Source organism: Papaver somniferum, chromosome 2, assembly GCF_003573695.1.
Source record: "Papaver somniferum cultivar HN1 chromosome 2, ASM357369v1, whole genome shotgun sequence".
In the NCBI taxonomy this organism is placed as follows: Eukaryota; Viridiplantae; Streptophyta; class Magnoliopsida; order Ranunculales; family Papaveraceae; genus Papaver; species Papaver somniferum.
In genome coordinates, this window is record NC_039359.1 from 49,230,156 (window position 1) to 49,302,244 (window position 72,089).

Below are 72,089 nucleotides of genomic sequence, written 5' to 3' on the forward strand. Positions count from 1 at the left end.
AGAATCTCTTGAGTAATTTAAGGACTCTGAAGATCCGGAAATTCAAGAAATAGTTAGAGGTTTGTTTGTGAACCCTAAGTTCGGGGGTAGTGATGGTTTTTGTGATTGTATCGTATCCCTAATTAGAGTCCCTATCTTGGGACTCGAGCCTTGTACATCTGAGATATTACTTGAGTCTTTTGAGACTTCCCATACCGTGTCAATGCGACAGGCCTAGCAATTCCCATCAATGTTAGTCCCATGACATTGCCGTCTTTTTTGGTCACACAACTCCCTAATTTGGAGGGTGCCATCCCTTTATATTACCCCTGATTTCCCCTTCAAGGAGGTTAACCCTAACATGCATGTTGGTGTCCTCCCATCCATTTATTACGACAGTCAGTTATTTTCGTGACTTCTTATCACCTTCGCCGATATGTCTTGGGGTTATGAAGTCACACCCTAAGTGAGGTTTCTTTGGGATCGAGTGCATCGTAGCCAAGACATGCCATACGGACATGGCCGGTAATGCTCCAGACGTCCCAGGCACCCGCAGCTCAACCGAATACGTCGGCACCTTGGTCATATTTCTGCACCCCTTACTGAAGGCCATCATAAAAAGGGACCCTCAGCGGATAGGTCTTATCATTGCCCCTATTTTATCTCTCTGAAAGTTGTTCACGACATGCGTTAGGTCTTGCCTCTTTCACTTTCATGCGAACTAGGGTGCATGTTGTGGATTCTTAGCCTTTCTAGGCGAAGGTTTTGAGTTTCCCTAGAAACTGCTTATTTCGTGAATCTTATTTGCCTCCTAATGTGAGGTCTTACCTTGATCTTGTGAAATTCATATTCGTGATACGATTTATCAAAATTCATAAAATTTTCATTGCCATCCTTTTGAAATTTGATATATTATCAATTGATAGATTAAATTAAGTACATTCATCTGGATTCTATCACTCTTCCTCAATTATCAATGTTCTTCTTCCATGCGAATGTGCTTTGACTGATATATTTTCAATTCCTTCATCTTTACTTCATTTCTGGTATTAAATAACGTCGTGAATAATGTCTGCCTAGTTGATAACACATAGATGAATGAGCGCACTAAATCTTCCTCTGAAATCCTTCCTTTTAGTTCTCTGCAGATCGCGTCCCATCTTTCCACTAGACTTCGCATATTTTCATTTTCTCTTTGACTTAACGAAAACAGTGCTGCTATTTCTGGTTTGCATGGTTCGCTTCTTGCGCATTTGATCATTATTTTGGGTTGCAGCCTGGTTGCCTTTTCTAGTATTTGGGTATTGTATCCTCTCCTGCCGGACACCATCGATTGCTGCATTAAATATTCTCTTTCTCTGAATTACCTCATTCTATTCTCTATGGCTTTCTTTAAGTCTTCTCATTCGTTTTGTTCCCCTCGCCCCTTGTTATCTCGCCGGTAGTCGCGATATCTTTCAGCTATCCTTTTCGGAACATATTCTCCTCTGTGTGCACTACTCCCCTCTTGCTTCCTTTTTAAATGATTGTTCTTGATTATAAGCTTCTCATTTTGTCTTTCCAAACTTATGTGTTCCTTCACTAAGTCTTCCCTCTTTCGTCTTTCTTGGTAGAGTTCCCCCTTCAATCACTCCATTTCTTCTTCTTCGTAAGACTTTTTCCCTTTACCTATAGAATCATGCAACTCAACGCTTTCATCAGCCTCTTGTTTCAATGCCTTTTTATGCTTAGAAGTGTTTATCTTTGATCCTCCTCGCAGGGCTCGTTTTTATTTAATGGTAGGGGTTTCTTTCTCACTTATCGATGCCTCGCTTCCTTCAGCCGTTTTTCCTTTCTTTTCCTTTCCACTTTTCTTTACCTCAGCTTGACCTCCCTTTTCTGGAGTCATTTCGCGCTCCATCTCACCATCACTCGTCATTTTTTCCTCCTCGTCTAAGTCCCTCCTTGTTGGGTCCAACTCTTCACATGTCCCGATTGTTAATACCATCAGTTGCTCTGCTCTTCTTTCTTCGCACGCTTTCTTCCTTTGCTCGATTTTCTTTCTTTGTTTCTCCTCATAGTTATGGACATCCTTCTTGATGCAATCTTGCGTGTCCAGGAGATCTCCTCTTATCTCTCCAATCGCACTTGGCATGGGAAATAGTATTGCTTGATGATATGTAGATGCAATCCCTTTTATCCCGTGTATCCATGGACTCCCTATGACATCATTGTATGGTGAGTCTATGTCTATCACGCAGACTGTGACTTTCGTTTCCATCTCGCCAGCAAAAAAATTTACAACTAGTTCTCCTTTCGGCTTAAATGCAACTCCATTAAACCTATATATGTTGTACATTGATGTAACAAGATCCGAGTCTTTGTACCCCCATGGTTCTAAAGGTGTGATAAAAGAGTATATCGACCGAGCTCCCTGTATCCCAAAATTCAGGGTTACAACCAAGGGGTTTGTGTGAGAATTTACTCCTTCGGGTGCATCCTTTACTGAGAACTTTATTTCTCTTTTCTGCCATTCCTCTAATGGTTCTCTTGTTGTAACGCTGAATATCTCATTGCCTTCGAAGTCCCTCTTATGTACTCTTTTAAGTATGTTGTCATGGAAATTTTAGATGTTCTTCGCTGCATGTATTATCGTATTACAATTAGGCTTTTGTGCTCTCCGATCTATTTCAATTCGGTATATCTGCTGATTGTCAAGAAATGGTGGCGGTGGTGGTGGCACATAGCCTTCCAGAAAATGTTCGAGTTTTCCCTGTTCTATCAGACGACTATAATTCGTCGAATGTTTCGACAGTCCCTTGTGTGGTGCCCGTGAAAACGATGATATCTACAGAAATCATGACTCATGGTCCCTGGGGGTGGCTCTATTCCAAAATTGGGTGGTGGTGGGATATCCTATGTTAATATTATTTCCTCCCACACCTTTTCCACAATCGTGTTAAGCCTTGGGAGCTTCAGATCTTCGAAAATTGGCACATTTGGTCGCCGCTCTCCAAATCTAGGTCCTTGATTATTCCTTTGTTGATACCCTGTATTGTAATTTCGTGGATCGTAATTCCTTCGTATTGAATCCTCATATCTTTGTTGATCAATCCATTCTTGATCTCCACCTGATACAGCTACAAGCTTCGCTGGGACTGGAGTTGAAGGCACTCCTTTCTCATGTTTCGAATCATTCTCCACGACATGCACTGTCCTTGGTAATAGCCTTGAATTTCCTTCTTTTGCTGGAATCGATGCCACTTGGCTAACTTGCCTCTGCTTTTCTACCAAGGCTATGTACTCCTCTTGGTATTCTCTCAATTCATTCATCGTCAAAGAGTTTCGAATAATGAATATCTGAGTGTATAGAAGGTTAGTTGGGATTAAGGAGTTCATGAAAGCTAAGATGAAATTTTTCTCGTTAACTCTCCCTGCAAGCTCGATGCATACCGTTCTCCACCTCGTCACCAATCCTCACAGACTTTCTGTGGGTCTCCTTCTCAAATTGAATATAGTTTCAATCCCTGGTCTCAACATGTTGTTAGTTACATAAGTGGTCAGGAATATCCTCTATAAGTCTTTAAAAGACGAAATCGATCTTTCTGGTAGCCCATCAAACCAGGCCAACGCTTCCCCTGCCAAGCGCACGGGGAAGTATCGACAAAGTACCACATCATTTCGTCCCCATTGCATCGACGAAAGGGTGTATTGTTTCAAGTGTTTCACAGCACTTTCAGATCCGCTTAATATGCTTGGTAGCGTTGGTTTCACGCATTTCTCTGGGATGTCTGCGTACATTATCTCATAGGTAAATGGATATTTATCGGCCTCTTTTATTGCCTCCTCCATCTGCACTCTGTTGCCTCTTCGCGAATTGTTTATCAGTGTTCTCATATTTCGCATCTCGTCCAAGACTTCCTGATTCAGGTTCCCTCCGTTTCTCTCCCATCGATCTCTATTTATAGGCCATATAACCCTAATAGAACACAGTTCGTTTTATCTCATCGCGTTCTCGCAGTAACGCTTTACACTTCGCCTAGACCGTTTTCCATAAAGTTTTCCCCCTTCTTTCGCTTACTTCATATGGGCTTGTCGGTACACCTGTCTCTTTCTTGTTCCATAATTTATCTATCTCGTGGATTGGCTTTTCAGCCAAGTAATCTTACTTCGTCCTTTACGACTTCGTCCTTCATATCTTGTTGGATACTTCAACTTGGTGCGAGTCTCCCCGCTTCCGCGCGCATTCTCTTTGTACTTCACAGGGGCGGTCGACGACGAGATAATTCTAACATTTGAATTGACAAGTTTCTGAATGGGATCGTTTAGTGAGATTTTCTATCCCTATTTCTTCCCTTTATGTACGACACGTGGCGAACCTATTTCTTGTACCTACAAAAAGACAACCCTAATGTTGCATTTCCTGTCATATTATATCGCCTGAAGCAAAAAGAGAACGGATTGAGTCAAGAATAAGTATAGGTTAGGTTTAAGTTAAGAAGAGATAAGAGTTTCAGAGAGGTTGTTCTTCTTATTAATTTTTGATGATTTACAATGTACAACGAGTATACATATTTATACAGACTCTAAAGACTTGTTACACAAGTAATACCCAACATTTAACTTTTCTACAGTACAAGATATTCTATGTATAGGAGTTCTAGAACATTCATAAGTTTTGATTGACCATCACGTTATAGATGTTGTCTTAATTAACACCCTCCCCCAAGCGAAACGGGTCATCTTGAACCGTTAGCTTGAATCTTAGAGAAACAAAACCATCTTTAAAAAGAGGCTTTGTAAATATATCTGCCACTTGATCTTTAGAAGAAATAAACCTGACATCCAACTGTTTAGTATTAACTCGATCACGAACAAAATGATAATCTATTATATATGTTTTATTCGAGCATGAAATATTGGATTGATTGTAAGATATGTGGCTCCAAGATTATCACACCATAGAATAGGTGGAGGTTCTGTAGTTATTTGTAACTCTGTAAGAAAAGATTGAATCCACATAATTTCAGTTGTATCAATAGAAAGACCACGATATTCAGCTTCAGTACTTGAACGAGGCACTGTCCTCTATTTACGAGCACTCCAAGAGATTATATTACCACCAAAAAATATACAATAACCACTAGTAGAACGGAGATCTTATAAAGAACCAGCCCAATCTGGGCTGTGAATGATAGTTGCAAATTGTTTTCAGGTTTAAGAAGAATCCAAAAAGTAGAAGTATTCTTTAGATAACGTAAAATACGTTTAACTAAACTCCAATGATATTCAGTTGGAGCATGCATAAATTGACATAGTTTATTAACTACATTGGACATATTAGGACGAGTAAATGTCAAATATTGCAACGCACAACAATACTTCTGTTTTCTGTAGCATCAGTTATTAAAGTGTTGCGATCAGATGACATATCTCCAGCTGTGCTAAGTGGAGTTTAAATTGGTTTAACACCATCCATTTTAGCTTGAATAAGAAGATCATGAACATATCTTCGTTATGTAAGAAACAAACCTGAAGCTGTACGTGTTGCTTGAACCAGTGAGAAAATAAGATAGAGACCCAAGATCCTTAATTTCAAATCATGTTGTAAGGAATTACGAATAGATTGCAACCCTATAGAGCTTGAACCAGTGAGAATAATGTCATCAACATAAACCAGCAAGAAGACAACACCAGTTTCATCACTTCAAATAAAAATAGATGAATTACACTTAGAAGTAAAAAATCCATTTTGTAATAAGAACTTACTTAGTCGACGGTGTTAGAGCATAGCTCGGTTGAACCCACCAAGCGTTGGTATGTCAAGTTTGGTTGTCATATTTTAGTGAACCAAAATTCATTTAAGAGTCACTCGATTAAATGTACTAGAGTCAACTTCGTATAGGTTAGCTTTAATGTATTAGGATATGAGACATTACAAGTATTGCGAAGACTTGAAGAAGTGAAGAAGTAAGGAGATACAACCGCAACATCATCCTTCCACTTGAGGTTAGTGATATTTTGACTTGAACTGTTTCATTCCCTAACGTATCTTTCAAGTCGTGCATATTGAAAACAAAACTGCGAAGCATGAACACTCTAGATAGACATGGTATTAAGGAATACAATACGAGGTTTATTGCTTAACCATTAAACTTTGTATATAAGACATCGACATAATCGTTTAATTCTATTGTGATTATGTATGGGTATGAGGTGAGGATTGCATCCTAGGGAACAATGTTTTACAAGTTTTTGAAGGAAGTAAGTTCACAAACTTGTTTTATGAATCGAAAAGGAAATCGCCAGGCGTTATTGGGATTGTTCTTCATTGCATATCTTATGAACTACCAATATATGTGATTAATATAACCTCTCATGACTTGTTTGTGTTCTTGGTAAAACTATTCACATGAAGCCTGACTTATGTATTGGTATGACTTTTATTAGTGAAACCGATCTTAAGTAATCACCTGCAGTATGATCGAGTTTGATATTTATTGAACCGAATCTGGGTAAAGGGGAACCGATCCTTTGAAGAGGTGCAGTACATCACAAAGGGGAATCGATCCTTGTATGAGGTGCAACAAGGTTTATAGCATAAAGGGGAACCGATCCTATGGACATGTGCAACACGTTTTTAGGCAAAGGGGAACCGATCCTATGGACATGTGTAACACATATAAGTTAGATACCATATATGTGACTATGCACAGTACTCACATGGAGGTAGAACCGAAACTTGTTTTGGTATAACCATTAAACCCATGATTTGTGATTGAGTATTTCTTGATCAATCACATAGTTCTTGAAAGTAAGATGAACCAATACTAAACTTGTTTGGAAGTATGGTAAATCGTTTTCAAGTATGTAATTATGAAAGAGGACTTACAAATTAAGGATGTCGACACACTTTGAACACGTGCAGTAATGCGTATTTTTTTATTGTTCAAAGATATTCCTTAACATCTAAAAGGAAGAAAATCCCAGGATCCAAATTAAATAAGTTAAGAATCTTTTAATTAAGGTTTTAATTTTATATATGGAAAATAAGAATTAGTAATGTGCATTTACTAGTTAAAGATTTTCCAAGGAGATTTTCGGTCAGTATTTTGGACAGAGCATTTCCAGGAATTATGAAAACCGGTTTTGGAAATTATATTTCATATCTTGAGAATATTTTTGGTTTTGGAAATTCTTGGTGTACAAACTTCCTTGCCTATAAGTACTTTGAGTTTGCATTTCATCCTTCGTGACAACAAACTTCCTCGGTGGTGTTGTTACTGGTGAAGCCAACTATCCGGAGAGGAGAGTAACCTAATTAGGCGAAATCTCTTACGGCCGCTCAGTTTAAAGTCTTCTTTGGGATTGAGAAGCTCTATTAGTACCGTTGGTGGGAAACTAGATAATTGTGGTTTATCTTTTGTTTTCTATTGATTTGATTGACTAACGATGGTTGAACTTTGATTGCACCTAGTTTGTTTATGCTTGAGAATCTTCTCTTTTGATATAATATTCACTCAAACTAGTTCGAAGTTTCGACAGGTATCTTTAGACTGTTGTTAGTGCTAAAGACGACACTGTGATAATCCATTGTTAACAGACTCTGTTCTGTGTGTGATTGATCACAAGAGATTCAAGTGGTTGTGTGCAGGTGTTTATTGAAGATCTAAGAAAATATGAAGACAAAGAAGAGATAGAAGATTTATGACTTGGGTTTATAAATCTTTGGTGTGCACAATACTTTTTCCGGTAAAAAGAGGATCCAACTATAATAGGTTTATCCTTTTGGTAGATTAGATTGATTAGTTGAGTACATCGACATCAATAAAATTCTTTGTGATTAAAAGTATTGATTGCAATATCTTACGATTACCTTGGGTGGGTGAACATAAGATAGATCTAAGGACCTGACGAAAGAGTTTATGTTAAGATAAAAAGAATATTTGTCCAACTCATATCACTTGGTTGAAGAGGGTTGATACCAAACAGATTTGTTGTTCCTTTACTGTTTGGAATATGAACCAAAGGAATTCTTCCAAGTACGTGACTTATTCATAAGTTGGAGGCATGGGAATACAGACGGAACTAGGTGAACGATAGGTTTAGTTGCTTGGTCTCAACTATACGAAGTTAGTTTATTTTGTATAGCGACTTAATCCCGAGAGTATTCAATTCTGGACAAGGTCCCGAGGTTGTTCTGTATTTGCGGTTTCCTCGTTAACAAAATCTTGTTGTGTTATTTACTTTTATTTTCCGCATTATAATTGTTTTATTATAATTAAAGTAATTACACAAACGTTAATTCCTATTTACTTGATAAGCAATCCTATTTTGTTTGGTTAAGTCCAAACCTTTTTATCAAGTAAACATACTTCGTTGTTGTATTGTCAAGATCTCGTATCCATAGACGATCACACGAAGTGTGAACCGATTAGTTGTATTGTCTCGACTCGGTTCATAGACAATCACTTTCGGATAAAGGACTTATAGGAAGGAAATTTTTTAGCTTGAGGTATATCGGGGTACCCTCGCCTTTTCAAACGGTACCAGGAACGTGGAGCTTGCTTCAAGCCATAGAGAGATCGATGAAGTTTACATACATGTGTAGGAAAGTTAGGATCTGTATATCCTGGTGGTTGTTTCATGTAAACTTCTTCCTCAAGATTTCCATGCAGAACGCATTTTGGACATCAAACTGATTAATCGGCCAATTATGAGAAAGAGCTGACGAAAGAATAACATGTATAATGCATGGTTTGAAAACTAGACAATATGTTTCACCATAATCAACACCATCTTGTTGATTGTACCCTTTTGCTACCCATCGAGCTTTATATCGTTCAATAGTTCCATCAGCTTTACGTTTAATTCGAAAAACCCACTTACATCCAATGAGATTCATAGATGGATTATAAGGTACTAAAGTCCATGTACTATTTTGAAGCAATGCATTGTATTATGTATCTGATGCTCGACACCACTTTGGATCTGCTTGAGCTTGTGAAAAACAAGTTGCTTCAAAGTAAGATACAAGAGCATACTTGGAATTTGGTTTATAAATACAATCTTTAGCTCTAGTGATCATTGGATGACCTGTAGAAGTTGAGATATTGGTAGTAGATAAACTAGTTTCTTCTGATATAGGTGAGATGTTATCAAGAGAAATGGAACACTTTGACTAGAGGAAGGTGGTACTGATGTTGAAGGTAATGTTGCAGATGAAGATAGTGAATTATCAGTTGAAGTAGCACCAGGAGATATTCCAGTTGGAGACAAATATTCTCTTGGTAAATGAGAAATAAAAATTGATGAATCATTTGTTTGACCATCACAAGAAGATGGTGGTTCTTGCATAATATTATGAGACGAACTCACAAAAATTGGTAGATCATTCATGAAACAAACGTTACCTGATCAGTATTTGATGGAGAAGATGTCCACGGCGCAGCAAATGGAAAGATAGTCTCTTTGAACACAAACTGACGACTGATGTAAATACGACCAGTAGGGATATGAAGACGTTTATACCCTTTATTCATGGGACTATATCCTATGATAACACAAGGAGAGGATAGTGATTCCATCTTATGAGATATATATGGACGAACATGAGGATAGCAAAGACATCCAAAAACATGCAAAGAATTGTAATCAGGTAGAACACCAAATAAAACTTCAGAAGGAGATGTTTTGGCAAGAACAGAAGATGGGACTCGATTAATTAAGTAGCATGTTGTAAATAATGCATCATACCAATAGGATGAAGGGAAAGAAGCCACAGATAGTAGAGTTAAACCAGTTTCACGAATATGTTGATGTCTGCGTTCTACCAAACCATTTTGTTCAGAGGTATGTGGACATGAAAACCTATGAAAAATTCCATTCTGTTGGATATAAGAGGTAAGTTTACGATATTCGATTGCATTTTCAGATTGTTTATTATCTTTCTATTAAAAATGTTCTCAACATGCTTCTAAAGTATAAGGAAGATATAATAAGAATCTGACTTATGAGACATAGGAAACATTCATGTAAAACGACTATAGTCATCAATGAAGATAATATAGTATCTATAACCTTCATTAGACAAAATATGAGAAGGACCCCAGACATCAGAAACGATTAAATCCAAAGGATGCATATATTGAGTCATACTTGAAGAAAAAGGTAACTTATGGGTTCTATGCTCATGACAAGAAGAGAAAAAAGTAATAGTTTTACTCGACACAGGAAGAGAAAATTTTGAAACAATACGATGCACAGTTCGCAGCACAGGGTGCCCTAGTCTAGAGTGCCAACTACGTAGACTAGATTTTTCACCAACACAGGCTTCTGGAGAAATTGAAGAAACATCTAGTTCATAGAGACCACCTTTCCTATGGCCACGTAAAAGAACCTTCCCTGTACACTGATCCTTTATAATACAAAAGTCAGGATGAAATTCAAACAACACATTGTTATCTTTTATGAGACGAGAGACAGATAACAAATATGAGAAATTTTGGGAGTAAAGATTGTGTTGTGAAGATGTAACTTACGATCAGGTGTGCCAAGAATTGAAGAACCAACATGAGAGAATGAAATAGAATCACCATTGCCTACTTTGATTTAATCAGGTCCATTGTATTCTGAATGAGTGTTCATCCTTGAGAAATCATTAGTTATATGATCAGTAGCGCCACTATCTGGAACCAAGGAGCAGGAGAAGTAGAGCTTGATGCTTGAGCTACGTAAGCACGAGGAGCAAAAGAAGACTGAGCAGGTGAAGTTGATTGACGACAAGGTGATTGAGGAAGAAAAGTACGATCAAACCGCTTCCAGCAAAGATGAGAAGGATTTCCAGCTTTATCACACAGTTGACAAGGAAACTTATGGATTCCATTATTTTGTTGACCAGTACTTCCTCTTTGTTGAATATTAGGGTTTGGAAGTAGTGGTCTTGAGAAAGCAGCAACATTAGCTACAGGTTGAGAACTTAGAGATTTGTTCTGTTGCTCCACACGTAACTCAAAAGTAAGAAGGTAGGTGATAAAATCTTCAAGTTTCATAGTACCCATGGAAGTGGTAAGGGAGGTCACAATGGAATCATAAGATGAGTCCAATCCAGCAAGAATGCGGTGTCGCAATTCCTTGTTGGTAACTGTAGTATCAGCATCAGCTAAGCTATCAAAAATATCCCGAGTATATTCTCTCATAGAAAAAGATCCTTTCTTTAAAGCACGTAGTTCACATTGTAGATGATGAATATGGCTATCAGATTTAGAAGCAAACAGATATTCAAGAGAATCCCAAACAACATGTGAGGTTGTGAGATGATGAACTTTCCTAAGAACAGCAGGAGTAAGAGAAGAGAAGATCCAACCAAGAAGAATTCTATCTTGTTTCATCCAAACAACATATTCAAGATTAGGGTTTTGAGTGTTTTCAAGAGTTGCAGAGGGACAGGGTTTATCACCATTAATAAAGCCATCAAGTTCGTAACCTTGAAGATAAGGTAAAAATTGAGTATGCCAGAGAGAAGAGTTTGTTTCATCAAGTTTGACTGTGATGATATGATGAGGTTGTGAGAAGACAGATGAGGCTATCATATATTGAGAAGAACTGAGGATTGTAGAAATAGTTGAAACTGTAGTAGATGCGGAAGACATGGAGAATCGAACAAGTTTGATACCAAGTCGAGAATAGGTATAGGTTAGGTTTAAGTTAAGAAGAGATAAGAGTTTCGGAGAAGTTGTTCTTCTCATTAATTTTGGATGATTTACACTGTACAACGAGTATACATATTTATACAGACTCTAAAGACTTGTAACACAAGTAATACCCAACATTAAACTTTCCTACAGTACAAGATATTCTATGTATAGGAGTTCTAGAACATTCTTTGACCATCACGTTATAGATGTTGTCTTAACAAATTGTCCGCATATCGTTTAGAATATACCAAAGTTATGGCTGAAATTCGCTCCAGGAACTATAAAAAATCTCTGGATCATCCCAGCTTCGAACTCGAGAAACAGCTGACACAAGAACAAAAGAATAACAACCGCATAGTAGCAGCAGAGAAGATTATGGACAACTCCTAGAAGACATAACTCAGGTTTGATGTCTTTTATTATTATGGACAACAAATAAGTAATATACTAAGATTGACCAATTTATACGTTTTACAAATTTATGTAAATTGCGTACAAGATTCAAGGAATCAGTTCTAAGTTATTTTAACTGTTAGTGTTTTATTACTGAGTACTTCTTTATTGATCATCATTCCCTTTTAAATCGTCCAATCCAATCTCTTGGTTTTGCTCGTTGTTGGGCAAAGATAGCAAATCTATGGATGAACTTGATGTACTTCTCCTACTATTAACAAGTTTGAACTACTGGCTTGAAGGATCACACATTCTATCTCTACTCAAACAATTGCAAGAATTAGTAACAATGATATTGTTAGAATCAACATCTAAACAAACAGCGGTGTGGTTTTTGTCGGTGAGCTTAGTATCTGTACATATAATTCCAAGCTTAGCCGGCTTCCCTACTCCATCAGCTTGCAGACAGAAACCCTTTAGTGATATATGTTTCTGTGGGGTGTAATCCCATCCTTCAGTAGCCGAACAAGATCCCAATTCCAATGGTGCAAACAACGATTTTCTGAGGACGCAAAGTCCTGTCGATGGATGAAACATTATTTTGTATTGAGTTCTCTCAGAAATACCAGGACCTTGAAAAGGAGCTTGAATTGAAGAAATTCTTTCAATGAAACTAGAATTCCTAGCCCCACACCAGTTGTAATCTAAAACTCCATAGAATTCCTCCCTTCCTACCACACCTTGTCTTAAGTTATAACTCCCAACTAATGGCCATTGAGCCCAATCCAAATCAAGTTCCGCAGCAACACCCATCATGCAATTGAAATACCTATTGTCATTCACATTAGTACCTCTTTGATCTATTCCATATTCGCTTAAAAACAGCGGTGCTACACCCTGTTCAAGCAAAAATCCTGTTCTTCTCATCAAGCTATTCACTACACTTCCACACGCGTAATTGGGATTATTATTTTTCCACAGATGAGAGTTTGTGAAGGCATACCAATGTACCTCATAAACTAGTTTTCCTGTGAAAGTTAGGTTCACTGGTTGTTTAGCAAGGAAACTTAGTTCAGCATCGAAATTCAATCCGGATAATATTACTAGAATATTTGGGTTTGCTGCATGAACTGCTTAAGCGCCTTGTTGCATATACCTGATGATGAGTTCATGAACAAAAAATTTAGCGAATTCGCATATCACCTAATTATGGGTTATAAGTAATGTGTTAAATTCTAGTTATAAGAACTTTGAAAATAAGAGCATGACTATATACATACTTGTACCAGTCCTTGACATTTTGCTTGCGCCCTCTAAGCTCGTTTCTTAGGCTCATGCCAACAACACTGGTTGAGCCATTGAAAATGGAGGCCATCTTAGTAAGTCCCTTGATCCACATTTGCGGATCAAAGTATTTATCTCCGAAAAATCTATTGCCGTCGGAGTTACTACAACACCAACCCGGCTTACTGATATGGTTGTCTAGTATTACCATCACGCCGTTCTCCCCCAAATTGGATACAACAGCCTAGACATCAACAAGTGAAAAGTTCATTCATTTATCTCATTTTAAATTTGCAAGTGCTCATGAAAAAGGGTAGTTAATAGATTACCTGAAATGCTTCAATAAGAGGAAGGTCAAGGGGAGATGGGTTATTAGCCTGTATTCCAGATATGGATTCAAGAAGTCCCAAGCTTTGAAAAGATTTTCGAACAGTGATGGATGCCAAAGAATGTTGGAAAAAATTGGGTTTCACAAAGGACGAATGAATCAGAGAAGAAAGTGTTGCACTCCAAAACTTTCAAGGCTTGTATAAATTTCTTTTAGACAAATATTTCTACCCTCCCAATAACAATTGGCGATTACAACAGGTATGCGAAATATTGCCTTCAGGATACAATGAAAGCCCTGCAACGAAAACTGAATTCAAGGTTTGTACCCCTTGATTCAATCAAGAACACACAAAGAGATTTCTGATTTCTGATGATGCTTTTTGAAACAGAGAAAACAGATTGATTTTTCTTATATGTTTAAACGAAACTGGGAGAAGCTATTTATAAAGGGTTTTGCACCTGTTGGAAATAGGTTTTTATTCGCCAACAGGTTTCTATTCACGAAACGTCGGGTTCCTTCATCAACAGACATCAATGGTGTCTTTTGGATTCGAAATTTTCGAACAGGCTTTTATCGGCCAAATAAAACCGTCAGGTCGACCACAGCCTGGGGGGGCGATGCCCCCCAGGACCCCCCTTTGGTAAGCGGTGTTGAAAATATTCCAACATTCTCCCCCTATTTTCAAAAACCATAAAACAAAGTTAAAACTTTTAAATCAGAGCGACTGCATCACCGAAGTGACTGCCTACGTACCCGAGTGGGATCAAGCCAACGTAGTTCAAGCACAATTGAGACTAAGCATCATCGTTGAAATCAACACATAAATGATAGGTATCTTTTGGATTTGAACCTTCACTTAGTGTAAGAAACTCAAAGCCTTATCGAGGTTCTATGGTGAAACCAGTCTTGAACCAAGTACCCCTTATGATAAAACCGGAGTCTCCACACATATTGATTTCATAAAATCATGTGTTCTGTAGCCAAGCACGTTAATGGCCATGTGCTTATATCCTTGTTCATGAGTCTTCTTTAGAGAACGGTCTTCTTCTCTTAGGAAACGGCCTTATTTCCATACTCATATAGGTAAGTCTCGAAGGTGTTTCTGCGATACACTTTTACTAATCATAGACTCATTAAGGATTTACATCCATCCTATTTTCTTGCAGAAACCAGCACTAATAAGAAATGGGAAGTTTTTATTAGTGCTCCATAATTACTTTCATAACTTGTTGGTACCACATTGAACCTTGTTTATCCTTTTCAAAACATAGGTTGGGTTTCTGCTATGGGAGATCAAACTTCCTTCACAGACCTTAGTCCCATTTCTTTCCTTTTTATTGAAACCACTGAACTTGGTAGACTTTTCGTAAATGGGTCTGCCAAATTCCTCTTTGATTCAATAAAGTTAACCGTAACTACTCCCCTCTTGAGTAGTTGCCTAACCATGTAGTGTCTAAGACTTGCATGTCTAGACTTTCCATTATAAGTCTTATTAGAGACATTATAGATTGTAGCTTGATTATCACAATTAATCAAGACCGCCGGAGTTGGCTTCTTCCAAAAAGGAATTCCATAAGTAGGTTTCTAAGCCAATCTGCCTCCTTACATGCATCAGTTAAAGCTATCAATTCTGACAACATTGTTGAATCAGAAATACAAGTCTGCTTCTTGGAACTCCAAGACACAGCAGCACCCCCTAATGTAAAAATCCATCCAGAAGTTGACTTGGAATTTGATTCTACATTGTTCCAGTTAGCATCGCTGTACCCCTCTAGTGCAGCGGGATAGCCTTGGTAATGCAAACCAAAATTTATTGTTCCTTTCAAGTAAGCCATAACTCTTGAAACTGCTTTCCAGTGTTCATATCCTGGATTACTTGAGAAACGACATAATATTCCCACGGCTTGGGCTATGTCCGGTCTTGTGCAATGCATAGCGTACATAAGACTCCCAATAACACTAGAATACTCAAGTTGAGCATGAGTACGGCCGGTGTTCTTCATTAACTTGATAGTATGGTCTAAAGGAGTAGGTGCTGGATTGTCATCAAAGTGACCATATTTCTTGAGAAATTTCTCAATATAATGAGATTGAGTTAAAACCAACTCATCTCCCTTTCTTAGGATCTTAATTCCCAAGATTACATCAGCCTCTCCTAAATCCTTCATATCAAAGTTAGAACTAAGAAACTTCTTTGTTTCTTCCACAACAGATATGTCAGACCCAAAGATTAACATATCATCAACATACAAACAGAGAATCACACAACCAGAACTATCATGCTTACTATAGATACATTTGTCCGCATCATTCACCACAAAACCATATGACAAAACTACTTTATCAAACTTCTCATGCCATTGCATAGGGGCTTGCTTCAAACCATAGAGAGATTTCACTAACTTGCAAACTTTCTTCTCTTGGCCTGGTATATGAAACCTTCAGGTTGTTCCATATATATCTCTTCTTCTAAATCCCCATTTAGAAAAGCAGTTTTGACATCCATTTGATGCACAACCAACTTATGAATAGAAGCAAGTGCAATCAAGCAACGAATGGATGAGATGCGGGCAACAGGAGCATATGTATCAAAGTAATCAATACCATGTCTTTGTTTATAACCCTTGGCAACTAGCCTTGCCTTAAACTTATCAACTTCACCATCAGCTCTCAACTTTCTCTTGAATATCCATTTACTTCCTATTGCTTTAGCACCAGGAGGTAAATTTACTAATACCCAAGTCCCGTTAGTCAAAAGCGAATGCTTTTCATCATTGATGGCTTCTTTCCAGAAATTTGCATCTCTAGAACTCATGGCTTCAGCATAAGTTTTAGGGTCATCATCAGTATGCATAACATACTGGTTAACACTAAGAATTCTATTCTTATTTGCCTCTACAAGGTAATAAATAAAGTTTGGATCAGGCTTTTTCTCAATCCTTCCTCTCTTACTCCTTCTAGGTTCGATATCTTCAGTAGGCACTGAAATATCATTGTCATGAGTAGGAGAGGGATTTTCATCATTGTTATCAATCTCCATAGGTTCTAGATCAGGTAACAATGGATTCTCCATGGGTTGCATTTGAGAACTGTTCCTATTTAAGTTCTCAAAGAATTCCACATCTACAGATTCTATAATCTCAAAAGTGTCAAGGTTTATAAATCTGTAGGTGATACTATTAAGAGAGTATCCCACAAAAGCACATTTATAAGCCCTGTTTCCCAACTTTGGTCTTTTGGGATCAGGCTTTCGAACATATGCTAAACAACCCCAGACTTTAAGTCTTCTCAAGTTTGGTTTCCTCTTAAACCACAACTCATAAGGAGAAACACTCTTCTTTTTCAAAGGAATTCTATTCAAAATATAACATGCAGACAACATAGCTTCACCCCACAAAGAATTAGGCAAACCAGAACTTATAAGCATGCAATTAACCATATCAATCAAAGTTCTATTTTTCCTTTCAGCCATACCATTTTGTTGAGGTGTGTAAGGTGCAGTACGTTGATGAACTAAACCATGCTCTTGACAAAAGGAATTAAATTCAGTAGGAAAGTATTCACCACCACGATCAGAACGTAAAATCTTAATTTTGTGCTCTAATTGTGTCTCTACTTCTGCTTTATAAATCCTAAATTTATCAAAGACTTCATCCTTAGATTTCATTAAATATGTATAAGCATATCTAGTACTATCTTCTATAAAAGTGACATAATACTTATTTCCACCACGAGTGGCAGAACCATGCAAATCACCCACATCACTATGTACTAATTCAAGTAAGGAAGAATTTCGTACTACAGACTTATGGGAAATTCTAGTTATCTTTGCTTGCACACATATTTCACATTTAGAAGCATGATCAAAATTGCAATCAGAAATCAAGCCTAATCGATTCATGTTTCTAAGAGAACCATAATTCACATGCCCTAATCTACCATGCCATAAATTAACAGAGTCAACAATATAAGCAGAACCATTATTTATTAAATTAAGCTTAATCATCCCATTACAAGCATATCCTTGTCCAACAAACACACCATTTTTGGACAACACAAACTTATTAGACTCATAGGTCGTCTTGAATCCAGCCTTCATACAAGGTCGCCGGAAACAAGGTTCTTCACGATGTCAGGGACATGTAAAACATTAGTAAGAGTCACAGTCTTTCCCGAAGTAAACGAGAGTTCAACAGTGCCTTTCCCAATAACTTTGCTGCGTTGACCGTTTGCGGAGACAACATCGTTTCCTTCTCCACTAACCGGTTCGTATGTCTTGTAAAGATTTCTATCCTTACAGATATGGATGGTTGCACCATTGTCGTACCACCATCCACCCCCAGTTTCAGCAACAGCATTGGCGGCTTGCACCACGATCACAAGTTTGTCATCGACCATATTTGCCTCCTTTTTCTGGTTCTGCTGTTGTTTCTTTTTGAGACGACAGTCACGAGCAAAATGGCCGGGTTTGTCACAGAAGTAGCAAGGGCCGACAGCGCCCTTCTTCTTACTCTTCTTGTTGGGATGCTTCTTAAACTGAGTATCATTCTTAGGTTTCAAGGAATTCGGTGTTTTAGATTCTTCTACGCTATTCACCTTAGAATGGTTTTCAGAATGTGGACTATCCTTAAGTTCTCGCTTACGAGAGTCCTCTTCTATGCGAAGATGACGTTGTAAGGCCTCTAAATCATAGTCAGTCTCAGCATGCTTAAGTTTCTTCTTATAACCATTCCAAGAAGGGGGGAGACGAGAAATAATAACCCCAACAACTAACGCAGAAACAAGATCAATTCCAGCATCCTTAAGTTGATTAACTATGAGTAAAAGTTCACTGACCTGGGCAATGATTGACTTACTGTCAACCATCTTAAAATCCATGAAATTGCAAATCAGGAATTTCTTGTTGCTTGCTTCAGAAATCTTGTATTTGTTGTCAAGCGCAGTCCACAATCCCTTTGCAGTCCCAATACTCCGATGTGCATTGTACACATGTTTTTCCAGAGCATTCAAAATATGACCACGACACATGAAATCATCTTCCTGACGCTGCTTTCGTCTAGCCTTCAATTCCTCAGTGTCATTGTCAGTTGCAGCAGGAATTTCCTCCAATCCATCTTCAAGTATGTACCACAACTTGATGGTGATCAGGAAAAACTTCACAGTCTCTTGCCAACGGGTAAAACCTTCACCATCAAAACGTTCCAATCGAGTAAAGGTTTGGTTCATCACTTGCAGAGATTGAGCAGTAGCATTCGAATTCGAAGATTCACCCTCCATTGCCAGAAGATATTTGTCTAAAAACTGTTGGAAAAAATTGGGTTTCACAAAGGACGAATGAATCAGAGAAGAAAGTGTTGCACTCCAAAACTTTCAAGGCTTGTATAAATTTCTTTTAGACAAATATTTCTACCCTCCCAATAACAATTGGCGATTACAACAGGTATGCGAAATATTGCCTTCAGGATACAATGAAAGCCCTGCAACGAAAACTGAATTCAAGGTTTGTACCCCTTGATTCAATCAAGAACACACAAAGAGATTTCTGATTTCTGATGATGCTTTTTGAAACAGAGAAAACAGATTGATTTTTCTTATATGTTTAAACGAAACTGGGAGAAGCTATTTATAAAGGGTTTTGCACCTGTTGGAAATAGGTTTTTATTCGCCAACAGGTTTCTATTCACGAAACGTCGGGTTCCTTCATCAACAGACATCAATGGTGTCTTTTGGATTCGAAATTTTCGAACAGGCTTTTATCGGCCAAATAAAACCGTCAGGTCGACCACAGCCTGGGGGGGCGATGCCCCCCAGGACCCCCCTTTGGTAAGCGGTGTTGAAAATATTCCAACATTCTCCCCCTATTTTCAAAAACCATAAAACAAAGTTAAAACTTTTAAATCAGAGCGACTGCATCACCGAAGTGACTGCCTACGTACCCGAGTGGGATCAAGCCAACGTAGTTCAAGCACAATTGAGACTAAGCATCATCGTTGAAATCAACACATAAATGATAGGTATCTTTTGGATTTGAACCTTCACTTAGTGTAAGAAACTCAAAGCCTTATCGAGGTCGACCACAGCCTGGGGGGGCGATGCCCCCCAGGACCCCCCTTTGGTAAGCGGTGTTGAAAATATTCCAACAAAGAATCATTAGTAACTAAGAACAAAGGCCAAGTTAGCCGAACACAGTTAAATCCCATGTTTCTAATCTTTTTTGAAATCGAATCCAAAGGTTGCTTACTCAGCCCTTCAGCTACCATAGGTTCAAGATGAGATACCCAACTCGTGCATGCTAATTTTACTCTCCGTCCGTTTTCATCGACGATCCATCTTGAATTTGTATTTAGAGTTGTAGGCAATGCTGCCGGTGTAGGCTGAGCAGTGTAACATCCTATATATTATATATAAATGAAGTTGCAAAAAACAAAAGACTTTGTTTAAATTTGTTATTCATGGTGATGAATTTGGTTACGATGCGATTAGAATTAAAACTGTGTTCCTCTGAGATTATGAATAAGTTGAACTAAAATATAGATTATGAATATTAAAATATATTAGGATACAGGAAAGTAGACTTACTGCTCGGACTCGGAGAAGAGATTTGCATGGAAATCAAGACTAATAAGAGGAAGAAGCATAAGAACACACAGATCTCGGCCATGATTTCAATGGACAGAACTTCTTCTCGTTTGAAATTACGAGTCTCACTTTTGGTATGATTATGTAAGATGTTGATGCTCTCTGATCAGTTGTACCAAAACTAACCTCTACTTGCAGCTATATATGAATGAATTTAATAATACACATACGAAATGGTACGTATATTAAATTGATTAAAATTGACAAAATAATACCACGATGATGCCTATACTTTTAGAGCAACCACAGCCACGACTAAATTTGGGGACTATACCCAAATTTAATCTGAAAACGTAGCGCAGTGGGACGGACCATAGGTATATTTAGTCTGGAAAACTAGGGTTTGAGATTAAATGTAGTCGTCAACCCAGACCAAATCAACATATAGTGGGACGTAAGTATTGAGAGCGTGTGATGTTAGGCGTGAGTATAATGAGCGTCTGGGACTAGGCGTTACTGTAGTGAGCGTTTGATTATGGAGCGTTAATAGAATTTGCGTCTGAATGATGCGCGGTTATAAAAACCGCCTGGAAAAACGGTTACTATATGTACGCCTCACACCAAGCGTTGTTATAATCTCCGCCCCAGTTATATGGTACTTTATGAAAAATAGAAAAACGCATATCAGGCGAGAGTAATATGTGCGCCCCACGCCAGGCGAGAGTAATATGTGCGCCCCACGAAAGGCGAGAGTAATACTTGCGCCCCACGCCAGACGAGAGTAATATGTGCGCTCCACGGCAGGCGATGATAATACGTCCGCCGGATCAAATTTTAATCTTTCACCATTGTGCTTCACCTCCACTAAACTCATTTTTTTTTAGCTTTTAGTCTGGTTTATAGTATTTAGTCCCGTCCATGTCTGTGGTTGCTCTTAGGCATGATTATACCAGCCAACCTTGCCAATAATGTTTTTTTTTTTTTTTTTGATGGAGCCAATAATGTGATATGTTGTATAATAATATCACGACCTTCCTCCCTCAACGAGTTAAGAGAAAACAAAAATCTTGGGTAGATTGGCGACAGCTGAGCCTAGGGCTGTACATGGGTCGGTTTGGGTCGGGTTTGGCTTCACCCGTCACCCAACCCACTGATGGTGGGTAACAGAAGTTGTCACGCGCAACCAACCCAACATTATAATGGGTTGGTTTTCATTCGATCCACATTACGGTGGGTTGGATCAGATGGGTGGTAGATTACCCACCATAAAATACAATGAACATTACATTAAGAACCCAATTGAAATAAGCCAACCCAAAATCAATCTTAGGAAACAAAACGCTAATTAGTAATTACAAATTACAACGATTTCCTCTTAAAAATTCTTCAGACTTACTCGAAAGAAAGACATTTATTAAAACGAAAGAAGTTTCTGTTTATTTTTTCTTTATCTTTATCTACATGAAGTTTCGATACGTTTGGAATTCAAATTTTTGATATCACCAACCAAAGACATTTAGCTCTAAATGCTCTCACTTGATAAAATGGAGTTCGGTGTGTGCAACTAAAGCTGGAGGTGATCTCGGTGTAATGAATTTGAAAAGATGAATATGGCTTTGTTGGCAAAATTGTTTTGCAAATTTGGTGTCGAGAAAAATCATTTCTGGGGCAAAAATGTGGGTCCAAATACTCGGAGTGCGTGCCAGGAAAAATTACTACTTCACATGGGGTTTCTTGCTGGACAGCATTTCCAAAAATTTGGTTTGTTTTCTACTTGTGCTCGGTCAGTGTTTTTTTCCCTTAAAAAGTCCATTTCCCTCGAGAGATTTTAAAAAAAATAAGTCCATTTCTTGGAAGGATTCCTACAGCTAAAAGATCATCAGATTAAATAAACAAAATCCGTACACGGATTTTGCAACAAATTAACCAAATTTTCCATAAACATGCATAACATATATTTTGTTCTTCTGGTGCGGCAAATGTAATAAATTATTGAAAAAACTCGTAACCGAGAAAAACATACGTAAAAAAATAAGAGTATTTATTTAAAAATAATAGGATTGCGAAAATGCTATATGAACAATTTTGTAACAGCGGATTGACAGCAAACTATGATGTGGCCATCTAACGTGTACGTATACGTCCGAGAATCACTGTTTTTTCTTGGCCTCTTCTTATTTACTGCAACCAACAACTACATGAAGTATTCATTATATTGCAGGGTTCTTTTATTCTTGATGATAAAGCCCAAAACGATCAAAATTTCAAATTTGAAAAGCTACTATAGTTTCGAAATCAACTGGCTTAATTGGTCTAATGAGATGAAGTTACATAAAGAGGCACTTAGCATTATGATCTGCAGAAAAATTCAAAAATTTTCCATATACAACTGTTTGTTTTGTACCCTAACTTAACTATAAGTTTTGATTGCAAGCTTTTGCCCGCATAAATTGATTGGTTTAATCGTGAATTTTAAATTGATTAATCTCAATTTTATGCCCCAATAATGTTGTTTTAAATTGATAAATCTCAATCATATTCCTTAATCTGGATGAGCGATCATGATATGATTGGAGGATTTTTTTTTTTAATTCAAGGAGTATTATAAAAAATTCCTTACTCTTGATATGATCATGAAAATCTTGACGAGATTCCTAGAAAAACTCTGTATAGTCCGGATTTTTCGATAAGAATAAGTTTTTTTTTGTTTAGTTTTCGGTAGACGACGTGAATATAAAAGAAAAATAACTGTCTTCCACGTAGTTTGCCGCGTCAACTTTGTTGTCATTTAGCTGTTACAGTGCTGCTCAAGTAGCAGAATCAGATTGTTATTGATATGACGGTATTGGGCCATGTTACTGCATTTTTCATATAATAACAACACAACTAACTTTTTAGGATACGATTTGTATTTAATTACCATTTAAAGAACTGTATTTTTAATTAAAACCCAGATATTATCTTTCTTTCTGAAACAAAGTCTACTATTAAAAAGGCCAATTTTTTACTGAAGCAAATGAAATATCCTAATTTATGGTGCAATGAGGATAGAATTAGAGTAGGAGGATTAGCTCTCTTACGGAAAGATGGAATTAATCTTGAGTTCATACATAATTCAAGTTACATGGTTAACCTCATAATAAAGAATAATGATACTAATGATGAATGGTTTCTTACTTGTTTGTATAGCTCTTCTTATGACAATGAAAGACGGGTTCAATGGAGATTTATTAATGAAATGGGTGAAACATGAACCTTCCTTGGGTCATTATAGGGGATTTCAATTCTACTTTATATAGCTATGAAAGACAGAGCTATTTTATACAACCAAACCAATCACACCCTATCATCATCATACCATCACTGATTTGGGCCTAATAGACATACCTTACACAGGTTGTCCTTTTACATGGTCAAATCAAAGAGATCATATTCAACAAGTAAGAACCAGATTAGACAGAGCTCTTTGCCTACCTTCTTGGATGACTATCTTTCCCAATCTTATCCTAAACAATCTCATTCCATGTGGCTCTGATCATGCTCCCATACTTCTAAATACCAACCCACAAAATGAAAATCTCAACAAGCCATTCAGATTCTATGAGCATTGGCTTTCAAACAGAACTTGCAAAGAAGAGATTAAAAAAAGTTTGAAATGCAACAAGAGAGGAAGTGAAGCTTTCAAATTCACAAACAGACTAAGGGAAGCAAAGAGGGGTTTGAAAGTTTGGAGAGTCAAGGATTATGGGGACACTGACAAGAAGATCAAGGATACTCAAATTCAACTACAACAAATCATTAGTCAGCCTCAAGTTAACATGTCTGAACACAACAGATGCCAACAACAACTGAAAAACCTCTATGAAATTAAAAACAGAACTGCCTTTCAACAGTCAAGAGAGAATGTTATAAAGTATCAAGATAAAAACTCAAAAATCTTTCATGCCCAAGCCAACTATAGAAGAACATGCAATCAAATTCATTCTATACAAGATGCCAATGGAGAATGAAAGAACACAAGATAAGAAATTTCAACAATTCTACTTGATCACTTTCAAAAAATTGCTACTACCTCCAACCTTGAAGAAAACGAAGAAATTATGAGCCTCATTACACCCTGCATCTCAGAAGAAGAAAACATCAAGATCATAGAAATCCCAAACTCTCAGAAAATCAAGAAGAATGTTTTCCAGATAAAATCTTGGTCATCACCAGGGCCAGATGGATTCCAAGCTGGGTTCTATTAACAAAATTGGGAGATTGTAGGAAATGATGTTATCAAGATGGTGCAGGAATTTTTCAAACATGGTAAGCTGTTAAAAGAATTGAATCGCACCTTCCAAACCCTCATACCAGAGAAAAATTGCATCCAAACCCCTTATGATTTTAGACCAATAAGTCTGTGCAACATCTCATATAAAATCATATCAAAAATCATGACAAACAGACTAAAACCCATTCTTCACAAAATCATCTCTCCCTGGCAAACATCTTATGTTCCTGGTAGAAATATTATGGACAACACTATCATTGCTCATGAAATTGTACATCATATGAAGAATACAAGAGCTATACATGGTTGTGTTGCTGTAAAATTTTACATGTCAAAAGCATTTGACAGAATGGAATGGAGTTTCATCAAAAAAATACTGCAGAGACTTGGTTTTACTGAAAAATGGTGCCAGTTGGTGGATCAATGCATCTCAACTGCTACCATATCTATATTGCTTAATGGTTCTCGCATTGAAACAATGATTCCTACAAGAGGTCTAAGACAGGTTGATAGTTTATCACCTTATATCTTCATCCTTTGCATGGAAAGTTTCAGTAGAATGATACAAGCTGAAGTGGAGAAAAAGAACATATGTCCAATATATCCATCTAGAAATGGCCCTCTAGTTTCACACTTGTTCTTTGCAGATGACTGCATCTTGTTTTCTACTGCTAAATGATCTTCAATAGATAATCTTCAAAAAGTCATTCACAGCTTCTGCAAGGTTTCTAGACAAATGGTAAACATCAGTAAATCAATCTTACACTTCAACAAGAGACTCAGTGAAGAAGCCAAGGAGTATGTCTGCAATACTATGGGAATGGACATCATGCCTTTAGATGAGAAGTATCTTGGAATAAACCTCTTCATAGGCAGCAAAAAAACTAAGTGCTTCAACAGTATTCAAGAGAAGATACATAAGAGAATACAACAATGGCAAGCTGGTATGGTTAATCAATTTGGCAGAAGCACTCAAATACAATCAGTTACAAATTCAGTGGCACAATTTCAGATGGGTTGTTTTATCCTTCCTCAACAAACAATAAACCAGCTAGAAGCCACTCAAATAAGATATTGGTGGAACAAAAATAATGGCAAGGGAATTTATTTCATTTCTTGGAGTGATTCTCAATTCCTAAAGTACTTCAATGAAGCTTTGATCACTAAATTGGCTTGGAAGCTTGTCCAAGAGAAAGGGAAGAACTGGACTCTAATTCTTGAAGCTAGATACTTCAAACAAGAAAATATTCTTCAAGATGATCTCACTAATAAAGGTACTGAAATATGGAAGAGTATAACTAAAGGTATTGAATGGGTGAGAAGGTTTCATATTTGGTTAATTGGAGATGGTAAAACTGTATATGATTATAGAGATAATTGGATACAAGGATATTCATCTCAGCAGCTTCAAGAAACTTTTGGATAAAATGAAGTTATTCCATATCATATGAAAGCTACAGACTTTATAGACCATAACACAAGAAGCTGGAACATGAAGCTGGAACATGAATCTTCTGCAAATTTACTTCACTCAAGATCAGATTGAACATATCCTCAACATAAAGACTTCAATGCAGCATGAAGATACTATCCAATGGTCTCTCACAAGCAATGACATGTTCACAGTTAGCTCTACCTATAAAGCTATCATTTGTTACTACAATCAAAGCCTTATTCACAAGGAAGAGGAAGCTAAAGTTTGGCTGGGGATATGGCACTTACAAATCCCACACAAATGTCAATTATTCATCTGGAAAGTGTCAAAAGATATTCTCCATGTCAACCAAAAACTCAGTAGATATGGCCAGATGCAAGATAATAGCTGGAAAAAATGTCAAGCTGAAAATGAAACCACCACTCACATGATTGTTAAATGCACCTTTTCCAGAAGAGTTTGGAGTGCTATATCTCCAGACATTGCTCAAGAAATAAACAATTTTCAAGATATTCAACATTGGATAAAATATTGGGAAAGCAGAAGCTCTAGAATCAACTTTGAAGCCAAAGGCAATATAAACCTAGTTGTTATTACAATGTGGTTTATATGGAAGTCAAGGTGTGCATTAGTTTTTGAAAATATGAGATGCTCCATCAACAACATGAAGACCAGAATTCTTCAGTTCCGCATTGATAATAAAATTCAAACTAACATAAATTTGAATCATTTGCAGGTGTTATGTCATAGCAACATAAGTACTAGAAGAACCACTTCTAACTCTAACTACTGGAACCCTCCTCATAGAGGAATGCTGAAAATTAACATTGATGCATCTGTCTTACCAAATAATCATTTTGCTGGAATTGCTCTAATTATCAGAGATTTTACAGGTCAGTTGGTGGAAGCCTGGACCATGGTACAAAGAATTAGAGATGTCTCTCAGGCTGAAGCAATTGCATCTCTTAAAGCTCTTCAATGGATCTCTCAATTCCAACTTCAGAATGTCATTGTTGAAGGTGATAACAAGAAGGTGATGGAAAGTATCAATGGTCTGTACAACATCTCTCCCTGGGAAGATGGTAATATTGTTAAGAAATGTCAGCATTTAATTTAGTGTTTAGGTTCTATTGTAGTGTGTTTTAGAAATAAGAAGTGTAATCAAGTGGCAGATCTTTTGGCCAGGTATGCTAGGACCAACAATTGTAGGAGAAAATGGAATGGAAATCTTCCAGACAATGTAATGGCTAGAATTGAGAGAGAAAAACCTGTAACTTTGCTTTTGTCTGTTGGCTTTCAATGAAAATCTTTGTGTTTTTGTTTCAAAAAAAAATTATATTTAATTAAAATTTGTTGATTGATAAAAAAAATTAAAAAATATAAACAATGGTATCATCATAGTGCACAACGACAAAAAGTTAGGTTCTTATCAGAAAGCATTTGAGTCGATAAAAAGAATTTGCCATCGAAAAATACAGAGTAAAGTCGTTTACTGAATGGTACCTCTTTCAACGATTAGCTTTCTTAATGGTCAAATTGAACCGTCAAGACATGAACAAACCACCATCTGAAGCAATTTCCGGTATTTAATTAGGCAGTTGTTAATTAGGTGACTTAATATGTTTCATTCTTTGTTAAGTAAGTGGATACTTAATTAATTCACGATGATTCTTAAAATACCAAGACTGTTAATGGGGTACAAATTTGCTTGGGATGTACCAACCCCGAGTGTTGTTTTGTCTTATTTGTATTTTGTTACACCCCAAACAAACCGGTACTACTATTAGCAACCTTATAAAATAGTGCACTTGCATATTAATCGTTTGACTCTAATAAAGTTGGCAAGATTGCACGTTGACCGGCGAAGTCAGTATGTTCAATTGTTACAACGCTGCTGATGAGGTATCAATTTGGTTGAGTGTATAATTCTTTTTCCTTCGTGTTTTTTTTTTCGAGAAAGCATAGCGTGTGTATAAAATCCTATACTTGAGAATGATTTGTCTTATTAGGTACACCTTCTAGCAAATATGTATCTCCAGATAACAGCCATTTAATTATATTTCGGGGCAGATATGAGAGGCCGAGATGCACCAAGTAACACGATTTGGTTTTTTCTTTCAATTTGATTGTTGTAAGAGTTCATCCAATGGTGAGTCTAGTGGAGGCGGTAAGTGGTATTTGTACAATCGTGCCATGTCATATAGGAGAGAGGTCTTTGTTTAGTGGTGAGGGAGAGAAAATAGGAAGGGGTGAGGAAGACGGGGATTGTTTTCTCGCCCAAAATATATTGTATCAATTTATTATAAAAGTGAAAAAAATAAGGAAGCAAAGATTTCATCCTAGTTTTTTTTTTATTTTTCTTAGCGAGGTTCCAATCTTCGCCCATTTCTAAATCCCCTTTCACCTTACCTGTTTTCGAGGAAACAGAACGGGTATTTCAAAAAAAAAATTGGTTTTTGACCACGGTTTTTGGTTGTTATCATCATCACAATTGATCCACTGGACTCAGCCTGATACTCCTATTTTACTATTTTTGTTAAAGAGTCTTTGAAGCTTATATGATCTTTAAAAGATATTTTTGAATTAAAATAAAAATCTCGGCTGATGTAAGGTTACCATCATGGTTGTATGTTAAGGTACGTTGGAACCTTTTCCTTATATGTTTGGGTTAACGGCCGTTCTGATCCAAAGAAAAAACCAAAAAACTGGTCGTACTAAACGTCGTAAACCTTGTTGATTAGTATAGGGCCACCACTAATTGCCAAACCCAATGTGGACGATGTCTTGGTGCTTGGTGGTTGGTGGTGGTTGCTTGGAATGTATAGTTTGTGATAAGGAATGGCTAGCTGTTTGGGAGGAGATTAAATCTCTGATTTTTTTTGTAAAAGGACTTAAAAATAAGAATGAAACTCTGCGCCCCTTTCCAGAGTCGTAGTCAATTTCAAAACAGGAATGTACGACCAAAAGGTACGACTCGACAAAAAAAACACAATCCATGTGCCTGAAATGATAACGTATATAACTGCATGATGAATGAATGTAATGGGAACAATTTCTCGAGTGCGCTGATAGTGCACTTCAAAAATTGATCAAGTCAACAACACTATTTTTGAGTGTGCAGTGTAAGTCCAGCAGGAGTGCACTCCTTTCCCTGACTGGTCAATTGGACTCATTTGATTGGTCAAGGGTGATTTCCTTCCCGTCCTTGATCAGTCAACTGGACACTAAGAGCATTCGTTTAGGAAAATTATTGTGAAAAGTCCACTGTGGATTGTAAAATGGCATAAAAACGTTGCAAAAAGGCAAAAGTGTTGCTTTTGGATTTTCAGAAGGAATAGTTAATTTATGAAATTTTACCATATTTTAAGACTATGTTTAGTAAACAGCTTTATAGCTGACTTAATGTAGGTTATCAAAGAGTTTGAATGCTCTCGTTCTTAGAATGGAGATTAAATTGCACTAATTTAAAGCTTATTCCTAGGTGTTCTGGTGTTGTTTCGCTTCATAATTTTTGACCAAATCAGCTTGATAGATGGAGTCTACAAGCTTATCTCAAGGTTACTTGCCGTGAGATTGCCTTGTATAATTTCTGATTTTCATGTAACATTTGGCCATGAAAGACAGATAAATGATGTGAGCTGCAGAAATAATTGACTCAAGAAGAAGATAAGCTACACCAATTATTATGTGCAAGTTGACTTTGAGAAGGTTTTTGACAACATTAACTGGGGTTGTGTGGATATTACACTGGAGAGATTTGATTTTGATCATATTTGGAGGAGCTGGATCCAATGGTGCATCTTATGAATTTGTCGGATTCTCAATTCTTTTTAACGGTGAAGCTGCAACTATGTACGGATCACATAAGGGTATTAGACAGGGTTGGATAACCCTTTCTTTTTATTATGGTGGTTGACGTTCTTTCACCAATGATAAAGAAAGTAGCTTTATTATGAATAATTTCTTTTTGCTAGAAAAAACGTAATATATTAAGGATGAAAGATTACATAGTAGATTTTAAGAATTCAGGCATGTAACCTATCCATTCTCCAGAGGTTCTAAACCTTCTATTAAACTTTGATGCTTTATCGGCCATCATAATATTGTTTCTTTTTAAGAATTCAAATCTGACTAAACTAAACAGGGAATAATTGTTTTACAGTCATCTATGACTGTCTTATTATACCAATTCAATTGGTTATTACTTGAATTAAAATATTCTATAACTATTTTAGCATCACTCACAAAGCATACTTTATCCAGGCCTTTAGCTTTAGCCCACTTCACTGCTTCAAATAAGGCCATACTTTCAGCTTCCTCAGCATTCCTTACATTCCCATCTTTGAGTTTGCATCCAAGGAATGAGCCTGCAAGGTCAGTCAAAACCAAACCAATACCAGATAGGTTATTATCTTTATCATAGGCAGCATCACTAAAAATTATATGACAGTTAAAAGGAAAAGAGCAAGTGACATGATCAATGGTTTTATCAACAGTAAATTCTGTTCTAACTAGAGCATGGGTGTCAAAACCATTTAGATATAATTCTGTATCATTAACTAGCTTGAGAGAAATTCTAGCAGTTGAATGGTGATTAAGATTTTTCCCCCGAAAAGTATTAGAACATCTATCTTTCCAAATGCTCCAAGCAACTGAAAAAACAACCCCTGCATTCTTTTTTAGTGCATCATGTGTGAGCCATTTTGTGACCCATTCCTGCAAATTAATATTTGAAGTACTGTCTTGTTCGATAACATCTGCATAAGGGGTTAGAGCCCAAACAGACTTAGAAAAATCACAGTGCAGAATAATGTGTTCAGGTGATTCAGAGGTACCAGATTTAAAGATGTTATAAGATGTATCATGACCATTGCTAAATCTAGCAAGAACAGTTTTTGCTGGAAGAATGTTTTCATGGCATTTCCAGACAAAAAGATGTACCTTAGGCAAGATAGGAAGCCTCCACAGGGATTTATAAACAGGATTACTACTCTGAGAATTGTTCATATGGATATTTTGTCCAGAGATGTTTTTGTAGGCCGATTTAATAGTAAACAAGCCATTCTTAGTATGAGGCCAGATAATTCTATCACAACCAGATAAAGGGATCCTAATGTTGAATATATTACTGGCATTCTGTTGTGTAAAATAGGCATTGACTAACTCTACATTCCAAGTTTTTGTTTCCTTGTCAATGAATTCAGAGACAGCAAATTGAGGATTAGCGTTAGAAACTAGGTTCAACAACATTTGGAATCCAATTATCAATAAATCCAATAACTCTACATTATGAATGATTTCTAGTTCTAGTGTTTCAACATCTTTAGCTTTTCGATGATCTTGTAATATTCTTGGATGATTCTGCTACTCAGGTAACCAATTTGAAGAACATTTTGTTTTCTTCTGAACTCGTCTCTGGTTTAAAGTGAAATTTAAAAAAAAACAGGATTGTTGGAATTGGAAGTAATCATAATGCGGCGCAATGTGCTAACATTGTTCGGTGTAGCTTATCTCAATGGCCGATGAACTACCTGGGTATTTCATTGGGGAGTAAGTATTAATGCAAAGCTATATGGGAGGTTATTATTCAAATATTCCATCAAAAAATTTCTACATGGAAGAGTAGGTACTTAATCCAAAGGCCAAAGATTTATAATGGTAAATAATCTATTAGCTAGTTTTCCAGTTTGTTGTCTCTCTATGTTTCAGATGGTTGTATCTGTTATGAAAGAAATTGAAAAGATAATGGGAGATTTCATTTGGGATTATTCTGCCAATTCTAAAAAGAGGAGTTGAGTCTCTTGTTCAAGAGCTTGTTTACCTAAATGCCGAGGTAGCATTGGAGTTAAAAATCTCAAGCTTGTTAACAAGGCTCTTCATTGTAAACGAATTTGGAAGTATGTGAAAGAAATTTGAGCTTTATGGAGGCAGATTAGTCATCAAAATTTGGTGGTCATAAGAATAATTTCTTTCCCAATAGCTTCAGTTTTCCTATTAAACACAACTTATGGGATAGTATCTTAAAAGACCAAAACCACATGGCTCTAAAGTTATTTGACAGTCAAAATGGTTGTAAAATCTTGTTTTCGAAGGAAAGACGAACTGGAGAGAATTCATCTTATATTTCTTATAATACTATCTAGAAGCTTTCTGGAGTGCATCTCTGAAGAATCTGACTGGTCTTTAGATTTCTCAAAAAATTTGAATGTGAAGGAACTAGGTGAAGCAGGTGGGAGACCCAGATTCTGTTATTACCAACGTGAATGAAGATAATGAAAGAAAATGGATTGTTGTTGTGGAGGGTTCTCTGTAGCTAATTGTTACAGCTCTTTGGATGTGGATGGATATCTTATGTTTCATCTTAAGTGTAGTGATCTACACTACAAATGGATCTCAGACAGCCGTTTTCTGCCTACAGAAGTTAAGAGATGAAGAAAAAGAAAGAGAAAGAAGATTTAGATTAAAATTCTCATCGGTTCTCTTACAGCCACTCACAAAATAAGTAGACTAAAACAGCTGACCCACTCGCGTTAGACACACGAGCACATTAACAACATTAGATTTAACGGCTACAGAACCAATTAGACTAACGGCACCACAGAAGATATACGGGGCACCCCTCTCGTACCACCAACACAAGACAGGGTTATGACAATAAGCAACTGTGGAATTCCAAAGTTCCACTGAAGTTTCATTCTTGGTATGAACGTTATGCTACAACAAATCTCTATTCTTGATTTTCTACAACAAGCTGGTGAGAATGATCACAACATTTTTTTTTTTACTTTGCAACGATGTTCAAGACACAAATATGCATCTTTTCTTGCATTGTAAGGAGACCTGTAAGTTGTGGAATTACTTTATAAGTACTTTTTGGGTATTTGGAGATTCAGTTGAAGCTACTCTTTGGAAATGGCCAAACAAAAAGGGCAACAAAAGGCCTAATAAACTGTGGGGTGTAGTTCCATTCGCTGTCTGGTGGACTATTAGGACATAAAAGAATATCTGTCTTTACAGTACAGGGAAATTTAATAAATTGGAACCAATTGGTTATTCCAGTTCAATCTACTCTGCTTAACTGGGTTAAACATACAAAGGTATTCAATGGTTACTCTTTTAGTACCATCATTTGTAACTAGAATGTTGTTGTTTGTGTGAGCTAATTTTATCCATACTTTATGTTTATTTTAGTTTTCACTTTCTATGAGAGCCATTTTTTTAATTGAGTTTTCTCTTTCCCGTCTTTTAAAAAAAAGAAAAAAAAACTTCTACATCGACATAAAAGTGTTGCTGGATGAATTAATTATTGACCTATTATCGAGGTGATTTGAAGATCCAAAGAATAATATCTAGTTATCCAAAATGTGATTTTTGACTCGAATTTTTTTCATGGTCCAAGATAACAAATCTAGCTAGTTGTTTTGTTTAAGTATTTAGTTATTTATATCAATAAAATATTCGGTGCGAACCAGTTTCGAGTTACTACCATAGGTCCATATAGAGGTGTAAATTGGGTTGTGTCGGCACGAGCATAGCCCAGCACAGCACGCTAAAATCTGAGCCCAGCCTAACAAGTTAGTTTCGTGGGCTGTGCTTGGTTAGCCTAATCGGCACAGTAGTACAACACGCGGCACAGATAAGTACGTGGCCCATCCCAGCACAGCACGTTAAGAAAGCAGATCATAGCATGCATAGGTACACCATATAACAAAGAATAATACATCACATTTTGTGTACATTTCACAAAAGAATAACTATTCTAGCTAATTTTGACATTTTATACTGACTTATTTTTATAACAATACATATAATATCTTAATATTTAGAAAAATATATTTCAATATCGTTGTTATAATGCCGTTACCTGTATTTGACTAGAACATTAATTTACATGACAATGATCCAATTTTATATTTGATGGGCTATTTCTTTTTATTGAATAAACTTGTTAATTTTACTTGAAATAATTTCAAATGATATGTTATCTATTTAAATTCTCGTGATAATGTCCGACATTAAGTGATTTGAAATTGTTTATAGCACGTATGCCAGCACGGCACAACACAACACGTTTATTCATGTGTTGTGCCCGTGGACTGTGTTGTGCCTAGCTTTTGACTAGTAAAGCACAGCACAACACAACACGTTTAAATCGTTGGCACAGCACAGCAGAGCACATGGCACGTGAAACACGCGATTTCATGTGTCGGGCTGTGCCGGGCCGGCACGTTTTACACCTCTAGGTCCATAACCCAGTGTCAAACAAATTTGTGTTGTTGAGACTCGAACTAGTATCATCACCCAATATCTTACCATTGTACTAAAATCGTGTCTGCTCTTTTCCTTTTATTTTTTTTTTAATTTTTTTGAGTGAAAGAGAGAAAAGATATATTATATAAGGAGAATGTACAAAATTCTACCGGAAGTAGAGAAAAGAAAAGAAAAAATAAAACAAAATTACAAGAAAAACGAATCACAGTTGTGAACTGAATTAGCAAAGTTTAGATGAACTCTATTTCCAGCAGTTGCAGCCCAAGCTAGAATTAAGGTCATAACATCTGTACCTAGATAACTATCAGTTCTAAAGCTATATTTATCCTCAAAGATACGGGGATTCTTTTCCATCCAGAGAGTCCAAACCACCACTGCCGGAATTAGTTCCCACATAATTTTCGCAGCGCCAACCCATTGAGAAGAGAACTCCATGCAATAACTAATTCCTTCATAGTATTTGGGAAGACCCAAACCCACCTGTTCTTAGGCCTAAGCAAAGACCAGGCTCTGCAAGCAACCTTTCGGTGCATAAAAATGTGATCTTGAGTTTCCGCAGCATTTCCACACAACACGCAACAGTCATATAGTCTGTCCTTTATGATTAAGCATATCTACAGAATTAAGCCTTTCACACCACATGAGGAAATTAATTTTTGGAGGGATTGTAGATTTCCAAATGAAACGGCTAGGGAAGTTGTCGACACCATTTTAGCATAGAGGGATTTGACCGAGGAAATCCCAGAACTGTGTCGTGTATCTTGTAAGGTATCAAGAGTTGGTGGAGTGGAGCCAATTATATTATATCCGGAGAAGTTAAGCATATTGGTTAGCCTCTTGAGAATTTAAAATTCTCTTGAAATCAAAACTCCAACTATTGCTATTATCAGAAACATGATCAGCCACTTTGTTATATTTATCAGCTGCAAACCTGTAAAGTGAAGGAAAATTTGTTGTCCTGGAAGCTAAAGTACACCAAGTATCTTGCCAAAAGGAGACATGAGCACCTGAGTGAATAATAATGGTAAAATTTTCACAAATCAAAGCTTTAGTTTCCACTTTCCGCTACAGATGACTTCCAACAAGCAACACCGTGAGGGGTGGAAATCTTATCACGAACCCATTCAGAATAATTGGTGCCGTACTTGTCAGCAAAAAAATTTCTCCAAAGATGATTTCTCTCGACACCGAACCTCCAGCACCATTTTGCTAATAGAGCCAGATTCATCAACTTCAAATTTAAAACGCCAAGACCACCACTATCTTTTGTAGCGCATACCAACTTCCGGTTTATTAGATGAGAACTTTTAGAAGCCTTGTATTCGCAAAGGAAATTCCTCATCTTTTTCTGTAATTTCTTAATGATTGAAGCTGGAATCTTAAACAATGAGAAGTAATACAATGGAAATGAGCTAAGAAAGCATTTCAAAAGAGCTTGCATCAAACCTTTCAAGAACAGGAGTCCAAATGGCTTTAGAATGATGTCTGCTCTTTTTTGAAGGTTTTCTCTTTTGTTTTTCTTTATTATCAACCAATACAAAACTTATTTGTTTAGAAACCACTAATCACACTATAACTGAACATTAGTACATTAGTAATAAGTGACACAATACATACATGATGGATGTAAGAATAAAAACCAGACAAACAAATCCTTTAGCAGGATGAGGATGATCAAGGACATCTACTCCTGCTACCTAGTAGTAGTCACAAGAAATGTATGTATTTTAAAAGTATTCAAACGTATACATGATACTATCTAAGATCCTGCGGATCATTCTGGGTTATCTAAGATCCTGCGGATCATAATTCTTACGGCCACGCTACTCATTGCCAATTAGTTTTGAGTTGGATGCCCATATTGTAACAAAGCACAGTGAGAAAAATCAACGCAAAGAAAATTTTAGAAGAACCCATGGTTTTTCCTTTGGTGATAAAATATTATGGTTAGACTAATGAAGAAGTACTTGTTTTTGTGGTGGATTTAACTTGTTCAAGTGGGTGCTTATTTATAGTGAAGAATCTTCAAATGCTGGAAAGAAATAATATTCATTATGTTGGATGAGATGTAGTTGTGTTTTGAGAGGAAGTGTGTAAAGAAAAGAAAAGTAGTTGTAATAAGGTGATCACCTTTACTATGGGATGTATTTTTACACTTCCAGTTTAGGCATTAACCAAAGTTATGGCTGAAATTTGCTCCAAGAACTATAAAAATCTCTGGATCATCGAAGAACTATAAAAATCTCCAAAGTTATGGCTTTGAACTTAAGAAACAGGACACCGAAGAGCAAAAGAATAACAACTGCAAGTGAGCTAGAAGCAAAGAAGCAAAGCAAAATAACTGAAGCTTGATGTATTTTTAAGTTTTTAGTATTAATAAAAAATAAAGAATATAAATCAATAGTGACCAATTTATACGTTTTGCAAATTCATGGAAATTGCGTACAAGATTCAAGGAGTATGAGTTCTAAGTTACGATTAAATGTTAGTATTTTTATATATCACTGAGTGTTTCTTTCTTGATCACCATTCCCTTTTAAGTCGTCCAATTCAATCTCTTGGATTTGCTCGTTATTCGGCAAAGACTGCAACTCTGCGGCTGCACTTGATGTACTTCTCGTGCTATTAACAAGTTTGAACAACTGGCTTGAAGGATCACACATTTTATTTCTACTCAAACATTTGCATGAATTAGTAACAATGGTATTGTTAGAATCAACATCCAAACAAACAGCGGTGTGGTTTTTGTCGGTGAGCTTAGATTGAAGATGCATTTTGGATTCAGATATCGTTTCCCATTGCGAACTAGCTAGTATCTGTACATAAAATTCCAAGCTTAACGGGCTTCCCAACTCCATCAGCTAGTAGACAGAAATAAGTTCCCTTTAGTGATATATGTTTTTGTGGTGTGTAATCCCATCCTTCTGAAGTCGAACAAGATCCCAACTCCAATGGTGCGAACAATGATTTTCTGTGGACGCAAAGTCCCCTGGACGGATGGTAAATGATTTTGTATTGAGTTCTTTCAGAAATACCAGGACCTTCCAAAGGAGCTTGAATTGAAGAAATTAATTCCATGAAACTAGAATTCCTCGTCCCACACCAATTATAATCTAAAACTCCATAGAATTCCTCCATTCCTAGCACACCTTGTCTTAAGTAATAACTCCCAACTAATGACCACAGAGCCCAATCCAAATCAAGTTCAGCAGCAACACCCATCATGCAATTGAAATACCTATTGTCATTCAAATTAGTACCTCTTTGATCTATACCAAATTCACTTAAAAACAGCGGCGCTATACCCTGGTCAAGCAAAAATCCTGCTCTTGTCATAAAACCGTTCATTACATTTCCACATACTTGATTGACATTACCATTTTCCCAGTCATGGGAGTTTGTGAACGCATATAAATGTACCTCGTGTACTAGTTTTCCTGTGAACGTTAGGTTCACCGGTTGCTTAGCAAGGAAACTTAAATCTGCATCGAAATTTAACCCGGATAGTATTACGAGGATGTTAGGGTTTGCTGCATGAAATGCCTCAACTCCTTGTTGCATATACCTGATGATGATACGAAGGTTAACTTCAGTGAAAGGGCAATACGTAACGTGTTCGATTCAGTTTTAAGACATTGTATATGCGAAAATAAGTGCATGAATATAAGTACATACTTGTACCAGTCCTTGACATTTTGCTTGCGCCCTCTAAGCTCGTTTCTAAGGCTCATACCAACAACACTGGTTGATCCATTGAAAATGGAGGCCATCTTAGTCAGACCCTTGATCCATAATTGTGGATCAAAGTATTTGTCTCCGAAAAATCCATTGTCGTCGAAGTTACTGCAACACCAACCTGGCTTACTGATATGGTTGTCTAGTATCACCATCACATCTTTTTGCCCCAAGTTGGATACAACAGCCTATAGACATCAACAAGAGAGAGGCTCATTCATATTAACTCATTGTAAATTCGCAATTGGTCATGAAGAAGGGTAGTTATTAGATTACCTGAAGAGCTTCAATTACTGGAAGGTCGAGGAGAGATGGGTTATTAGCTTGTATTCCAGAGAGGGATTCAAGAAGTCCCAATCTTTGAAAAGATTTTCGAACAGTGACTGATGCCAAAGAATCATTAGTAGCTAAGAATAAAGGCCATGTTAACCGAACACAGTTAAATCCCATGGTTCTAATCTTCTTTGAAATCGAATCCAAAGGTTGCTTACTTAGACCTTCAGCTAACAGAGGCTCAAGATGAGATACCCAATTCGTGCAGGCTAACTTTATTCTCCGCCCGTTTTCATCGACAATCCATCTTGAATTTGTATTTAGAGATGTAGGTAAAGCTGCCATTGCAACATAATATATAAACTGAAACACTTAGAAAATAAAATGAAGTTAAGAAGAAGAAAAGACTCCGGTTATGCTTGTTATTCATGGTGATGAATTTGGCTAGAATGTGATAAGAAGAAACATTCGTATTGTGTGTATATATAATTAAGCTTGTTTTAATGATAATGTTTTGGATTTCTTGCAAGACTTGCAATCATATTGTGTGTAAATCAAAGCGTACGTCTTCTTTCTCTCTTTGGTTTTCCTTTGTCTTTTGCTGATCAAAACGTGTGTCGTTATTTGATTTAGTTTTTCTTAGTTTGTTGCATTCATTGTAGTGGAGGTCTTTGTCATACATAATGCACGGACAAATTATTGTTGGTCTAGTGGTTTAAAAATTATTGTGGACGTATATTGGGATATATGTTTTAAAATAATTCTTTTATACATTTATATCAACAATTCGAGCTTGGCCTAATGGTTAAGCATTTTGGGTCTGGAAGGTTAGGTCTCAGGATCGAATCCCTTCCCGTTTTTTACTGCACTTAATTATGTTTTAATTGTGCTAATTATGGTATGATTTATTTGCCCGTTTTTTGACTGTTTCGAATGGAATTTTAATTGCAACAATTAATCCAATTTATTCTCCATTAATCTGCATTGACTGCCTGGTTATAAAAACAGTTTTGAGAACAGAAAGAAGATACAAGTTTTTACACTATTGTTTTTCTGAGAATCAAGAGACCAAAAATACTAACCAAGAATAGAACTTCTTGCACAAAATTCAAGGCAGAGCCACGAAACGTCCTAAAGAGAGCGACCTGGTCGTGACTCAGCCGTCACTTTGTTTTGTGTCTTAATCTCTGTTTTGCAGGTGTGAAATCGGCAAATGTTCCAACAATTTTAGGACGTTTCGTTCTGCCATGGAATCTGAAAAGAAAACAATTGCTGATATCAACAAGCCGTTCAAGTTTGAAGGACTTCACTTCAGAAGATGGAAGCTAAAGTTGTTTTTCTACCTCAAACTGATGAAGTTGCACATGATGGTGACCTCCATCAAACCAGCTGATCCACAAGATGCAAAAGCTGCAGAAAAAGCATCTCCAGCCGCAACAAGTGCAACTCCTCAACCAACTGAAGAACCTGTTGTGACCCAAACTGCTGAAGAAAAACAAAAAGCCTATGAAAAATGGATTGATAATGACTTTGATTGTAAAAACTCTATTCTGAATGCTTTGTCTGACGATCTTTATGAATATTACTCCACATTTGATACTGCTAAAGATGCGTGGGATGCCTTACATAAGAAATATGATACTGAAGAAGCCGGATCGAAGAAATATGTTGTAAGCCGCTACCTGAGATATCAAATGGTGGATGAAAAATCAGTCGTTGCCCAGGCTCATGAACTTCAGAAAATAGCTCATGAAATTATGACGGAAAGTATGAAAACTGATGAACAATTTCAAGTAACTGTATTGATTGATAGATTACCCCCATATTGGAAAGGTTTTCGTAATGCTTTGCATCATAAAACTAAGGAATTTTCTCTTGAAAGTTTGATTGTTAAGCTCATGGTTGAAGAGGAAGCACGGAAACAAGAAAAAAAGGAAGAGATTCTTATCGTTTCCAATAATAAGAATCAGACTCGACCGAGTTTGAAACCTAAGAAAAAACCGATGAAACCTGACCAGAACCAAAGGAAATGAAAACCTTATCAAAACAAAAACCCACACCCATCAAGGAAATTTCAGAATTCTGATTCTGAGTTCCTTTGTTATACCTGCGGTAAACCAAACCACGTGGATAGGGATTGCAGGAATAATAAAGGAAAGAATAACGCACAAACTAATGTTGTTGAAGGCGTTATAATTGCCATGGTTTCTGATCCAGAGATTCACATGGTTGGTGTAACCGATGGGTGGTGGATAGACAGTGGTGCTTCGCTCCATTGTTGTTTTGATAGGTCCCTATTTAAGAGCTACACAGAAATCAAGGATAAGAAAGTGTTGTTGGGAGACTCCCATACCACTATTGTGAAAGGTTCTGGTATGGTAGAACTGAAGTTTACCTCTGGGAAGACAATTATGCTGAAAGATGTCCTCCACATTCCAGAAATGAGAAAGAATCTTTTTTCCGGCTATCTTCTCAACAAGGATGGGCTGTATCAGACTATTGGATCTGATGTTTACACAATTACTATAGACAGAGTGTTTGCAGGAAAAGGTTATGCTGCTGATGGAATGTTTAAGCTTAATTTTTAAATGAATAAAATTGCATCTTCTTCTTATATGGTGTGTGCTTTTAATGTTTGGCATCCTAGACTTTGTCATGTGAACAGTAGATCAGTAGATACCATGAGCAAGCAAGCTATTATTCCAAAACTATCCATGTATGATTTTGAAAAATGTGAATCTTGTAGTCAAGCTAAGATAACCAAGAGTTCCCATAAATATGTTATTAGAGAATCGCAACCATTGGAGTTAGTGCATTCTGATTTGTGTGAATATGAAGGTATATTAACTAGAAATGGAAAGAGATATGTCATGACTTTTATTGATGATTATTCTAATTATACCTATGTTTACTTTCTAAGTCATAAGAATGAATCTATTGAAAAATTTAAGGTTTTTATTTCTAAAGTTGAAAATCAATTTAGTAGGAAAATTAAGAGATTTCATAGTGATAGAGGAACTGAATATGATTCTAAACCATTCACTGAAATTTATGAATCTTCTGGAATTATATATGAAAAAACTGCTCCGTATAACCTTGAAATGAATGGAAAAGCTGAAAGAAAGAATCGTACATTTACTACCCTTGTGACTGCATGTTTGTTGAGTTCTGGTGCTGCTCCTCATTGGTGGGGAGAAATTTTGCTGAATGTTTGCTAGGTTTTGAATCGTGTGACAAATTCAAAAAACTAAAATTTCACCCTATGAACTTTGGAAAAACATAAAACCAAATGTATCTTATTTTAAAGTATGGGGTTGTTTGTCCTATGTTTGTATTCCTGATCCTAAAATATCAAAGCTAGCTAGTAAAGCTTATGAATGTGTTTTTGTTGGGTATGCTCAAAACAGTAAAGCTTATAGATTTTTTGATCTAAATAATAAAGTTATTATTGAATCTATTGATGCTGATTTCTTTGAAGACAGATTTCCTTTTAAATCTAGAAATAGTGGGGGTTCTCTACCTAGTACAAGTTATGAACTTAGAATAGAAGAACCTAGAACTGCAGAGACTAAAGACGCTGAAATTGAACCCAGACATAGTAAAATGGCTAGGATTGCGACAGACTATGGTTCTGACTTTGAAGTTTATACCCTAGAGGAAGACCCTTCTAGTCTTCAACAGGCACTTAATTCTCCTGAATCCGGTTTTTGGCAAGAAGCCATACATTATGAAATGGACTCCCATAATCTTAATAGAACTTGGCACCTAGCAGATTTACCCCTGGTTGCAAAAAAATAGGTTGTAAATGGGTACTTAAAAGGAAGTTGAATCCTGATGGTTCAGTAGAAAAACACAAAGCTAGGTTGGTAGCTAAAGGATTTAGATAAAGAGAAGATGTAGATTTATTTGATACTTACTCTCCCGTTACAAGATTGACTTCTATTCGTTTTTTGATTGATGTTGCTGATGTGCATAATCTTGTTGTTCAACAAATGGATGTTAAAATAGCTTTTTTAAATAGTGAATTAGAAGAAGAAATTTACATGAAACAACCTGAAGGTTTTGTTGTTCCTGGTCAAGAACATAAAGTGTGTAAGTTAGATAAGTCATTGTATGGTTTGAAACAAGCTCCTAAGCAATGGCATGAAAAATTTGATAATTTGATGATTTCACATGGTTTCAGAATTAATGAAAGTGACAAATCCATATATTATAAGTTTGAAAACAATACATGCATCGTGATTTGTTTATATGTGGATGATTTGCTGATTTTTGGTTCAAACTTGTCTGTGGTTTAAGAAACTAAGAATATGCTTAAGTCTAACTTTGAAATGAAAGATTTGGGTGAAGCTAATGTAATTCCGGGAATTAAGATTACTAGAAACAATGATGGTATTTCTTTGGATCAGTCTCATTATATTGAAAAGATTTTAAAGAAGTACAACTATTTTGATTGTAAACCTGTGAGTACTCCTTTTGATGCTAGTGTTAAACTGTTTAAGAATAATGGGTATAGCATTAGACAATCTGAATATGCTAGTATAATTGGTAGTCTTAGTTATGAAAATGATTGTACCAGATCATACATTGCATATGCAGTGGGGGTTTTTATGCAGGTTTACAAATTGTCCTGGTTTGGAACACTAGAATGCAATTGAGAGGGTTATGCGGTATCTTAAAAAGACCGTTAACCTAGGATTACACTATAAGAGATTTCATGCAGTCCTTGAAGGATACTGCAATGCTGACTAGAACTCTCTTTTAGATGACTCCAAGGCCACTGGTGGATATTTGTTTAATATTGCTGGTGGCGCTGTATCTTGGAAGTCAAAGAAACAAACAATTCTGGCTCAATCTACGATGGAGTATGAATTCATAGCACTAGCAGCAGCTAGTAAAGAAGCAGGATGGTTGAGAAACTTGCTTTCTCAAATTCCTGTATGGGATAGACCGATACCAGCTATTATGATCCATTGTCATAGTACCGCGGTTGTTGCAAAAGTACAGAACTGTTTTTATAATGGTAAGAATCGACAAATGCGTCGAAAGCACAACACAGTTAGAGACTTTCTCACAACTAGTGATGTACATGTGGATCATGTTAGGTCGGAAGAGAACTTAGCTGATTCTTTGACGAAAGGATTAGCTATGGAAAAGGTATTATATACCTCTAAAGGCATGGGACTTTTGCCCACTAGAAGTTGAGTCATTTTGTGATGGATACCCACTTAGAAATAGGTTCAAAGGGAATAACGATTCACAAATGATATGGAGATAGAATCATGCACCTTTGCCATGGCATGATATTCTGAAGCGGGTTAAGGTTGAGTTTTTTAACTCTTAATGAAGTCTATAGCTCTGTATAGAGTGGGGTACCAAGATACAAGAATACCTTTGATAGACTCACCTATGTGAATGAGAAAGTGTGGCTGCTTTCTATGAGAACATGGGCAGTTCTCTAGAACATTCATTGAAACTGGGATAAGCACAGGGCTGTAATGCGCTGGCATTTAAGACTTTACTCTTAGTATAGTTGTGTGTGTGTTAAGTAATCTGTTCTCTCAATAGATTTCAAAGACATGTGTTCACTCTGTGATAGAGTTCATAGAATTTAATACTATGTAAAGGTTCAAAATCGAAAGATACCTTTGCTTATGCACATAACTATACGAATATTGCTTAATGATTTTAAAAAATATAAATGGGGGATTGTTGGGATATATATTTTAAAATATTTCTTTTAATTATATCAACAATTCGAGCTTGGCCTAGTGGTTAAGCATTTTGGACCTGGAGGGTTAGGTCTCAGGATCGAATCCCTCCCCCTACTGATTGTTCATATATATTATTATTATATATATATATATAGTCCGGGAGCGGGGCTTTGGAGGTCTTGGGAGGTCTCTTGAAATTGGAAAGTATTTTTGCTGTTTTTAAAAGATTTTTTCAAACCATTTTTTACTGCATTGACTGTCTGGTTATAAAAACAGTTTTGAGAACAGAAAGAGGATACAAGTTTTTACACTATTGTTTTTCTGAGAATCAAGAGACCAAAAATACTGAGCAAGAATAGAGAGAGTAAAAGTGATCGATTTCTCATTGTGTGCGTAAGAGATCGAAAGAGAGTTTTACTCGGTTGTTTTATCCTGGGGGCATTGTGACGGAAAAGAACTGCTTGCACAAAATTCAAGGCAGAGCCACGAAACGTCCTAAAGAGGGCGACCTGGTCGTGACTCAGCGGTCACTTTGTTTTGCGTCTTAATATCTGTTTTGCAGGTGTGAATTCGGCAATTGTTTTAACAATGTATAAATTAACGGGTTTATTTTTAGAGTTTGAATGAAACAAAAATAGTGGTCTATAATTATATAGGGACACCCTTGCAAACAGACTAGCTAGATTCTTGGAAAGATTCTTGCCAGATTAAAACTCTTGTGAGGGTGAAGTTGTAGGTAGTTTGCACAACCGTAACCCTGCTAGCTATGGGGTGACTAGTCAGAAAGCTACTTTGCCCCTAAAGTTTTCAATCTATAATTGTAGATTTCCTCTCACAAACGATTTGAGATTTTTTTTGATTCGGTGAGAGAATTCATACGTATAGCAATCGAGAAGTTAATGATGTTGGGTTTTTTATCAAAATGATAATTAAATTAGACAGTCTTATTATGATCTTACAAAATAAGTCTTCTATATAGTTTTATACGTGCCGCCCCTTAAAACAACACAAAAAAAAAAAACTCTTCACATGGGATACGCCCAGCTATCCTTGGAGTTAGCATGGGTTTACTTTTGGGGAGGGTTGTTGATGTGAGTTAATCGAAACACAAAAAAAGAAAAAAAAAAAAAAATCTAGAAACACAACATTTTAGACAACACTAAAACAATTCTTTCACATAATTTTTAATTATAGGGTTCAAAAACGAACTCCTACTAACTCCATGTGAGGAGGTTGTTTTAGCGTTGTCTAAAATATTATCCGTCTAAACCTACTCAAAGAAAAACCCCTGGAAACTTATTTCCTGGTTGTTGGAAATCCTCTCATGGTGGCTGGGGCTAGCAGCCCTAAAGATTGAGTTTTATCCAACTCTGAAACACAACTCTCTAACTATATAGTTAACTAAATTAGCTAGTACACATCCATATTTTTATTATTCAGCCTTGTAGAATCCATCTGCTTGTTTGAATTTTGGATCCTCAATATTTTCCATTTTTGTTCTTCTTTTCCAAATAGTTCTCCCCTCGCAGGAAAACAAGCCACAAATCAACTCATATAATATAAACCCGATGATTGCTTTCCCGATAATACTTGTTCTACTCTAAACGGATACGGATTCACTAGTTTTCCGTCCCCACGGATTCACTAGCTAGTTCGCCATCATGCATCCACCTATCCCCCTTAGTGGGAGTAGATATCGTGAACTAAATAAAAGCCAAAAAGCGCTGATGTTCACTATTTCAAGCCTACACTATTTTAAGTACGCAAGTCACTGTACTGAAGTGAGCGCCTTTCGGTACGATATACCACTACACCTTCTTGTTTAATTTGACATAGTGATCCTTAATCAGTCTCTCTCAGTTATGATTCTAAACCTAACAAAACCTTACTCACATTTTCAGTGTGATTAGTGAACAATGTAAAACGTGTGACTTAATGCAGATCTCCAAACATAAAAAAGGTCCAAGTTTACACATGTTTATGGTATTTCTTGCAATGGAACCAGCCATCACAATTTGGTCGATCAAACTGATCATGCTGTTGTCCCAAGTTTCTCACTCTCCCTCGGACTTGGTATTAATCTCCTCAATATGGTAAGAAGCCCCCTCATAGGAAGATGGAAATGCAGAGAAGCAACATCTTATCAAGCACCAAGTGGGTGTCAGGATCGATGGTATAGCAACAATTCCTGAAGTGACCAAATACTATATGGCATATAACAAGAAACTTCGGATATTGCTATTTGAATATGTATAGTTCTCTTCTTCTTTTTTGATCTAAGAATTTTTTTTTTTTTTTTTCAACTGCGATCATTTAGAAGACATAAATAAGAGACACAAAAATAAAAAATCAAAGGGGGAAGAAACAGATAAAAAGAAGATGGGAACAAAACAAAGAAAAAAAAAACAAGAAATGGGCCAATTCGCAGGAGACATTAAATAATGGGCCATTTATAGAAATAAGCCTCTCTTTTTTGGGTTACAAAACTTGGACTTTCATTTTTTGACACTTGTTTCGAGGCATACTAGATTTTTTTGGGCATACTAAATAATGCCAAAAGAGTTCACTAAATAAAAAACAAGTGGGAATGTTATAAACACCCTTCATTTTTGTTGACTTTGCACAAATATCCCTGAGGAGTAAAAAATAACTTTTTTGGAATCAACTTGAGAAAGTTGCTTCCACTTTTTGAAAGTAACTTGTATAAAGTTGCGTTCACTTCTGGAAGCAACTTGTGCTAGTTGCATCCACTTATGAAAACAACTTGTGCTAGTTGCTTCCACTTTTCAGAAGGTATGGTATTTTTAAAAATTGAATAAGGGTATATTTTAAGAGGTGAATTTTGAGGGGTATTGAAATAATGTTCCCACAAAACAACATCACCCCTTATCCATCCTTTTTGATAATAGCATAACTACCCTTACATAATTAATGTTAATGGTTATGATAATATTTGATTGATTAGGAATTTTAAGGACTGATTAAAAATTAAAGTATTAGTGGTAAATTAGTAGAGAAATCAAATTTATGTGAGAGAGTTGGAATTTTTGGGAGGAAGAAGAAGAAGAAGAAATGAAAAAAAAAACTTAGATTTTGAGATTTTAGTGATTAGAAGTGACCAAAATGTGTGATTCAAATCATAGGTAGACTTCTATACGAGGTTTAATGTCCTTTTTATAAGTTGAATCTGTCAAACATTGAATTTTTAAAACCCGGATCTACTGACCAGATGAACGGTTCGGCTGATAACTTGTCAGCTGAAATTCTGTTTTTTTTTTAAATATATATACCTAGGTTCGGTTAACAAATTGTCAGTCGAACCTAGGTATATTTTCAAAAAACAGAGGTTCGGCTGACAAGTTATCAGCCGAACTTCACTCTGCAACTGACGAATTTAGGTTCGGCTGATTCGAACAAAATCTAACAAAGTCTTATCAGCCGAACATAGTGTTTATCTAAATCATATACTAGGTTCGTCTCAAGATTGATATTCCAAGATCAGTCGAACTGATCTTCTGAAAATTTTAAACGAAGAACAAGGCTAGGTTCGAGTTGATTCGAACAAAATCTATCAAAGTCGCATTAGCCGAACATGGTGTTTCTCTAAATCATATACTAGGTTCAGCTCAAAATTGATATTCCAAGATCAGCCGCACTGATCTTCTGAAAACCCTAATTTCATTTTTGAAATCATATTATATCGATCAAACAAAATCTATGAAAAACAAGATGGGTTTGTTACAAATACATTTGAGAACAATCGAGATTTGAATTTCGCACTCCAACATCGCTCACTTCAATTCGTGTGTCCTTTGCTTGGTTAATTTCTTGATTGAATTTGAGTCCACGATGTTTAAGTTTAAAGGTTATTTTAATTTTTGATTTTAGGTTTTTGAGGATAAGGGCACTCAAGTAATTTGAATTTTTTAAGGATATATAGGTAATTGCACTACCTTTAGACACCTCTTATAACCCACTTTAAATGGGATAATGAGTATGCCTCAAGGTAAATGATTAAAAAGTCACCTATTAAAACGGCGTCCTTCCGGTTAAGTGGGTGGCAGCTAATTCACCTATTAAAAAGTCATATTTACCCTTGAACCACTAGGTTCTACTTAGTTGGAAATGGTAAATGATTCAAACATACCGAAAGCAGTATCATGATTCTAAACTGGGCTAGACAAAGATGACAATTGTGTAATGATCTTGAACCGAGCTCGACGAACATGAAAAGTATCATAGAAAAAAAATTGCGTTTACCTCGAAATTAGGGTTGGCCCCCAAACTGAAACATATAAAAATATGGGTTTACAATCCTAAAAGGTACGCAATCTTTTCTACACAATCTCCTGTGAAAAACTCTACCTAACTTAAGCATCGAAGGGTTTTTTATAGGTATTCCCCCAACATTGTTCATGTGGAGAGAACAACAACTTAATCATCATTAGATTCGTCAAGAGATTCGTGCTTGACGTAAAAAATTTATATTGTACAAACATTGGCGCCGCTCCAAGGAGATTCGAGAAACGAGATCGTGTTTTCCCGAATCGAGATTATGGAAAAAATGAAACAAATTGTATGAATGGTCGTTTCTGCTAGGAATTAATCCTCGACACCGCAAGAGATATGAAGCTGAAAAAAACGACAAGCACTCGGTGATTGAACAAGACGAGGTTCATTCAGCACCCATAGTGCCTACTAGAAACAGTGAGAATCGATATCGTGTTCGTGACGGAACCCCAGATCCAGATATTGATGATTCCTTATCTGGTGGATAAAACCCGCGAGTCGCGGAAACAGAGAACTTGTATTCCTTATACCCTAGGAGGAATGATGATTGAAATGATCTGCAATATGGATGAACCGCGACTCCTAGTACATAGTCCGGGTTATTGTGTCATCAGCTGAACGAAGTGGAGAAATACAACGCTCTCCTGATATTAGAATGTGAGAATCATTCTCAAACAAGGACTATGAATCTAAACAGTCAAAATTTGTTGATGGATTTTGATCGAAACAGGATTGGTTCGGTCTGTTTTGGAGCACCTTGGAAGTCGGGTTAACCAACAAGGTTCTAACCGACCCAGATAAGTGATCCATCTAGATAGATCAGTGAAAACTTCATTTGGAAACGACCAAGTGGTGACTGGATATCTACCTAAACGAATGCATGAACGGGACCGACAAGCAGGTGCCCTAGCGCGGCCAACAAAAACTCAACAGAGCGTGGCCAAAACCACCGCCGGCTCAAAACACCCCTGGAATGACAAAGACGTGGTTCGAGATTGGTACGAAGACAAAGAATTTTCGCCTAAATATGCTCGTTAGGAGGGAAGTAGAATCTAAAGCGAATCTACAGATCCTCAAAGAAAAATAATAAGATAAAAAGTTGACATTCCTGAGGATTAGGAATACGAGCACGAAGAAAGTTTCTCTGACGGCGACGTTAAGGCGATAATTGATTCTTGTCTTCATAAGATGATTGAGAGAGTAATATCAAAAAAAAAAAAAAAACTCCATGGAGGACAATCTAGATGGGCTTTATCGATCTGCAGGAGCTCCCTTCAAAGGGAATATCATAAAATTCCCTCCATAATGAATTTTCAAGTCCCCAAGCTGTCGGAGTTCGATGAGAAAACAGATGATCCAGATCAGAACGTTTTACATTACGAAACTACCATGACCCTATGGAAGTACAACGATCAATTGATGTGCAAAATCTTTCCGTAATCACTGACCGGCGTAGCAACTACGTAGTTCAATCAGCTGCGTGAGCAGTCGATCGGGACTTATTGCAAGCTCGTTGATATATATCACCACCAATACGCCTAATTGTAACGTTTTATAGGTGTTACAAAGGCCTTCAGTAACACTGAATAAACGGTACTGTTGATGGTGTGGCAAATTTTCTGTCACAGTTTTCAAATGTTACGGATTTCGTCAGTAACGTTTTCACAGCCTCTGCCATCTGTTCTATTTCGTGCAGGTAGTAACACGTCTCCACAATCTGTCACACACGTGAACTGTTACTATATTTTTTTCTTGTAACACAAAACTAATGTTCTAAAATTAGGCCTTTGGATGTTACTGAAATCACATATATATCACGTTATCTGTCACCATCTGCAGCTGATCCTATAGTTCTCAAAAATCACACTCAAGGTATGTATCTGTATTTCTGATATTCGCCACATCAAATTAAAAGATAAAAGCACTATATTAATTTCTCATAATATCATTACTAATATGCTTTTGAAACAAGCAAAAGAGTCATACAGATAAAGGCTGGATCATTTCTTTCTTTACAAATACAAGAAGACGAAACTAAATTCTTTAGTAGTGTCAATGTATCCTTTAGTCGCACATCCTTTTTGATGGTTTTTGCGAAAATCTTAAACTTGTACGTTCCCCCCTAACATGTAAAGCCTGGAAAATATGTGTTGGATTTGAAGACATCTCCACCATATTTATTATCTGAAGCCGATTACTTCTTTGGACTTACAGCCTGGAAATACCGTGTTGGACTTGCAAATAATTATAGGCCCCACACAAAATTGGATTGTCCATCTCAACAGTAGTATTATTCAGGACTACCTTCAATGGTGTAATTGAAAATGCGGGATCATCAATAATAAGGATATACATTTTGACGCTTGATCCAACATCGAAGCAACAAACCTAAACCATTCTTTTTGGGCCTTTTGTTGGATTCTTCATAAACAATTTAATAGTGACCGTAAGAAAATGTAACTGAACCAGAGGAGGATCTTTTGGGAAGCTCTGCAAGAAATCTATCAAAGAGATCATTAGCATTGTCAATTCGTTTTGCGTATTTCATAAATTATCCAGATCATGGATGTCAGCAGAAACAAAGTTACAAACATATACTAAAGAATAAAAACTGAGACTCAACACTGGACATTAAATGTTAACTTCAGAAGTACCTTTGATTTCAGGTGTCTATCCCTCGTAAAGTATTGCAATGATGGACTGATAGCTGCAGGAAAATAGGACTCCTATAAGCATTTAATATTGTGATTTCTTAATCATATAAACTTTATGTTACAGTAACTTACGTGTTAGGATATCTCCTAGAGATATCGATGATGAAAATGATAGCCTCATGAATGACGTAGTTATGATCTCAATCAAACACTTATACAACGTTCAGCTGCTCTTTCTAACTTGATGGCACATCAGTAGTGCAAACCAGTTTTCTGAAAAAATTTATGCCAACTTTGGCGGCATATTTCTTGAATTCCAGCTGAGCTTGAAAAAAGTATAAACACCAAGAAATATCATAAACCCATGGTAGAACGACGACTTATTCAAATACAAACTATGGTTATTCCAAAAAATTTGTTACCTTGTCTATATACTGAGCAGATGTAAGGTTAATCATAATCTCTAATTTGACCATCTTCAGATAAGCTGGATTATTATATTTGAAGAAAAAAAACTAGGATAGTATTAGTAATGAATATAGTGTTGGTTAAACTTCAACATAGAAGTCACTAACAAGCTGGTTAGGACAAGATTAAGAAATTGATGTAATCCTAAGGGAATTAGAAGTCATCTAGTTCTAAGAAAAGAAAAGACATGTAATTAGGTAATAGGACTAGGAAAAGGAATTCATAGTTCTATATATATATATGATCACCAAAGTTGTGGTTGATCATATGAGCAAGATTAGAGCTTGTGTTTAGTTTTGAGATATTTTCTAAACATTAATAAAGAGAGTTGTCTTTATATAAGCTAAGTTTCATCTTGCAGTTGCCATTAATTGGTATCAGAGCTTGTTTATGAGCCATGGAAAATGAAACCACCATTGTGGGTGCAAAACAGTTCACGCCACCATCAATACAAGTTCCAATCCTCAACGCCACAAACTACACAGTATGGGCCATGAGAATGAAGGTACTGATGAAAATCTACAAAGTTTGGGAAACAATTGATCCTGGTACATTGGACCCAGACAAAAACAATGTTGCCATTGGATTACTCTTTCAAGCAATACCAGAATGTCTTGTTCTACAAGTTGGTGAACAGGAAACTTCAAAGAAAATTTTGGATGCAATAAAGGCACGTAATCTCGGAGCTGATCGAGTTAAAGAAGCCTGTCTGCAAACCTTAATGTCTGAATTTGAAAGAATGAAGATGAAAGACACTGATAGTATTGATAGCTTCGCATGAAATCTATCAGAGATAGCCTCAAAAGATGCGTCACTTGGACAATCCATGGATGAAGATAAACTGGTAAAGAAGTTTCTCAATAGTTTACCAAGATCCAAGTATATTCATATCATAGCTTCTCTCGAACAAGTCTTAGATTTAAATAAGACTAGCTATGAAGATATAATTGGAAGATTGAAAGCATATGAAGAGAGAATCCTTGATGAAGAAAACAATGGAGAAACTCAAGGAAAACTCTTGTACACAAACTCTTACCAACAAAACTCTGCGACAAGAGGAAGAGGTCGTGGAAGAGGTGGTAGAGTAAACAGAGGCCGAGGAAGGGGAGGAATGTTTAACTCACAAGATAGAACAACAAGTCAGAATGATCAAAACCAAGGAAAAGAAAAGAAGGATAGATCAAACATTATTTGTTACATATGTGATAAACCAGGACACTTCTCCTCTGTATGCCCTGAAAGAATACAAAAGATGGAACAAACAAACAAGAATGAAACAAGGGAAGCAGATACAACTCTTTTCATGCACGAAGTTGTATTCTTAAACGAAGGGAAACTAATATCAAAGAACTACGAATAAAAGGATGGAGAAGAAGGAATCTGGTGTTAAATAATGGAGCCAGAAATCACATGACTGGTAAGAGACACTACTTTTCTGAACTCAATGAGAAAATCAAAGGACAAGTGAAGTTTGGGGATGGATCTTCTGTAGAAATTGAAGGGAAAGGATCAATTCTATTTCAGAGCAAGACCGGAGAACAGAAGCTTGTCACAAACATCTACTTCATCCCAAACTTACAAAGCAACATTCTAAGTTTAGGACAAGCTACAGTAGTTGGATGTGATGTTAGAATGCGACAAGATTATCTAACAGTTCATGACCCAAGTGGAAGACTTTTAGTTAGAGTCTCACGCTCACATAATAGACTCTACAAGATAAGTCTCATGATTGGAAGGCCATTATGTCTGAATATGAGACTGGAAGATCATACATGGAAGTGGCACGCAAGGTTAGGACACATAAGTTTCAGAACCTTAAAAACTATGTCTCAGAACAAGATGGTTCGAGGGCTACCACAGATAAACGATGAATCAAGGATCTGTGAATCATGTTTAGTTGGGAAACAAACGCGTCAATATTTTCCAAAAGCAACAACATTCAGAGCCTCAAAGACACTAGAGCTTCTTCATGCTGATTTATGTGGTCCTATTACACCATATACACCACAACAAAACGGAGTGGTGGAGAGGAGAAACAGGACTCTAATGGAGATGACAAGAAGTTCTTTAAAGGCTATGCAGGTACCTAATTATCTATGGGGAGAAGCTGTACGACACTCCACATACCTAATAAACAGGATACCTACGAAATATCTCAAAGACATGACTCCATAAGAAAGTTTGCGAAAGAGAAAACCAAACATAGATCGTTTAAGAGTGTTTGGTTGCAAAGCATACGCAAAATTTGATTCTGCAACTCTTAAGAAACTGGATGATCGATCTCAGACTCTTGTGAATCTAGGAATTGAGCCTGGATCCAAAGCTTACAGATTATTCAATCCAACAACGAAAAGAGTGATAGTGAGTCGAGATGTGGTATTCGATGAAAAAGCAAACTGGAACTGGAAAGAAACTAATGATGGACCAAGTAGGGATACAGGAATGTTTCACATGAGATGGGGTCAAGTAATTGATGAAGGCGAAGGACCCATACTCATCAATACCAATGGAAACAATGATGTTAATCAAGAAGAAAAAGAGAATAATGAAAACACTGAGAATAACGAAGAAGTAGAAGAAGAAGAAGAAGAAGAAGAGATCGATGAAATAACTCAACCCATTCCACTGCGAAAATCAACAAGACAAATAAAAAAGCCACAGTATCTGGAGGATTATGTTCTTCAAGCTGCAGAAGAATGTGAGATTATGCTACTTTCTGTTAATGATGAACCAAGGAATTTTCAGGAAGCAAAGGTCTCGACTAAATGGACACAAGCATGTAGATAAGAAATTATTTCAATCAACAGAAACAAGACTTGGTTTCTAGTTGATAAGTCAGGTGGGGTAAAAGTGATTGGCCTCAAGTGGATCTTCAAGGTTAAAAGAAATGCTGATGGAACTATTAACAAATATAAGGAAAAACTTGTATCTAAGGGATACGTTCAAGAATCAGACATAGACTTTGATGAAGTTTTCGCACCAGTTTCTAGACTAGAGACAATTCGTCTCTTAATAGCAGAAGCAGCATCAAACTCATGGAAAATTCACCACTTAGACGTTAAGACAGCATTCTTACATGGTGAATTGCGATAAGATGTGTATGTTGAACAACCAGAAGGTTTTGAAGTAAAAGGACAAGAGCATAAGGTTTATAAGTTATCAAAAGCTCTATATGGTCTAAGACAAGCTCCTCGAGCCTGGAATACAAAGTTAGATCAAATCTTAAGAGAAATCAGATTTGTTAAGTTCTCTAAAGAAACATCAGTATACAGAAGAGAAGAAAAGGGAACGCTTCTTGTGATTGTAGTCTATGTAGATGATCTATTTTTGACTGCCAACTCCCTTAAGGTGATCAATGAGTTCAAGAGAGAAATGTCATCAAAGTTTGAGATGTCAGACCTCGGAAAACTCACTTATTACCTTGGCATAAAAGTCCATCAAGGAGTAGATGGGATTCAGATTAAACAAGAAGCTTATGCAAGGAGAATTCTGAAAGAAGCAGGACTTGAAACTTGTAATCCAACTAAGATACCAATGGAGTTTGGACTTAAAGTTTCAAAGGCACAAGAAGAAGCAGATATTGATTCAACGAGTTATAGAAGAAATGTTGGATGCCTAAGATACTTATTACACACACGAGTTATAGTGACAGCAGTCATAATATTGACCAAGATGATGGAAAAGGTACAACTGGTCATATATTTTATCTAGGTGAAGCACCTATTACATGGTGTTCACAGAAGCAAGACACTGTAACCCTCTCATCCTGTGAAGCTGAGTTTATGGATGCAACAGAAGCAGCTAAACAGTCAATATGGCTTCAAGAACTGTTGGGTGAAATCAAAGGAAGAGAACCTGAAAAAGTTCTCATCAAGATTGATAATAAGTCTGCAATTGCACTCACTAAAAATCCAGTGTTTCATGGGAAGACGAAACACATTCACAAAAGGTATCATTTCATACGAGAATGTATCGAGAAGGAGATCATCAACATTGAACACATACCAGGAACTGAGAAGAAAGCAGATATATTGACAAAGGCATTAGCTCGGATCAAGTTTGAAGAAATGAGACAATTGATTGAAGTACAAGATATGTCACGGGTAAGGTTGAAGCTTAACGGGGAGAATGTTGGTTAAAATTCAACATAAAAGTCACTAACAAGCTGGTTAGGACAAGATTAGGAAATTGATGTAATCCTAAGGGAATTAGAAGTCATCTAGTTCTAAGAAAAGGAAAGACATGTAATAAGGTAATAGGACTAGGAAAAGGAATTCATAGTTCTATATATATATGATCACCAAAGTTGTGGTTGATCACATGAGCAAGATTAGAGCTTGTGTTTAGTTTTGAGAGACTTTCTAAACATTAATAAAGAGAGTTGTCTTTATATAAGCTAAGTTTCATCTTGCAGTTGCCATTATATAGCCGTACTCAAAATTGAGAACATAAGGAGAACTGAACAAGATAGGTCCAAAATTCATGATAATCATAGGAATAAGCTAAGCAAAATGTTTAAAGATTTCTAGTCAGAACAGTGAGAAAAGGAATTCTAGTTTCTACGTCGGTCCTGAATTACACATGGTTAACAAATTATTATTATTATTTTGGACAAAAACAAAACAAAAACTTAGATCCTTTTTTTTACCTAGTGTAATACCCAGTACAAAGCCGCGCTGGATCATGGAGTTTCGATTATAGACTGCGGACAAAATGAACCTGAAAAATTAAAGAAACCCAGAAGAAAAGCCATATAGAAAATAGGTATAGTTCTTACCTGCAAACGAAACCCAGATACACATGCACTAGCCTCATGAAAGCCAGTTTTTTCATGTGCTCCAAAAATATAAAGGTCAAATACAAACAAGGCTCCTCCTTCCATTAGATATTATGGATCACAAAATCTTAAAAAGAAACACATCATCTGCTTTCTTAAAAATAACTCCTTTATCTCCACAGAGACTTTTCGATAGAGGAACCACAGGATAAGTAAGAACCGGATGACTGATCTATAGGAATAAACCACTAGGAAATAAGAAGTTCTATAACAGAACGCCATCAGCAAATCATGTCTCATCTTACTTCATCAGCAAAGCATGTCTCATCTTTATTAATGCCTTCTAAGTCTGGAACGCCATCATAAGATATCCACAGTAACTGTAACAAAGAACACTAGTTAATGTGCTTCGTAACCAAGAACTTCCAGCCGAATTATGTGAGAAGCCATATCATGATGATCGAGATTGCCGCAAAGGAACTGATTTGATCACTTATCCTCCTCATGACCAGAGTAAACAAGTTAAGGGCTATAACAATATAGATGTTCGGTCTTCGTCAAACAGTAACTCCTTTTCTCATGATTCATATGCTATGCACCACCAACCAACCTACACTTACGATTTCCTTGTGGATCGTGGATCTAACAATTATGACAAATAACCTTCAGAATCTGCAGTCTCATCACGAGTATAATGGACCTGATGAAGTGTGCACCGCTGCTGGCTCTGGTTTGAGAATATCTAACATTGGTAATACTGTCATTTCCACTCCAAACCGTTAGTTCTTTATTTCCAATGTCCTTCGCGTCCCACATATCCTAACAACCTTCTATCCATATCTCAGTTTTGCTGTGATAATAATGTCTTATTTGAATTTCATGGTAATGGTTGTCTTGTGAAGGATCGTTGCACGGGGAAGGTAGTACTCGTTGGAGCACTTAAGGATGGTCTCTATACACTTTCCTCAGTCTCATCTATATCCACTTTTGTTGGAGAGCGTACACCGCTTCAAAACTGGCACCACGGTTTAGTGCAACCTATGCTTAAGACTGTTAAGGCAGTTGTTTCGAAACATCATCTACCAGTATCTAGTTCTAGCTTTTCTTTAGCTTTTCTATGTGACAGTCCTGTTTGGATAATAAAGGTCATAAACTCCAATTATATTCTAGTACCATTGTTTATGACTATCCTTTAGATTTAATTGTATCATACATTTGGGGTGCTTCCCCGGTTTTATCTAATGAAGGTTTTCGGTATTATATAATTTTGTTGATGCTTTTAGTCGATTTACTTGTATTTACCCAATGCATGTGAAATCTGATATTGTTTCAATCTTTGAGATTCTTTCTAAGCATGTTCAGACTCTTTTCAATACAAATAATTAAAGAATTTCAGTCTGACAATGACACTCAATATCGAAAATTCACCAAAACCCTTCAGCAAAATGGTACACTTCATCGGTTTACTTTTCCCCATACGTCTGCTCAAAATGGCCTTGGTGAAAGGAGACACCATCATATTGTTGAAACAGGTGTTACATTTCTTTCAATGGCTTCCATTCCCCATACGTCTGCTCAAAATGGCCTTGATGAAATGGTACAGTCCATCGGTTTAATTTTCCCCATACGTCTGCTCGAAATATCCTTGCTGAAAGGCGACACCATCATATTGTCGAACAGGTGTTACACTTCTTTCAATGTCTTACATTCCCCTCACGTCTGCTCAAAATGGCATTGCTGAAAGGCGACACCATCATATTGTTCTTACATTGGCTCTTACATAATCTTTGCCTATTTGGCAACTTGACATTCAAAATGCCCTTTTAAACGGTTTTCTTACCGAAGAAGTTTATATGAAACAACCACCGGGTTACGTTGATTCTCAATTTCCTGATTATGTATGAAAATTGCATAAATCTATATATGTCCTAAAGAATGCACCAATGGAGTGGTATAATCGCTTGAGTGTTATTCTTTAAAAGCTTGGGTTTGTTATCTCGAGGGTAGACTCCTCCTTGTTCATTCTTCGTTCTGCTGAGGGTACTGTTTATTTACTTATCTATGTTGATGATATTATTTTGACAGGATCCACTTTGCTTGTGTTCCAAATTTGATTGTTAATATCGAGAAAGAATTTTCCTTGAAATATCTTGGAGATTTATCTTTCTTTCTCGGTGTTGAAGTTACATGAACTCCCGCTGATTTGTTTCTTTCACAGCGGCGTTATATAGAAGATTTGTTAGAACGTTCCAATATGCATGGTGCCAAGCCAGTGAGTACCCATTTCACCACTTTTACTGAATTAAATCCACAAGATGGAGCTCTTTTATCAAATTCTACTCTTTATAAAAGTCTTGTGGTGGTTTGCAATATTTATTGATTACACGCTCGAAGCTTGTGTTTTCAGTAAACAAGATTTTTCAGTTCATGCCAAATCCAACTGATCATCATTTACTTCTTGTGAAACGGATTCTGCGACATCTGCAAGGTACATGCTCTTATGGTATTACTTTACAACGTTCTACTACATTGAAGCTAAACTTTCAAGCATATACCGACGCCAACTGGGCTGGTGATCAAGTTGATAGTCGCTCTACGAGTGGTTATTGTGTCTTCTTATGGTCGAATATTATCTCTTGGAGTTCTCGCAAGAACAAAACTATTTCGGAAACGAGTACGCAGGCTGAATATAGAGAACTTGCAATTGCCATTGCCGAACTCATGTGGATTGAATCTTTGCTAAAAGAACTGCAAGCTCCGGTATGTACTCCACCCGTTTTATGGTGTGACAATGTTGGTACTACATATCTCACCATGAATCCTGTTTTTCATGGGGGCACTAAACATATTGAAATTGACTATCATTTTGTGCGTGAACGGGTTCAAAGTAGTCAGTTGGATGTTCGTTTTGTGTGCTCCAAGGACCAAATAGCTGATGTGTTTACCAAACGAACACCAAAACAACATTTATGCTCTTTACACTCTAAGCTTACTGTGTCTGAACACCCGCTTAGATCGAGGGAGAGTGTTAGAAAACAGAATGTCTAATGTATATTGATGAGTGCTAAAAAGTGCATATTTCTATATCTTTTTGTTGGCAATTAACTCATCTTTTGTGCATTAATTCTACATTTTATCCCATATTCTGTATTTTCTTTGTTTTCAAGAATAAATATTTTTATTAGTTAATTTTGCATTTTTAGGTAATAAATAAAGTTTGGATGAATAGCGGAGCAGAAAAGAGCAGAAAAGTGGTGGAAGCCGATAGGAATCACGCAAGGAAGCCGCGAAGAATGTTGTGCACAAGACCAAAAGGCTAGAAGTGGGCTTGAAGAGGAAGAATTGTTCTTAAAGAAGATATGGGATTGGCATACCCAAGGCCCAAAACCCTCACCCAAACCCATTTCCAATATCCATACCCGCCCTCATATTCAGCCGTCAGATTGGATCATCTCAGCATCCTACGGTCGCTTCATCATAGTGCATCAAAATCTGAAGCTCCTGAAAAACACTATAGCACCTAACTCCATCTTGAGCCGTCAGTTTCGTTGTACTTCCGCATCCAACGGTCGCTACAAGCTCCCTTGTATCTCGCCGTCAGATTGATCTATCAATTCCACATCCAACGGCTGAGCATCGCAAATCATCAAACTTGTTGTACCCTATCAACACCCAAACACCAAATTCTATACCCATTAACCAGACACACATTGCCCAAATTTCCCATCGACTTCTCCATCTTCTTTCCCTCTCCGTCTGCAGAACCCGTACGCCATCACCACCACCTTCTCCCCTGCCATCTCCACCAAACGCCACCAACAACTCTCTCCACCAAATCAATCAAAACCCATCATCACCACCACGTTCACCAACTCTCTTTCCACCTATTTCATCGATTTCTCAACCCTAGTTCAACTGAAACCCTAGGATTAAAAATTGATGAAATAGATTGAAGCTAGAGACGAGTTGGAGGCATGGGTAGAAACAATTGAGGATGTAGCAGCATGGGTGAGCGCCATTGAGTGTCTAGCAGAGATTAGGTGAGTTTAATTTTATAATTTTGTAAAACCCTAATTTCTGATTTGGGGATTTTTGGGTTAGAGGATTGTAAGTATAAATAGGGACTACGGGTGTTTGATTGGGGGGATGCTGGAATAGCCAGTGTCATTTGGTCTGATTTTGGGAGAGCTGGATTAGCCAGTCTCTCCAATCTTTGTGTTGTTCATATTTTGCTCTTGTTTTATCCACTGTTAACTGTTACTGTGAGGTTAGTGTTGTTGTTTTCTTTTAATTTCAGTTTTACCATGTTTTAGTTTGTCACCTTGCTGAGGAAAAAGATGAAGCTTCATGTGAATGCTAGTTAACTGATATGTAGAGAAGAGTTTTGTGGTCTGAAATTGTGCAGGATAATCATAATTTAAGCACTTAGTTAGGCTAGCCTTGTGACTAATGGTGCTGCAGCTCATGCACAGTTGTTGCTAAGCCCTTAGACCAGTTGTACTTTAATCAGACAATTAGTACTTTGGTAAGTATTTTAGCTGTAATTAGGATATCCCATAGGAAGAACAAGAGGCAGAAATTTGAGTCACATTGAAGATTGATTAGCATAAGTTTGAGGTGAAATCAAAAACCTCAGTGCCACTGCCCTATTACCATTTTGTCTCACTGTTTCTACTTCACTATTAACTTAATTTCTCATCTCCACTGCCCTTGGCTTAGGCCTTGGTTTATCTCTTTGTCATTCTTTGTGTCATTGTCATTTTTCCAGTCACTGTCATCACCTAGTAGTTTCTTTGCTGTTTTAGTTTACTTGTTCATTGTTTCACATTTTATCACTTTCACTGTCACCTTCTCACTTTCACTTTGTTCCATTTTGTTTTGCTTTTGTTCTTTGTTTAGTTTCATTGTTCTGTCACCTTCTCATAATACTTTTGTTCTGTTTGCTTTTGTTCATTGTTTTGCTTTTGATGTGTTCACTGTCACCTTCTCACAACACTTTTGTTACTTCAGTTTCAAGTTCTGTCACTTAAAAGCCCATTTGTTCTCTTGCTTGGCTAAAGCCTAGTCCAAAGCTCAGAAGCCTAGCTCAAGCTAAGGCCTAGATTCATTACAAAGCCCAGTTCAGTCTTGGGTTAATCTAGAAGCCCATTGACACTCAAAGCCCAGTGCACTTCAAAGGCCAAGGCTAGTGCACTTCAAGACCAACTGAGCCCAAGCTCAGTTCACTTCATTGTCAAACAAGCCTATAATCTAAAGGTACCCAAAGCCCAAAAGGATTCATAGTTAACCAACAACAATTTAGGAGCCCAAAATAGCTAGAAAACTCCAAAACACTCCCAGTCTCTGTGGATCGACCCGTACTTGCACGAGCTACAACTGACGACCGTGCACTTGCGGTATTACTGTAGGCCCGTTTTTATTGCGCTTAATTTTCACACATCTCCGGGCCCACCTTATATATGGTTAGCTTCCCTATTTAGTTTTGGGTTCCTGTTTTAGTTTGGTGTATGTTTTGTTAATAATTGTTGTCCGAACACTGTAAACCCTATTGCATATCAACTATAAATATAATGTCTTTCCTCTGGTTTGCTCATATTAATAAACCAAGTTTATATCAAATCTTTCTCGAAGCCTTGGGCGCATTATCCCAAGTATAGAAAAGTATCCCTATCCCAAGGTAAATCTTGGATCCATCCCTGGTCGAAGATCATCCTAATGAAAGTTGTAGGTCAAAGCAGAGTAGAAGCAGGATCAAGAGTCTGAAGGTAATGCCCAAGCGACTCGTTATTCCCAAGAAAAGCGGTATGGTAAAATCAACAGGTTCTGAATCGTCGGTGAGTACTGTAAAGCCAACTAATATCGGTGTTGTTGAGAAGCTGTTAGTTACGAATCTTCCTGTCCCAATCCCAATCCCGGTCCTAGTTAAAGAATGGATGGGTTGTGTACTTATTAGCGTGCCACTTATGGATGATAATTTGAAACGAGATGTCGTAGAATCGTATATTTTCTCGATAGTGATTCACAATGTATGTGCACTTTTATGACTTTAACCCCAGGTTTACGTAAGAAGTGGTTGATAGGGAAAATCAGGCCTCTCCCATGGTATGTTTAACATACGAGTTCGAGAACTGTATTGGGTTAAGTGGCAAAATGTCTCAAAATGGACACCATGGTTATGAAAATGCCCCGGACGTTAGGCGAAAGATTGAAATGCCCCAAAATGATATCGAAATGCCCCAATCCGTTAAAGTTGTCGTTAGACATGGTTAAGTGGTCAAATTCAGAAGCATGTGGTCCGCATGTGTGATAAGATGACATTTATATCCTTTCGGGGCATTTTGATGACATAAGGGTGACTTTTTTATGGCTTCTGGGGCACTTTAGCATCGTGTACTAAACAGGGGACACTTGGCAAAGATTCAGAAATATGGACGGTCGCAGATGAGTGTGTTTTACCGAAACGATAGTTATTTTTTACAAAATGGTTGGCTGATATAAAAAACTCATTTGGTCATTCACATTTAACCGACGCAATACGTTCGTTTACAAATTACAAAGTAATTCTCTTCAACCATCCCTTCTATGTACTTCTTCTCTTTTTTGTCTCGTATTTCCTTTTGCAATTTCTTGTTTCCTGATTATGAAGATACAAACAAAAAATGTTGTTTACAATTTGCTGACCATTCTTTCCGACTTCCCTTTATATGGATGGTATATCAAGTGACTAGCATTAAGTCATCTATGAAATTCCAAAGAATTACCAATTCATTCTTTCTGCACCAAATGCTCCACATCTGCAAGATCGACCTCGCCTCTCTGCTATTCTCTCCACATCTGAAATAACAACTCGATTCGCTCGAGAGGCTTTCCTTTTGTTTCAGGAACATGTTTGTAAACAAAAGCAACTGAAACAGCTGAAATCAAAGAGAAAATGAAGAAGGTTCCTCCAACTGTAATGGCGCGGGATACAAAAAGGAACGACATGGCAATGAGGCCACTGTATAATCTGTTTCCGACTGCACCAAGCGCTGCTGCTTGAGCACGAACACGAAGTGGGAAGATCTCAGATGTCAGAACCCCGCAAACTGGACCAATTCCCATCGAGAATAACGCGACGTGTCCACAGATCAATAGAATTGCCAATGCAATACCCACTTGTTTGTTCCCCATAACAGTGAGTGTAAACTCCAATCATAACAATACAACTCCTTGAATCTGCCATCCATATCAGTTATCCAGAAATCCCTATCTTCACTACCCATTCTGAAACAGTAAACAAAAATAAAACTAATCAATGAAACATTTAACAAGCCCCTACACAGAGTTCACATGTAAATTTTTACCATTCATTCGTCCATCGACTCCAGCTTTCTTGGCAAAGGTGAGTATAGTAAAAATCTCATGAGAAACCCAAATTCACGCTTAAAGACATCTTCAAGTCGAGAGAATGTGGTATTGGAGATAACAGAGATCAAATTTCAAAGACATGACATGAAACATGTGCTAGACATTTTTTAAGAGTTCAAAATGGAAAAAGAAAAAAGGAATCGATTCAGTTGAAACATGTGCTAGACATTTTCTACTAGTGCACATTCTACTGGATCTTGTATTTTGTTTTTTACAGCCCTGGAACGCTGAACAACATCAATAAAGAAAGCTCACGGAGGTTGGTATTCTGATGCATATTTTCATAATGAAATCCTTTATATCAATGGTGTCTGCATTGCAATTCAAATAGAGTTTGCTTGAATACTACTAATTGGCAACCTTAAAATAATATCTGAAATAATAACGATTGTAAATAGCATTGTGTGTGTTAAGCTGCTGATGCAACTTTTGGGCTCCATTTGTAACGGAGGTGGCATAAGATAACGAACAACTGCCAAAGAGCAATTAAGAAACGTATTGTATATATAAGAGTCAACCTCAAATGGTGAACTTGAAAGATCTAAATTTATGAGCCGTTTTGCAAGACAATTTTCAGGGTCGTATTCTATCTCATTCAACCTCAAACGTATTCTATCTCATTCGACGTATAATAAATGTCCGCAACAAAAAAATCTCCCAAAAATGGTAGTTGTAGAACTGTTTTGTTCATACTATCACAAGTAAGATCAAAACCTGAGCTACCTGTTTTGTTCATACTATCCCTTAATTCTACTAGTGCACATTCAAGTCAGGGCAGTTCAAGTTACTAAGTCAATCTTTATGTGGATACAATTTGAAACATATAAGATATAGGTTATAATGCAGTAATCAAAATTAATCAACAAAAGAGATGGACAGAATTCAGAGAAAGAGAGACAGAGACACAAAGACACAATTATAAATCATCATATAAACCAATTTCATCTGCTAAAATTGAAAAACCCCAAATTATAAACCCTAATTTCGTTTCCCTGAAACCCTAATTACAGTTTGGCTTCTGAAACCTTAATTACATCTTCTGAAACCTAATACCCAATTTCATTTCAAGTCTCTGAAACCCTAAGTTCGTAAATCACATATACCATTTTCACAAGGTTGAGTTTCAAGAACAACAAACGAATCAAAAATCATAAATCGTAAAACAAAATTAGGGTTTAACGAGGAAAGGGAAATTACCTGTTCTCGAACGCGGATCTTATCTTCTCCGTCTCATCTATCTTCTCTTCTCGATCTGGTTCTTCATTGTTCTTCTCCGTCCCTCGATCTTTCTCTGCCTCTCGATCTCTTGCTCTCTCTATCGTTCTGGTGCTTTTTTTTTTCCTGTGGTTGAAACACGACCAGGTTGAAGATAAGACTAGAAGCACACGTACGAACCCACTCATGTGGTACAGGTGTCGGCCATAGTCCACGTGTCAACGTTTTACACTGCATACGTGTCAACTGGTTATTTTTCCACGTGTCTCACGAAATTATTAGCACATGTGTCGCATGTCTACCGTCATTTTCATAGAAGGGAAAAATCGACAATTCATAATATAGTTGACTAGTCAAATTGGGGCATTTTGACTAATTTTGACCAATTTTGACTATTTAAGGTAAAAGTAACGGGATGGGGCATTTTAATCTTTTGCCTAACGTCCGGGGCATTTTCACAACCTTGTGGTCCATTTTGGGGCATTTTGCCTCTTAACCCAACTGTATTTGATGGGTAATATCTGTGACGCTAAGATTTTGAAAACCATCAAGTGGTCTGGTGGTTCTCATGCTCTCTCCTACTGCGGAGGTAGGGGTTCGAATCCCGTAATTGCAAAAGACTACTCCAATTTAAGGAGTTTGGATATAGTCCAGGGATCACTAGTCGGATATTAAAAAAAAACAGAAAAAGAAGTTCGGATGTAGTCCAGGGATCACCAATCGGATATCAAATATATATATATATGTGCCGCTAAGTGGATTGCGTCTAACCTTTTCAGACTCAAAAGAAATGTGGAACTAGTTGCACTAATACGCATACGTTTCTTAGGCTGCTCGATCTCATTCCCCTGATAATATATGAACCTCGAGAGCCATTAGTGCTTTTTCTTACCTGGTTGGCACGATCTCCCAATGCTAGTGGCGTTTCACAAAATTGGATTCATAAAAGAACATAAAATGTGCAGTTTTTGGATCAGATTAATGGGAATAAAATTTACTAAATGCAATATTCGGGAGAATCTTTTATGATGATTATCACTCTCCATGATTTCACTTACAATGTCAAAAGTAAACAGCGCAGAAAGTACTTCTTCGATTATTAACAACCTTCCTTTCAACCATCCTTCAAAAGAAAGTTCAAATGTGATGCGAATGCTACAATTTTAGTGTGCAGTTTAGGGGTGACTACGCCACATTTATTAACTCGTCTGATAAACAAAATTAACTGTCGCTCTGTTGATGCATTTGCTTTTAAAATTTAGAACATTTATATGGAAGGAAAATGAAAATTGAATAAAATGGAAAGCAAAGCAAAGAGATAAACAACAAGAACAAATTTTATGTCAGGCCCATTCCCTATTACATGGGCAAACCATGTTCTCCTTGCACGTAAACTGCGTAGCTTACCCATTGTCTATATTAGCTTACACAGACAAATAAGCTGCTAGATCGAAGGCAAAAGCAAATAGCTTACACACCTGCGTAGCTTACACACCTTATGCACACGTAAGTAAAATAAAACTAAAGGCAAATACTCTCTCCGTTTTTCTTTGAAAACATTTACAATCTCTTTTTTAATTTACCTTATTTTTAGGTTAAAACAAAAAGGTATAAATATTTTTTTTCCAACAGAGTACTAAGTAATTGCATAAGGGATGGGACATTACTGACTAACTTTACTTTAGTACGAGGCGAATTATGGATGCAGCGCCCAGTAACACCCATTCGGGTGAATTGGGTCCATTTAATTAGGCACATGTAGCACTCTTGGTACACCAAATTTGGAGTGATATGAGATTTCTCATTTGTCAATTTCTCACAGGAAAGCATAAACAGTGAAAACCCATTATAAGATTTCAAATCACTAGTCACTATTGATGGACAACCACTCCCTAGTTGAGAGCAACACCCCTCCACCAACGAAAGATAGTCGTATATGATCTCTCAATTTGCTGTTACGTCTCGAGGAATCTAATTAAAGGCAATCGGACCCCGACAATCTAAGGAATCTAGATCGAAGGCAAAAGCATAAAGGGAAGCTCACAGAAGATCAAAGTGGCGGTTGGTGTGTGTGGATATATATGGGCAGCCAGCCACCTTGGTACAATTTGGATTGAAGATGACACACACGATAAAAATGCACATCCATGCATAATTGCTAAATGGACAACCTCATTGCTACATGTCTTAGTAAATTTTTCTACATACCAACAACATAAGAAAATATACATACCTTCTAACTGATTTTTATTGAACTTAAGAAAGTGGACAAAATGAAACATGGTCCATGACATTGGGAGGTACATGTACTAAATTTGGTTACTAGTAGCAAGTAATGATATAAATGAAAAAGCAAAAGTAAAAAGGGGTAGATCCCATGATCATCACCAACTATCATCTTTGTTTCTTTCTCTTCTCTCAGAGAAGAGTGAAGAAAACGATATTTGTTTGTTGTATCTATTAGTATATGGTGGTACTACTATACTTCCATGATCAACAACTACCTCCCCATCGGGATTGCTTAAATACACAACCACTTTTCTCTTTCTTTTTCCTCATCTGTTTCGACGGATAGTGTTAAACGTCCTAAAGATTAGCTGGGTTTTTGAATTCTGCTCGACAATGATTTATCACGTGTGTATGTGATATTGCCTCAGACTGAACCACACTGGCTCAGTGGCTCCTACTGTGGTCCATATGAGATAAATACTCTATAATAATACATTTTCTCACTGAGGTGAAATCATGTATTGGGAAGTGTATACCCAAAATATGTGTCTTGTTTGGCTTTCGAATGCAGAGGGAATGAAATCCCAAACACCCTGCTCATACCGGCACCCTTTTTGTTTCCCAGGAAATTTCTGTTTCCTTTGAGTTCTTTCTTGCATGCATCTGGCACGAGATGACAAAGAGAGCATGTGATAAAAATTGAAACAAAGTTAAACCAAGGGAAATGGACTTGCTTCGAGTAGCCTATAAGACCCATGGGGAGAGGAACGTGGACGAAAACTCCATTTCAGGCGCAAAAGCAAGCATTTAGATTAATCATGCGGTTAATCATCCTAAGTTGCCTATACCAAGTACGTTGTTTCAATTGTTTGAAGCTTGCGTGGTAAAGGAAGAAATGTTTGAGAAATATTTCACTATGCGATTTGTTGGGTTTTGTGGAAGGAAAGGAATGGGAGGGTCTTTGGAGGTCGTCACAAGTGTGTGCAAGAAAGTATTAATTTGGTTAAGCAATTGGTAGTTTTATGATCTTACGATAGTGATACTTTCAAATATGTTGATCCTAGTCTTGTTTGGAGTAATTGGAAAACTCTAATGTGTATATAATTTGTAGACTTTGGTTTGATCCTTAGCTCTATTTTTCTTTTTAATATAAATTTCTCTTTCCAAAAAAAAATCATCCTAAGTTGCCAAATCACATTTGATAGGTGTTTCCGTAATTATTTGATTACGCGACCTAATCCGACCATGTTAAACTAATTCAATATAGAACCTACAACACTTGACTGCTAACTTTCCCAACTGATCATGCTTGATTTATAAAAATTATAAGTTATAAGTAAGATCATTCTTAATTGTACATTAGTTTAGTGTTTGTTTCTCTTACGTTTAATTTATAAGCTCATGATCCGCTATAACTAAATTATACGTCTATACCTATATCATAAAGTTACAAGACTTTTTAGGTTTTGATAGTTAATGATGATTAGAGAGAAGAATAAGTAAGTAGTTACATAAAGTTTTTGTTTCAAAGAGGGGTCATGATTCATGATACAGTTTCATTGAAACTCTAGTTCACTACTATCTATAGGAACTAGCTAGATTGGTGCAAAGAGGATTTGTTTAACAATCAACCATAATCATTTTGCGGCCAACTTAGCCACTTCACCAACTATATGGGGTATCATCGTATATATGCTTACAAGAGGATTATCAATTTTTATCTTGTTTTAGTTATAAAGTGATCTCGTTTGCATGCTTACTTATTTTGATTAATATCATTATCAGTAAACACGCGAGATGAAAAATACTATTAAGTACATGCGCACTCGTCTTTCCGGATCGATACAAAATTAAGTCAACATAAGTCTTCACCGGTTGACTTGATTATTGTGCTGGAGTGCCATGTTAAGATGGAACGAGTTGCACTGATGAGCATATGTTCCCTTGCGGCTCAGTCTCATACGGCTAATGCATGAACCTGGAGTTTACCGGATTTCCTTTCCTGGCCTGGCAGGCTCTCTCTATGCCCCTGCCGCTTCAGAAGGCAAATCCCTTGCCATAGTTTGGCGACCTAAAGAGGAAGGGGGCCTTAGCATTTTGGATGGAGCAGGCTGAGAGACGAGAGAAGGTTTTTAGAGCATGAAGTTGCATAATATGCATATAAAACGTCAAACAAAAAACGGAATATATACTTGGGTAACCCACCCAAAAATCTTGTTGGGTAACTTCCAAAAACTGGAGTTGCATTGTCGTCAAGAGATAAAGTTGGGAATATAATACTAAGTGCAATATTTGGGAGAATCTTATATGATGATTAACGCTCCATGATTTCACTAACAATGTCAAAAGTAAGCAGCGCACGAAGTACTGCTTCAATTATAATCAATCTAGCTAGCTCCATCTCTGTGGTAAGCTTCCAACCATCCTTCAAAAGAAAAGTCAAAAGCTGATGAGAATGCTACAATTTTAGTGGACAGTTCGGGTTGACTATGCCATGTGTCGTCATTCTATTCACTTGCTCATCTGACAAACAGTATTAACTGTCCGTTTATCAGCTATTCAGGTGACAACGCAAAAAACAAAAATTGTGCCATCAGGTACGGCTGCAGCCAGCCACTGCCTCACGGCCCTCGCTACCCTGTTTCTGCATCAGTTATTCAAACGAGAGATTAAAATATTGGTAGGAGCTCATGCAAATGGCGACCAAATCAGGTATTTTTCTAGTAGTCTTAGTTTTGATTATACGCTAAGATAAAAATCAACGGAAGGCCAAAACAGGTAATCGCGGCCAGTTCCATTTGTTCCCTTGTCACTTGCGAATGTCATTGTAGTATAATGGTAAAACTATTGAATAATGATAGCAGTTATATGAATTTAAAATTTGTCAGCAATTGCTTTCACCGAGTTTTTTTAGTAGACATTAGGAGCTCTTGGTGGCAACACGAATCTAATTTCCAAATAATAGGGTTAGACGCGACCTTAATCTGGTTCAACTTTGAAGGTATTAAATGCTAGCAACAAACCTACTCGCAATCCTCCTGGCAATCCCTGTGAAGCTATGCCAAAGATAAACAAGCACTTTGTAGTACAACATAAATGAGGCTCATGTGTATGCATACATAGTTGGTAAAACCATGTTCCAAATTGCAGCTGCAGCATAACTCCAAGAGGGACCCCTTTTGTAGCGATCATGAATAACAGGGAAAGCAAAAGGTATTCCAATCCTCCCATGCTTTACTGCCTTTCTCTCATCTCATGAAATCTATCTATCACTCTCCCCCTCCTCCCATTACTTTAATCTCCTTATTCATACCTTTATTTTTATTTTCATCCCTCATTTATTCTTTCTCTTTATTTTTTTTTCTCTTCATTCCATTCTCCCTTTGCTTTTCATCCGATTTTCATTTTGCTTACAAATCAAGGTTTCTAAATTCTTCTTGTTCATATTAATACCTCTCCCCATAATGTATTTTGATTAACAAATTTATATTCTTAAATAAAAACCATAAATAATTTGTTAGAATCTTACACACAATTTACCGGTCATCAGAATAAAATTTGAATCTAAACTGTCAACAAAATCGTAGCTTTTAGGTTCTTTTAAGTTCCAAAAATTTAGAGTAATTATGCCAGGAAAAATTATGGTTCAGATAATAGATTGGAAGCCGTACCCAGGCCTTTGCTATGAAGATAATTCATGTTTAATACAACATTATCAAAAACCATATAATTTGACAATATTAAGATGAACACAAAGGAAAGGATATTATTAATTTTGGATATAAATACAAAACTTATAAAATTAAAATCCCCAAAACAATTCCCTAATTTTAATTAAAAGATTTTCCGTGCAATTAATTAAATTAATTAATCACCGGATTAAGCCATTAGCAATGGCACGATTAGTAAGAAAATGAGTAGTTTCATAAACAGGAAGTTCTTCTCTATACCTTTGATCAATTGATCCACCATTAATACTACTAAGCTCAAACAGATCAGAACTAGCATCACTAGCCGCATCATCGTATTCATCATCATCATCCTCGTCGAGATAATCTTTCATTTCATAATCATTCTTCTTCTTCTGATATCCCTTCAGAAGATCTCTAGCTTTCTCTTCGATTCTTCTATTCTTCTCCATTATCTGAAACTTCAAATCTTCATCCATATTCATCAATGAAGAAGATTTAGTATCACTGGGTTTACGACCTTTCGCCATTAATCCTGGTTCATCAGTTTCATATAGACATTTATGTCCACATGGTCGACAATCTTCGTCAACAATGACACTAACAGGATAAAATCGGACAGATCTTTTAATCCGATTACTCGAATTCGAAGTGTTTTTACTCAAACAAGATCTTGAATATGAAGAAACTGATGAACATGTTGAGTTAGAACCATACCCAGATTTGTATATTCTTGAATCTTCATGACGATTATGATTATGATATTCATCACCATTGAGAGAATTCGAAAACTTTGGTTTTTTCGAGTTTTCTTTTGTAAACAGAGAATTGATGAAACTAGCAATTTTACTTCCAGGAGAGATGGGTTGTTTTACCTTCTTTAAATCTCCATAAATCTTCAAAGTTCTTGATTTCTTGGTGGGTTTTGGTTGTGGTGGAACAGAAGCAATTTTCTTTGTCTCTTCTGAAGAGAAACTCGTTCGGATCGGTTTAATAGAAGGAGGTTTCATCGATGATGATCTTGATGAACTGTATATTGATGATTGATCAGTTTCAGAAGATGAAAAACCACTACTACCATAACAAGAATCAGAAGAACTTGAATTGAAAACCCGACTCGCATTTGATGATGAATAATTCTTCTCTAAATCTGCTGATAATGAATTCCTTCTTACAACAACTTTCTCAGTAGTGCTCATAATTCTTTTCTCCATCCAATTCTCAATTAACTCTTCTCGGTTATTATTACTACTCTGTTTCTTTTTCATGGTTTTTTCTCTGTAAATAACTTCTTCTACACCTTCTTTAATAAAACAACCACCACCTCCACCACCACCATTATGATCTCCTTCATCAATAGAACGATAGATTTCATCAAGTAAAGATGATGAAAATGATGGATTTTTTGATCTCTCATC

At 36.8% G+C, this 72,089-nt stretch overlaps 3 protein-coding genes and 2 pseudogenes across 3 annotated transcripts in view; 1 reads left to right on the forward strand and 4 right to left on the reverse strand.

Annotated features, from left to right (window-relative positions):
• Positions 1–12,335: 12,335 nt before the first annotated feature.
• On the reverse strand, positions 12,336–21,115 carry LOC113350956 (annotated as a pseudogene).
• Positions 21,116–26,019: 4,904 nt separating this feature from the next.
• Positions 26,020–27,066, forward strand: LOC113350957. Its single transcript, XM_026595050.1, has one exon. The coding sequence runs from the start codon at positions 26,020–26,022 to the stop codon at positions 27,064–27,066; it is 1,047 nt and encodes a 348-aa protein (XP_026450835.1).
• Positions 27,067–30,080: 3,014 nt separating this feature from the next.
• LOC113350958 lies at positions 30,081–31,199 on the reverse strand. The gene has a single exon (XM_026595051.1). The coding sequence runs from the start codon at positions 31,197–31,199 to the stop codon at positions 30,081–30,083; it is 1,119 nt and encodes a 372-aa protein (XP_026450836.1).
• A 5,472-nt stretch (positions 31,200–36,671) lies between these two features.
• LOC113353217 lies at positions 36,672–38,592 on the reverse strand (annotated as a pseudogene).
• A 32,136-nt stretch (positions 38,593–70,728) lies between these two features.
• LOC113347588 (protein BIG GRAIN 1-like A) overlaps positions 70,729–72,089 on the reverse strand; it is a 1,535-nt gene continuing 174 nt past the window's right edge. The window contains exon 1 of the mRNA XM_026591259.1: positions 70,729–72,089. This exon is cut by the window's right edge and continues 174 nt beyond it. Coding sequence (XP_026447044.1) covers positions 70,854–72,089 — 1,236 coding nt within the window. The 3' untranslated portion in view covers positions 70,729–70,853.

Bases quoted from the DNA above. Each gene is read 5' to 3' on its own strand.
- LOC113350957 (XM_026595050.1), top strand. From the start codon at position 26,020: ATGAATCTTCTGCAAATTTACTTCACTCAAGATCAGATTGAACATATC.
- LOC113350958 (XM_026595051.1), bottom strand. From the start codon at position 31,199: ATGTTGTTGAACCTAGTTTCTAACGCTAATCCTCAATTTGCTGTCTCT.